General features: G+C 41.8%; 5 protein-coding genes and 3 non-coding genes across 8 annotated transcripts; 5 read left to right on the top strand and 3 right to left on the bottom strand.

Moving 5' to 3' along the window:
* Nucleotides 1-12,698: 12,698 nt before the first annotated feature.
* Nucleotides 12,699-19,620, bottom strand: LOC105513908 (histone H2B type 1-J). The gene is made up of 2 exons (XM_011944951.1): nucleotides 19,169-19,620; nucleotides 12,699-13,008 (listed from the first exon to the last, which is right to left on the bottom strand). Exon 1 carries the CDS (start codon nucleotides 19,550-19,552, stop codon nucleotides 19,172-19,174), a length of 381 nt encoding a protein of 126 aa, XP_011800341.1. The 5' UTR covers nucleotides 19,553-19,620; the 3' UTR covers nucleotides 12,699-13,008; nucleotides 19,169-19,171.
* A 227-nt stretch (nucleotides 19,621-19,847) lies between these two features.
* LOC105513907 (histone H2A type 1) lies at nucleotides 19,848-22,121 on the top strand. Its single transcript, XM_011944950.1, has one exon. The coding sequence runs from the start codon at nucleotides 19,878-19,880 to the stop codon at nucleotides 20,268-20,270; it is 393 nt and encodes a 130-aa protein (XP_011800340.1). The 5' UTR covers nucleotides 19,848-19,877; the 3' UTR covers nucleotides 20,271-22,121.
* Nucleotides 22,122-25,523: 3,402 nt separating this feature from the next.
* On the bottom strand, nucleotides 25,524-34,036 carry LOC105513906 (histone H2B type 1-K). Its single transcript, XM_011944949.1, has 2 exons — nucleotides 33,548-34,036; nucleotides 25,524-25,915 (listed from the first exon to the last, which is right to left on the bottom strand). The coding sequence occupies exon 1, from the start codon at nucleotides 33,935-33,937 to the stop codon at nucleotides 33,557-33,559; it is 381 nt and encodes a 126-aa protein (XP_011800339.1). The 5' UTR covers nucleotides 33,938-34,036; the 3' UTR covers nucleotides 25,524-25,915; nucleotides 33,548-33,556.
* Nucleotides 26,526-27,863, top strand: LOC105513905 (histone H4). The gene has a single exon (XM_011944948.1). The coding sequence runs from the start codon at nucleotides 26,539-26,541 to the stop codon at nucleotides 26,848-26,850; it is 312 nt and encodes a 103-aa protein (XP_011800338.1). The 5' UTR covers nucleotides 26,526-26,538; the 3' UTR covers nucleotides 26,851-27,863.
* A 194-nt stretch (nucleotides 34,037-34,230) lies between the features above and the next one.
* On the top strand, nucleotides 34,231-34,717 carry LOC105513904 (histone H2A type 1-H). Its single transcript, XM_011944947.1, has one exon. It carries the CDS (start codon nucleotides 34,279-34,281, stop codon nucleotides 34,663-34,665), a length of 387 nt encoding a protein of 128 aa, XP_011800337.1. The 5' UTR covers nucleotides 34,231-34,278; the 3' UTR covers nucleotides 34,666-34,717.
* A 9,912-nt stretch (nucleotides 34,718-44,629) lies between these two features.
* On the top strand, nucleotides 44,630-44,701 carry TRNAH-GUG. Its single transcript has one exon. It is a non-coding gene; the product is annotated as a tRNA-His (tRNA).
* Nucleotides 44,702-48,767: 4,066 nt separating this feature from the next.
* TRNAT-AGU lies at nucleotides 48,768-48,841 on the top strand. Its single transcript has one exon. It is a non-coding gene; the product is annotated as a tRNA-Thr (tRNA).
* A 10,804-nt stretch (nucleotides 48,842-59,645) lies between these two features.
* TRNAI-AAU lies at nucleotides 59,646-59,719 on the bottom strand. Its single transcript has one exon. It is a non-coding gene; the product is annotated as a tRNA-Ile (tRNA).
* Between the last annotated feature and the right edge of the window lie 9,370 nt (nucleotides 59,720-69,089).

The following is a 69,089-nucleotide window of genomic DNA, read 5'->3' as shown; positions in this document are numbered from 1 at the left end:
AATCATATACAAAATTCCTTTTATATATTCCCCTTCACAAACCTTGTCACAACTTACAGAGACCATCTGTGACATGCTTGGACTTTCTGACTTGTCCTATACTACCTCTTCCTTAAATACCTAGTTGTTTGATTCTAGAACAAGAGTTTATCATATAAGATTTCCTTTCCTACTGCAATAGTCCTCTCATTGATTTTTTAATTGAAGATCCTTTTTCATAGACAGTTATACTCTTTTATTTATAACTTTCCTTTATATAATTATTCTTTATAACCTTCCTTACGAAAAATACATCTCCACATCCATAACTTTCTTCACATCTCTCTCCTACTTAAATATTCCTTATTCCATAACCTTTTCTAATCCATAATTTGAATCAACCTTTAGATAGTTTCTGAATTTGACAAAATTATCTCATTAAGAACACATTTTAACTAAGTATTTTTATTTAGCACTTCAAAAGTTACCTAACACTCTTCCATGGAGATGGGAAGGTGTCCAGTGGGAGTTGTGGGGAATCTTGTGTCCCATCGGTCTTGTTTTCTCAGCCATTATGGGTTTGGGTAGCCTAGGCTCCCTTTGAAGCTTAGAACAGTCCCTTTTTCAATGGCCCCTCTTGCTTACAGAAGGCACAGAGCTCAGCAAGTTTGGGACTCTCATCTGGGCATCTGAGATGCTGATCTCAAATTTCCTCAGGCTGGCTAACCCTGAGGTGGGAGAGGGTGCTTAAAGTAGTCATTAACAATTGCATTTTGTCTATTATTTCTTTTGGTTCTCTCTGCCTGTTTTGATCTGTGCCTACTGTTGTAAACTGTAAAGGCCATATTTAAAAATTGGCTTATAGGAGTTTGAGTTTCCCATTTCTGCCTTTTATAGCTTCCTCCTAACATCAAGGACAGATTGACTGATAAAAGAGTTTGCCTTCCTGGGGAGTCTATCTGGCAATATTTCCTGAGTGCCTCAACCAAACAGCCCTGACTAGAATAGGATTTTTATCCTCCCCTAGAGTTACTTCTCTAATCTTGTCATAATTAACTGGATTAAGCACACTTTCATATCTTCTATTAAACAAGTTACCTATGATTTCTACATTTGAGATCTCAGGAACCCCTCTGGTAATCCCATTGGGAGTCCAAATCTGGGAATGCACTCCCCACATACAGTAAATGGCATGATCCTGGTTACAAGCAGTCATTCCATCAGCATATTCTCAGGCAGTATTCAAAAATCCCTTGTTTCGCCTCTACAGCACAGCAGGTGGACACTATTTGCAAATCATGCCAAGTTACATCAAACTACAAGCTTCCCTGGATCCTCTGATACCAGCCAACGTTTCCCATGCATAAAGCTAAATTAGACATGGAAAAAGGCACAAGTACTATTCCCGCCATTAGCAATGTCTCAATCTCTCACAACACATGTAAGTTTGATTTTAGGGGCTGATAAAGGGCCTCATTCCTGGTGAGACTGGTTGGACTTATTTCCTCAGGCAGTATGGCACGTAGGCTGTAGTTAGTTGGTTAAAGCAGGGGGGTGCCTGATGAAGTTGGGATGGAATCCTATACTGGAGAACTGGCAGGACCCCCTTCCTCATATCAACGCACCAAGGTGGCTCCAGGGATAGTGAACCATTTTTAGGCCAAATTTCTTGGGAAATTAATTTGTACTAAACAGTGTTAGCATAGAAGATGAGTTTTTAAGACATCAAATTTGAATTTTCTTTAATCGCCTAAAAAGCATCCTGAAAAAGTGTTTCAGGATGCTCACTGTTGTTATGTCTATCAGAGATACTACTAAACCCAGAAATCCTCTAAGTCCAGAGAGTCCAGTTACTTTCCCTTTCAAATTTCCACCTCCCTTTCCTTCAAGAGCAGTAGGACAATTACCACTGACTCCTGACAAAAGAACATGGGTATCAAGAATTAGGTGCCACAAAAGTGAAAGATGAGTGGGGAGTGGGTTGGCAACTACCATCACTAGCCAATGGAATGTTACAAAGAAGGCACTTTAAATATGGAAGTAAAAAAATGCTGACCAAATTAAGAACCCTTAGTGGAAATTTAAACCACAATCTTAGAAAGGTGACCAAAAAACAAAGCCCCTAGGGTGGGACTCTCAATTCTAATGCCATGTAGAGTAGGACTGACAATAACCCAATAAATTCCCCCTAGAGTGGGACTCTAACCAGTCCTAGAAGGAACATGGCTCTGGCATACAACCACGCATTTAGGAACTGAATGGTAATATCAAGTAGCCAGTCATTATAGATTTAATAGACGATGGTCAAAGAGGGGGCAATGGGTACGTAATCTGAATATGGGACTAGCTGGAGGCCCCATTTTCATTTCCTGGTTTACCCAGAAAGGTCAGTATGGCAAGGAAATCACAGAAACCACATGGTGCCAATTGGCCATTAATTTGGGTCCAGGCAAAGTTTCCAAAGCTTTGGTGTACAACCAGTCAGTCACCAAGGAAACATGGTTCTGAAAAGAGCCTTTGGCTAGTATACAGCATTACAGCATCACAACTCCAAACTTTATCTTGATGGTCAACCTTGATGCTCATCTTGATGCTCCCTTCGTGGTCTCTTCATTTTGATGGTTCCTTCCTTTATGGTCACCAGGCTGACACAGGTGAGCCCCAAAATGGGGACTTACCCAATTTTGGAGGGTTTGTGGCTTCAGAGTTAACTTAAAAACACTTTCTAGACCAACAGGAAGCAGCAAACTGCTCCATAAACAAAGGGCAACCTGTGTGCTAACCCACAGGCAGCACAGCCTGGAGTAGCAGTGTACAGAAAAGTGAGTGCTCCACAGAGCACAAGCTAACCCACAGGCAGAGCAGCCAAGTAGCATCATGCAGCAAAGTGGGCGCACCACATAGCACAAGCTAACCCACAGGCAGAACAGCCCGGAGTAGCGATGTACAGCAAAGTGGGTGCTCCACAGAGCACAGCTCACCCACAGGCAGAGCAGCCCAGAGTAGCAGCATGCAGCATAATAGGTGCTCCACAGAGCAAGGCTCACCCATAGACAGAGCATCGCAGAGTAGCAGCATAGTACAGCAAAGTGGGTGCTCCACAAAGCAAGGCTAACCCATAGGCAGAGAAGCCTACAGCAACCGTGTACAGCAAGGTGGATGCTGCAGAAAGCACAACTAACCCACAGGTAGAACAGCCCAGAATAGCAGTGTACAGCAAAGTGGATGCTCCATCAGTAGAACAGACAGGAAGGGGAGGAGCAGTGTTTAGCAACAGGAGCAGTCCAGAGCAGGAGTCAGAGCAGGAGCCAGAACTGAAGAAACAGCCACAGTGAAGCACACAGGCTAGCTATATTTATACCCACTATTAATTATATGCTAATTAAGTGGCGTGTTATCCAGAATTTTCTAGAAAAGGGGCAGTGGGGAGCTCCCAGAACCCTATAAGGTAACTTCTGAGTCATGTCCATGGCATTTGTAAACTGTCATGGCGCTGGTGGGAGTGTCATTGTTCTAATGAGCCGTGAGGGCAACTAGAGGTTGCTTTGTCACTATCTGCTGGTTTCAGCCGGTTTTTTTGTTTTGAATTATTTTGTTTGAGACTGAGTCTGGCTCTATCACCCAGGCTGGAGTGCAGTGGCTTGATCTTGGCTCACTACAACCTCCACCTCCCGGGTTCAAGCAATTCTTACGCCTCAGCCTCCCTAGTAGCTGGTATTACAGGTGCACGCCACCACACCCAGCTAATTTCTGTATTTTTAGTAGAGATGGGGGTTTCACCATATTGGCCAGGCTGGTCTAGAACTCCTGACCTTAGGTGATCTGCCCACATCAGCCTCCTGAAGTGTTGTGATTACAGGTGTGAGCCACTGAGCCCAGCCCAGGTTTTTTGTTTTTGAGACAGGGTCTTGCTCTGTCACCCCAGTGGAGTGCAGTGCCACAATCATAACTCACTGCTGCCTTGATCTCCCAGGCTCAAGCAATCCTCCCACCTCAGCCTCCCAAGCAGCTGAGACTACAGGTGTGGGCCACCACACCTCGCTAATTTTAACTTACATTTTTAGGGATGGAGTTCTCACTATGTTGCCCAGCTGATATCGAACTCCTAGGCTCAAGGGATCCTCCCATCTCAGCCTCCCAAAGCACTGGGACTGTAGGTGTGAGCCACCACTCACCACTCCACAGAGGTTTTTTTTTTTTTTTTTTTACTGCATCCTGGTTTTGATCAGCACAGTCATTACTGGTGCTTGGAAAAGCTGATCTCCTACCTCACTTTGGAAAACTCTTTTAGAGATTAAGTATATGACTATTTATAAAGAGCTTAGTACAGTGACTGAAACCAATGATCAATTATTTAAAGTTGCTTTACTCTTGTTAGTGTCATTATTAAATTTTTTTGCTGGGCGCGGTGGCTCAAGCCTGTAATCCCAGCACTTTGGGAGGCCGAGACGGGCGGATCACGAGGTCAGGAGATCGAGACCATCCTGGCTAACACGGTGAAACCCCGTCTCTACTAAAAAAAGACAAAAAACTAGCTGGGCAAGGTGGCAGGCGCCTGTAGTCCCAGCCACTCGGGAGGCTGAGGCAGGAGAATGGCGTAAACCCGGGAGGCGGAGCTTGCAGTGAGCTGAGGTCCCGCCACTGCACTCCAGCCTGGGCGACAGAGCGAGACTCCGTCTGAAAAAAAAAAAAAAAAATTTTTATTCTTTTCATTATTCTGTATCCCATGTTGTTGTATTTTCACAGTGAATATGAGTCTGCATCCAGTTATGGCCAATGACTTCATATTCTTTTGTGATCTATGGAGTGTCAGATGTGAGTACATTCAGACAAGACCAGACCACCATAAAGCACTGAGATATATTCATCTCTGCTGCTTGTGATCTGGGGTCCTCCTGCTTCCCCTCTGGCTGCTACTATTCTAACAGAAGTAGAAGGAACAACAGAATGGGCAGTGGGTATAATTTTGTTTTATCTTTTTTTTTTTAGAATTACTACTTTTTTTTACATTTTTGCTTTTAAAAAGTTTTGCTAAAGTATAATTGGCATATGATAAACTGCACATAAAGTATACATGTTAACAAGTGTGACATAAGTATTCATATGAACCCATTACCCCAATCAAGACACTGAACTTGCTGGACGCAGTGGCTCACGCCTGTAATCCCAGCACTTTAGGAGGCCATGGTGGGCGAATCACCTGACATCAGGAGTTCGAGACCAGCCTGACTAACATGGTGAAACCCTGTCTCTACTAAAAATACAAAAATTAGCCAGGCATGGTGGCACATGCTTGTAATCCCAACAACTCGGGAGGCTGAAGTAGGAGAACCACTTGAACCTGAGAGGCAGAGATTGCAGGGAGCCGAGATCACGCCACTGCACTTTAGCCTGGACAACAGAGCAACACTCCGTCTCAAAAAAAAAAAAAAAAAAAGACAGTGAACTTATCCATCACCTCTAAAATGGACTTGTCTCCCTTTGTAATACCTTTCTCCTGTTTCACTTTATCCCCTATCTCAAAGGAATCACTGATCTAACCTTTGTCACTGTAGATTAGTTTATATTTTCTACAGTTTTGTAAAAATAGAATCCAGTATGTACTGTATTTTGATCAGTTTCTTTTACTCAGCAATCCTTGCTGGTTTTATGACTTAAGTGGTCATGTGGGGAAAGTCCACATGGCCAGGACCTTCAAGCTTCTCTAGGAAGTGCGGGCAGCCTCTCAGAGTTAAAGGCATCTTCCAGTCAGCAACCAGCAAGAAGCTGGTGTCCTCATACCTAAACCTGCAAGGAAATGAATTCTTCCAACAACCTGAGTGAGCCTGGACATGGATTCTTCCCTAGTCAAGTGTCTAGGTGAGAATGCATCCTGGTGGGACACTTTGATTAGTCTTGTGAGACCCTAAGCAAAGGACCTAGCTAAGTCATGCCCAGACTCCTGATCATTTATTATCCTGAGATAATAAATGTGTGTTGTTTTGAGACCCTGAAGTTTGTGCTAATGTATTTTGCAGCAATAAAAAACTAGCATATTTTAGGCTGGGCACAGTGGCTAACACTGTAATCCCAGTGCTTTCGGAGCCCTAGGTAGGAGGATCACTTGAGACCAGGAGTTCAAGACCAGCCTGGGTAATACAGTGAGAAACCGCACCCACCCCTCCAACCCTTTGTCTCCACAAAAAAAATTTTAAAAATTAGTTGGGTGTGGTGGCACACACTTATAGTCCCAGCTACTCAGGAGGCTGAGGTAGGAGGATGGTTTGAACCCAGGAGTTCGAGGCTACAGTGAGCTATGATTGCACCACTGTGCCCCAGCCTGGGTGACAAAGTGAGACTCCATCTCAAACAAAAAGAAAAGGAAGAGTGACATTTTGAATCAACAGTTTGTTTCTTTTGTTGCTTAGTAGTATTTCTTTGCAGGGATATACCACAATATTTTAGCCATTCATCTATTGATAAACATTTGTATTATTTCCACATTTAGCTAATACAAATAAAGCTATTATGAGTATTTTTGTACAAATCTTTATATGGACACATATTTCCTTTTCTCTTGAGTAGATACCTAGAAGTGCCATGGCTGAATCATATGATAGTTAGTTATATGATTCACTTTTTAAGAACCTATCAAAATGTTTTCCATAATAGTTTTTACATGCATAGGACAAATTTATGAGAGTTCCAGTTCCTCCATGTCCTTTCCAATACTTGACCCTCAGTCTTTTAAATTTTAGGCATTCTAATAGGTGTGTAGCGGTATTTGATTGTGATTTTAGTTTACATTTCCCAAATGACTCATGATAAAGTATTTTCCTGTGCTTATTTGCTAACAATACAGTTTCTTTGAAGTGTCTGTTCATATCTGTTGCCCATTTATTTAACTGGGTTGTTTATCCTCTTAGTGTTGAGAGTACTATATTAAGCATTGTTCATTCTGGATATTAGTCCTTTATCAGGTAAGTGCATTTACAAGTATTTCCCCGAGTTTGTGGCCTCATTTTTCGTTTTCTTAACACTGACTTTCAAAGAGCTATTTTTAATTTTGAAGAAATCCAATGCATCAGTTTGTTCTTTTATGGATTCTGGTGTCATATCTAAGAAATCTTTGCCTGATCCAGTGTCACAAAAATTTCTCTTATATTTTCTTGTAGATGTCTTGTAGTTTTATGTTTTATGCTTAAATGTATCAACCATTTTAATTTTCACAAGGTATAGACACAAGTTCTTATATATATATATATTACATATTATATATCTATATTTTGCATGTGGATATTCAATTTTTCTAACACTATTTGTTGAAAAGACTATCCTTTTTCCACCAGGATGCCTTTGGGCCTCTTTCAAACATCCGTTGTTTATATACATGTTGGTTTGCTTCTGGATTCTCTATTGTGCTCTACTGACCTACTTGCCTATCTTACAACTATACCATGCTGTCTGGCTTTCTGAAGCTTTATAATAATTCTGTGAAATGAGTAGTTGATAGCCATCCAGCTTTGTTCTTCTTTTTCAGAGTTGTTTTGGCAACTGTAGATCCTTTTCAGTTCCATATTAATTTTGGAATCGGATTATCAATTTCTGCAAATAAACCTCCTGGGTTTTGACTGGGTTAGTGTTGAATTTGTATATTAGTTTGGGAATAATTGTTATCATAACAATACTGAATTTTCTGGTCTAAAAGCAAGTTTTATCTCTCCAAGTATTAACGTCTTCTTCGATTTCTCTCAGAAATATTTTGTAGTTTTCAGCATATAGATATTTCACATCTTGTCTCAAACTTATCCCTAAGTATTTCATATTTTAATTTTATTATAACATTTTTAAACATTTTATTTCTAATTGTTGCTAGTATATACAAATGCAGTTCAGTTTTTTTATATTGATCTTGCATCCCACAGACTTTCTGAACTCAAGCATTCACTCTAGTAGCTTTTTGTACATTCTGTCTGATTTTCTACATGACATGGCTATGTCATTTGAGAATAACAGTTAAGTGCTATCTTTACAATTTGGATGATTCTTACTTCTTTCCTTCCAATTTTCCTTCCTTCTTTTCTTTCCTCTTTCTTTTTGCCCCTAATTTCACTAGCTAGAATTTCCAATACAACATTGAATAGAAGTGGTGAAAGTGAACATGACTATTTTGTTTACGACCGTAGGGGGAAACATTCAGTCTTTAAGTATAATGTTAGTTGTAGATGTTTTGTAAATACCCTTTATCACATAAGGAAGTTCTCCTCTATTTCTAGTTTACTGAGAGTTTTCATCAATAATGAATGTTGAATTATGTCAAATGCTTTTTCTGCCTTATAGTGTGACAGTCCTCCACCAGCTTGCTTAAGGGTGATATCTGCTACTTGAACATCATTTACAGAACATGGTGAGTTAACCAAATATTTTACCATGTATGTATAAATCTCAATAAAACAAAGAAATTTTAGAATTCAAATCTATAAACTTTAAAGTATTGACTTTGTAATATGATTAATTTAAAAGTAAATTAAAACATATGAGTTTGTGCCTGGCATGGTGGCTCACATCTGTATTCCCAGCATTTGGGAGGCTGAGGTGGGCAGATCACGGGTTTGTCGAAATCAGCCTCAACAACATGGAAAAACCCTGTCTTTACCAAAAAAAAGAAAGAAAGAAAAAATTGGCTAGGTATAGTCCCAGGTACTTGGGAGGCTGAGGTGGGAGGATCGCTTGAACCTGGGAGGCAGAGGTTTCAGTGAGCCAAGAATGCGTCACTGCACTCCAGCCTGAACAGTGCCAGACCCTGTCTTAAAAAGAAAATATATATGTATATTAGTTTGATAAACTCCAATATAACTTTTTTACATAAAATTGACTTCTTTAAGTTTATAAATATAAATATTTAAATATGTTATTTAAATGTAATTTTGCTGGAAAGCCTAAACACAGTGTGGAAGCTATTGACTTGTCTATTATCAATCTTACATACTATTATGAAACAAATGCTATGCCATTATAGCTTCTCCCAACTATCCAAATGCTTGTGGGTCAGGTGTGAAACCTATAAGATGAAGAAAATGAGGCTTTATCTAGGGGTGACAGTTTTGTGGAAAGAAATGAGTATCAGGGAAGGCTACACAATGCAAAAACAAAATTCTGTGTGGACTTGAACCCAAGGCATTTTGCTTACCAGACAAGTAAGCTGAATGACAAAGCAACAATTCCCTGTCATAAAAGTTAATTTATTTGATATTATAGTTAGACATTTAAAAACACACCAGAAGAATTTTAGAGTTTGAAAATGACAAGTCGCATTTTGTTTTGAGCAGGAAACATAATCAAGACAAACTTACTTCATACAAGACATTATTGTAATCCCAGTGACTCAGGAGGCCCAAGCAGGAGGACCACTTCAGGCCAGGAATTTGAGATTAGCCTAGACAACATAGCGAGACCTTGTCTCTAAGAAAACAAATTAGTCATTGTAGTAGCACACACCTGTAGTTCTAGCTACCTGGGAGGCTGAGTTAGGAGGACAACTTGAGCCTAGGAGTTTGAGGCTGCAGTGAACCATGATCCCGCCACTGCACTGCAGCCTAGGTGACAGATCAAGACCCCATTTCTGGGAGGGTGGGAAAACCAGACATTGACAAGGCCTGAGCAGAGCAGGCTGCCAACTGTAGAAATTGCAAGTTACAAAGAAATTCTCTGTTTTCTACCTTGACATCTATAAAAAGTTGCTCTAAAGAAAAAGAACCAGCTCTGGCCAGGCATGGTAGCTCACATCTGTAATTCCAGCACTTTGGGATGCCAGGGAAGGTGGATCGCTAGAGGTCAGGAGTTTGAGACCAAGCCTGGCCAACATGGTGAAACCCTGTCTCTACTACAAATACAAAAACTAGTGGGGTGTGGTGGTGCTCGCCTATAGTCCCAGCTCTCAGGAGGCTGAGGCAGAATTACTTGAATCAGGGAGGTGGAGGTTGCAGTGAGTTGAGATTGTGCCACTGCCCTCCAACCTAGGTGACAGAGCAACACAAGAGAAGAGAAAAGAAGACAAGAGAAGACAAGAGAAAAGAGAAGAGAAGAGAACTAGTTATTTCCACTGTTTTCAGAACAAATCAATAGACTAAAGTTAACTCGTGTTGACAGTATGTGAGGTTACAATGTGATACTTACTGTTCTTGAGGAGATGGAAATGTTCAGAAAAGAAGCCACATAAAGTACATGGCAGAAGAGCAAAAATGCAAAACAGGCTTAAAGAACCATGAGAGTTTAGAAAAAAGCAATAGATCAAAGGGATCAAGAATGGGCATTAGAAGATGAAACTGAAGACAGAATAGGGAGTAGGTTCCAGGCATGTAAACAGGACATTCTCTATGAGGAAAAGAGAAGAACCTGTTTAGTTGGGCATGAAGCATACATTCTAGGTAGAAATAATTTTTTTTTTCTTGAGACGGCATAGTCTAGCTCAGTCACCCAAGCTGGAGTTCAGTGGCACAATCTTGGTTCACTGCAACCTCCACCTCCCAGATGCAAGCGATTCGCCTGCCTCAGTCTCTGAGTAGCTGGGATTACAGGTACCTGCCACCACGCCTAGCTAATTTTTGTATTTTTAGTAGAGACGGGGTTTCACTGTCCTGGCCAGGCTGGTCTTGAACTCCTGACCTCATGATCCGCCTGCCGCAGCCTCCCAAAGTGCTGGGATTACAGGCATGAGCCACCACGCCCGGCCCGGTAGAAATAATTTTTCAAAACTTAGCTGGAAAAATGTATATAGCGACAAGTAATGGTTTAAAACCCAGACTAAAAGGATAGAAGCTCTTTTGAAAAACTTTTTGAGAAGTTGCTTTCTCAAACTAACCTTTGAAGTGTATTTCTTATCTGTCAGGAAGGTTGGAAGATGGGAAGCTTAGAAGTGGAGAAACCAGAAACTTTTCAAATAAGGGCCCCAGATGCTAGGCCATGTTCCTTCAGCCTCTGAAGTCAGCAGTGAATACATGTGACACAGCATTTCCTCCACTATGCTATGTGCCACAAATCCATGAAGGAATGAATGAAAAGAAAGCAAATGTGCGGGAATAATCTATATGAGTTGGCAAGTCACTGGAGGTGGAGATGTATGTCTAATGGGTGGGAATGCACAAATCTGTAAATATGTGTCAAGTGAACCGTTGGGTACATGCAGACAAGGAATGTGGAGGGAACATGAGCTGATACGTGAGAAGGAGCACATTTCAGAATCAAAATTATTCTGCTTTCTAGTACTGGCTTTGCCACTTATCAATCTTGTGACTTAAGGATGTTTTCTACTCTAAGTCTCAGCTTTATCTCTAAAATGAGGATAATGATACATGTTTGTGAAAAAAATTAAGTTGGATAAAATAAAACAATGTAAATGACTCTTTTTTTTTTTTTTTTTTGAGACAGTCTTGCTCTGTTACCCAGGCTGGAGTGCAGTGGCACCATCTCGGCTCACTGCAAACTCTGCCTCCTGGGTTCACGCCATTCTCCTGCCTTGGCCTCCCAATAAGCTGGGACTACAGGCTCCCGCCACCACGCCAGGCTAATTTTTTGTATTTTTAGTAGAGACGGGGTTTCACCGTGTTAGCCAGGATGGTCTAGATCCCCTGACCTCGTGATTCGCCCACCTCGGCCTCCCAAAGTGCTGCAATTACAGGCATAAGTCACCGCGCCTGGCCATGACTCACATTTTATTGTCCCCTAATATATAGCCCTGAATAGACGGTGGTGATTTTTTATGATAAGGTCCTTTTGGTAGCATTTTCAAGAGGAGTATCTCAGGCCATGTGGTTGCAAGTGCAGATTTAAAATAAGGAGAAATCTAGGCTGGAGACAAGTTTGCCAGCATTCAGCCTTTCAGCGGTACTATGTCACCTACTCTGTACTAGGGCCAGAGAGGAAACAATGGCTGGTGAAAGAGCAACTGATATTTCTGAAGCCAGGAAGACATAAATAATTAGAACAAAAGAGAGGGTGAACAAGGAATAGTGTTGACAGCGCAGCCCTCAAGTCTTGGGTCCTTCTAAGTGCAGGATGAAAAAGGAAGCCTTCACGACACATAAATTCTTACAAGACAGTGTTTCTCTTCTGGGAGAAATGGAAACTCAGAAATCAGTGCTCTCAAAGGGAAATTAGGTATGATTTCTTGGGAGCCACAACCCAACCAGGCTACAAGGCTTTCCAAATAATACAGTCCTGAGTTTGAGCCTCAGAGAAGGCAGGTATATTTTCAAGTCATGCACTGTATCAGTTGCCTTTTTTGGTAGATAGAAGAAAATACTGTATATGCTAATAATCATTAACAAAAAAACATTCAGGTAAAAAGAAGAAATCTGAGTTTTAACAAAACTGAAAAACACTCAGAAGAGGACTATATGGAATGACAATTTGTTTTTTATCTTCTGGATCATCCCCTGAGGAAAGCAAAGAAAGTTCCCTCAGGATATTCCAGTTGGCAACAGCGGAGCAGAGGAATATTACTTTATTCATTTATTCCGAGAAGTACTTCGCTGGGCACTGTTCTAGAAGATGGGAAATACAAGTGATCAAAATATAACCTACTCCACAACTCTCAAATCCAGCTCCAAAAAACTTTTAGTGTGGAGGGTGGTACAGTAAAGATAATAAGCCAATAAATAAGTAAAACACAGCATTTCAGATCTGTATATTATGACAAAAAAAAAAAGGCCTATATTGGAACAGGAAACACAGATGGGGTGCTCAATTACAAGATGGCAGTTAAAGAAGGCCTCACTGACAAGATAGGTTCCCAGGGTTAGGACCCCAATATCCTTCCTTACAAAGGGTGGGGATCCCACCCTAGAAAAGGAATAGCAGTTCAGCCGCCCCACAGCAGCTGTGGCACCGCTGTTTCTGGATACCTTCATGGAGAAATGCACACACTGCCCTTCATTTCAAAGATGAGCATCACTGTCGTCTTCAGAGAAGATGCAGCCATTGTGGGGTTAGGGTTTCTCTCCTCAGGTCACTAGTGTAGGTGCACCTGCTGAGAAGTTTCAGCCACTCCACCTGCAATAAGAAAGACAGATAGTTAATGAGAAAAGCAAGAGACAGAACCTGTGAAGAACATGTGACCATCAATCATTTGAATGAAAGGGGGCAAACTTGAATGAAAGAGGACACATTTGTTTATTTGTGTTTGTATAAAGGTATTCCAGACAGGTGCACAGGAAACGAAAAGTGGTTCACTGTAGTATATCAAAGATAAAACACAGCCAGGCCTTAGTTTAAATGACAAAAATAGATTTTATTTAGTAATCACTGACAGTGGGAAACCATCTGGGTTTCATAACTGGCACATATCAAAATCAGGCTCCACAGAGCCTGGGAGACGAGGGCCCTATCTTCAGACGTTGACTGAAACAAACGGTAAATTCCTTTGGCGGCATCAATTGAGTTTTCTCAGGCAGGCACTTGAGGAGATCGGGGCTATTAGAAACTACGTTCGGGTTTGTTTAGGTCTTTATAGGCCAAAGTGGCCACCTAGTCCAGAAGGGGGCTCAGAAGCAGCCGCCTAGAGTTTGGTCAAAAAGAGAATCGTTGCCAAGTAGATGAGGGAACTGGGCGGCTGGGGGCTTTTGGGGATGGGATGGTTTATAGTATTTTTTGCATATTCAATTATTAAACCGTAGCAATGAAATACGTAATCGAAATCACAAAACGAAACAAAGTTTTAGCTACATTATCCTATCCATTATCGCCACAAGATGGCGATAGCGCTTCTCAATTCGCCTGCGGGACAGACGAGGGTGCGGCCCCGAGAACTGTGCCAACGGCGGCGTTTCGGGCGTTTCGTTAGTTCAGTCGCCTGAACTCCTCTGCATGTAGATTTCTCTCAGGGTAGCCCTTTGTTGACCAAAAAAGAAATACGTTCACTGATTTGGCCATTTTTTTTTTTTTAACTTTTTTTTTGGAAGGGAAAGGGAGTGGTAGAGTAGACACAAAAATACAGAGAATCCTGCACTTCCCAAGGCTCGTCGCGGAGGCTTCAACAGTTACCAACATCTTGCCCATTTTGTTTCATTATCCGCACCCACACTGACAGATGAGGGAGTCTAAAAAATATCCAAAACATGAAATCCCAAATATGTGATTTTAATCATGAATATTTTCACAAATACCCTAACAGATACGGATATAAAGAAAATACACTAAGATTTTACACCTAAGAAAATTTAAAAAATGATGTGTAACATTATCCAATACCTAGCCCTTAAAGAAGGAAAATCCTGAATTGTCTCAAGTATTTTTTATACTGATTTTGTCTGAATGAGATCCCACCAGATCCAAATACGGCATTTGGTTGCTGTTCCTCTTGAATGTATTAAAATCCATAAATTTACCCAAGTCTCCAAGTAGCCTGACTGCTCTTTGAAAAAGGAATTGAGACCATAATCTGGGTGGGAATTCTCACTGATTATGGATTGTCATTGCTTTTAAAACATTCTTTGAAAAGTGTTGTGGAAAAAATGATTTTCTTTCTTTTTTTTTTTTTTTGAAATCTGTCGCCCAGGCTGAAGTGCAGTGGCACGATCTCGGCTCATTGCAATCTCTGCCTCCCGGGTTCAGGCGATTCTCCTGCCTCAGCCTCCCAAGTAGCTGGGACTACAGGCACGCACCACTACGCCTGGCTTATTTTTGTATTTTTAGTAAAGACCGGGTTTCACCATGTTGGCCAGGCTGATCTCCTTCCTGACCTTACGTGATCCGCCCGCCTCAGCCTCCCAAAATGCTGGGATTACAGGCGTGAGCCACCGCGCCCGGCCAAAGGTGTACTTTTTATTAGAGTATTTTAAAAAATACTCAAATTATCTGTCACGGTTCCTTGCCTATACCCCTAAAAAGAGAGGGGAGGAGTGGGGGAAGCGGGGGTGGAAACAGAAATAAAAAGAAAACTGACAAACAGAGGAGTCCAAAAGCCCAACTCCCATTAAGTCAAGACTTCCCACAGTTCTTTAAGCCAGCAAATGAATGTAATTTAAACTGCTTTAAACTTCATATAAAAATAAATCATTTTTGGTAAATCAATAAACAAAGAGGCATCTCCATGACTACTGGTGGGAGTATGTACTCCTCCTTTTCTTTTTTTTTGAGACAGAGTCTTGCTCTGTTGCCCAGGCTGGAGTGCAGTGGCGGGATCTCAGCTCACTGCAAGCTGCGCCTCCCAGGTTCACGCCATTCTCCTGCCTCAGCCTCCCGAGTAGCTGGGACTACAGGCGCCCGCCACCTCGCCCGGCTAGTTTTTTGTATTTTTTAGTAGAGACGGGGTTTCACCATGTTAGCCAGGATGGTCTCGATCTCCTGACCTCGTGATCCGCCCGTCTCGGCCTCCCAAAGTGCTGGGATTACAGGCTTGAGCCACCGCGCCCGGCCTGTAACAAAACAGCAGAGAGCCCTGAGTTGGAAACATGAAAAGCATAACTTTTTTGAGTTGGCTATTATTAAGTGTAATATGAGACGGACCACTCCATTCCTACATCTCTTTTCTTTAACCAATGCATTTTGGCTACAGAAGAAATTATGCCTTTTCTTAGTCGCTATTCAGCACATCTACAACATCCAAAATTGAACAGTACTCCAAGAGGGTGCTAAATGACTACATGCCACTTTAACTGAGTCTTCCAAAAACTGAGACTTCTGCTTATAAGGAATGTGGTACACATTAGGACTACTGAGTCCCATGGTCATCCATTCATTACCTTACCCTTTCTGTATAATGTATAGAAATGGGTCCAAAAAATGTTGAGATATGAGGTATAAAGTGTTCAGTAAGTTCATAGGCGGTCCTGCTACCAACAGCAAAGTGAAGCATATCCAAATTCAGAGTGTTTATCTCAGTGAAGACAAATCCCTGCCTTATCCATGACAAAATACTTGCAAGAATACAAGAATACTTCCCCTGACATATGGGGCACTTAGCAGCATCAGTATCCAGAGGTCAGCCTTGGTGAGCTAAGTCTATACTACAGAGCTCAATTATCACCTCTACCATTGCCTGCCATCCTGGTCACATTGTTTACAAATAAATCACTTGGGCAATCAGTGGGGTGATAGGAAAAGAGACTACATAACAGCCACACGGTTGATGTGTACCTGACTGTTGATAGCCTCCTCTTAAGAGTGAGAATTTAGGTTAGCATTCATATGGGACATTATTCTCATACTCTGGGACCATTCTGGGAAATTTGTCCATATCACCGTTCTGCAAAGCTTCTTGTCAACACAGCCTCCACTTTTGCCTACTTAAAATCTCTGTCTATCCAAACCATTAACCATGTACATTCAGTTTAGATCAGTGTCTTAGGTCACTCTCCTTCTAGAAAAAGTAAACAATGGCATTCAGTACTCCAAATTGTGCTGAGTGACAGCAATTCTTTTTCCTATTGCCATTTATGGACATACTTGAGTTATGGCTTCTAATGCTACTGTTACAACTGGCGTCAGTAGTATTAGCCAGCTTATATTGAATGCTTACTATGTACAGGACATTGTTGTAAGTATACCAAAACTATTTGCTCAAGAGGTACTGTTACATCCCCCTTTTTAAAATGAAGGGAAAAGCCAGAGGAAAAAAAAAGAGAAAAAAGCCAGTTCTTCAGGAACTGGTTAGTAATGGGTTGAACTTGTAGCATTCAGTTTTTCTTTTCTTTCTTTTTTTTTTTTTTTGAGACGGAAACCCCTCTGTTGCCCAGGCTGGAGTGCAGTGACAGGATCTCAGCTCACTGCAACCTCCGCCTCCTGGGGTCAAGTGATTCTCCTGCCTGAGTCTCCCTAGTAGCTGAGATTACAGGGTCCCGCCAGCACATCGAGCTAATTTTTGTATTTTTAGTAGGGATGGGGTTTCACCATGTTGGCCAGGCTGATCTCGAACTCCTGACCTCAACTGATCCACCAGCCTCGGCCTCCCAAAGTGCTGGGATTACAGGCATGAGCCACCCCACCCAGTCCCATTCAGTTTTTCAAGCAAAGTATTTTTTGTGCTTATTCTTAAGGGGACACTAGCAAGATGAAAATAACCCGTAAGGTGATCATTTGTTTCATTACCCCGTAGGCAAGTTAGTCTTCTGAGTAACAGAATTAGTTTTCGAAAACCTAGCCTTTACAAATTTTCACCTGTGGCTGGACAATATGCCCATGAGTCAGTCGCAATCCTCCTTTTCTTACAAACTCTGCTTTTTATTCTGATTTCTATATCTTGTAAGACAAAGAAGCAATTTATTTAGCTTGGAAATTATCATCTGACTATTTGGATTAATAGAGAGGGTCAGAGGCCCCTGTAACATAACAATAATGTCATAAAAGTAATTTAAGTTCTATTTATTCACAGAATTGATAACAGTTCAGTTATCATTAGTATGGGATTACAGTGAAGGAAAAGAACTTGAGTGTATATTTTCTACATAGAAATATATACAACAAACCAGATAGCAATTCAAAGAGATATATTTTAGAAACTCTACAGAGACAGTTTTCAAAGGCTGGACAAGTGTCCGAGAAAAAGCTCAAAAAAGAAATTTCATAAAACAGACAATATTAAACTGGGCTTTGAAAAAAATAGGTAGGGCTTGAGTCAACAAAAGTGTGTATTTGATAGTGAATTTAACAAAAATACTAATTGCTTTAGATGCTATTACTCTGCTAAATTTAGATCCATTTTAAATAAACTAGATAGTAACTCAAGTTTATATACAATTACTACCTTTGAAACCTAAAGCCAGTCATAGTGGGAGCTTCCAAATGCTTTATAGACCTTAGATTTTTACCTAAGAGACATATGACTGAATAGTTACAAGCTAGAGCAACATCGTTTGTTGGATGACTGGATCTCATTTGTGACAACCTGAGTAAGCGGGAACTTGTTTTTCCTCACTTGTAGGCAAAGTCAAAAACAGTATTTAAAATACTAAAGAAAGGAGTTTTAAAATTGAAATTGACTTATTTCAGAAAAGAGTCTGGGATAAATGTCCTCAAGTTTTCTGCCCTAACACCCCGAATTGTCCTGTTTAGGCTTCTAATGCCTTTGCTTATATAGATATACCATAAAGGGAAAATAGTATTCTAATTAGAAATAAAGCATTGATCAGGCTGAAAACTACGGCCTTCAAATTCCATTGCAGCCGGACTGGATGGCTCACGCCTGTAATCTTAGCACTTTGGGAGGCTGAGACTGGTGGATCACCTGAAGTCCGGAGTTCGAGACCAGCCTGGCCAACATGGTGAAATCCCGTCCCTACTAAAAATACAAAAACTAGCCGGGCGAGGTGGCGGGCGCCTGTAGTCCCAGCTACTCCGGAGGCTGAGGCAGGAGAATGGCGTAAACCCGGGAGGCGGAGCTTGCAGTGAGCTGAGATCCGGCCACTGCACTCCAGTCCGGGCGACAGAGCGAGACTCCGCCTCAAAAAAAAATAAAATAAAATAAAAATACAAAAATTATGCGGGCATGGTGGCGCATGCCTGTAATCCCAGCTACCCGGAAGGCTGAGGCAGGAGAATCGCTGGAACCCGGGAGGCGGAGGTTGCAGTGAGCTGAGATCGCACCACTGCACTCCAGTCTGGGTGACAGAGGAAGTCTCCCTCTCAAAAAAAAAAAAAAAAAAAAAACTGATTATGTTGCCATAAAGGGTCCCTTTTAAAAAAAATCGCTCTATCTAATGAAAACTGAGAAATCTCCTTCCCGAAAGCGGTAAAATACTCAAGAATGAGAAACTGACAAACTGACAGTTTACTGAGTTTGTTAAGGAAGGCCAAATAAAGGCGGGGTTTGAATTCCTTTACCGCACCCAAACCGGCCGTGGACTTCCTGGATACAGCAACTAATCAGGATGCAGAGAGGAAGGGCGGGCGCTGCCCGGACAAATTCAAACTGATAACCGCTGGAACTTGGCAGTGTTCCAACTCACTATCCGCTGGGGGAACCGACGAGTATTTTAATTGGTTTCGAACGTATCATAGAAAGTCTCCCCATCTCCTTACTTAACTCTAAGGGGATTAGAATGGCAGATGTAAAAAAAAAGTCATCAAGGATTAGTTCAGACTAAAAAACACAGTAACGAGTTACAAGTACTTATCAATGGCCAGCATAGGAGGAATACAAGCACCAGCTCTCTCCTTGAGAAGATGGGTGGCTCTTAAAAGAGCCGTTAGGGTTGAGAGTTTGCGACCAACTCACTGTTTACTTAGCGCTGGTGTACTTGGTGACGGCCTTGGTGCCCTCGGACACGGCGTGCTTGGCCAACTCCCCGGGCAGCAGCAGGCGCACAGCCGTCTGGATCTCCCTGGAGGTGATGGTCGAGCGCTTGTTGTAATGCGCCAGGCGGGAAGCCTCACCAGCAATGCGCTCGAAAATGTCGTTCACAAACGAATTCATGATGCCCATGGCCTTGGACGAAATGCCGGTGTCAGGGTGGACCTGCTTCAGTACCTTGTACACATAGATGGAATAACTCTCCTTGCGGCTGCGCTTGCGCTTCTTGCCGTCCTTCTTCTGCGCCTTAGTCACCGCCTTCTTGGAGCCCTTTTTCGGGGCGGGAGCGGACTTCGCTGGCTCTGGCATAGCGAACAGTAGCTACAAAGCTCCACGGAAAAAGAAAAACAGAGTGAGCAAGGTACCACAAGGCGCTTTTATATAGAATCGCTTATGCAAATAAGGTGAAGAGTTGAAGTCTTGTGTCTGATTGGTAGTTATTCAGGGTAACGTCAGCGGTCAGTTCTGCCCAATCAGAATTTGCAAATCCAGAAGACGTACTGCCATTGGTTGAAATTAAACTGCAGTCCTAACCAACAACGCGTCTTCTTTTTCGCGCCCAATAGTGTTTATAAAAAGCGCCGCCTGGCGTGTTTGTTTCGTAGTTGGTTGTGGTGAGTTAGTTGTGCTCGCTATGTCTGGACGTGGAAAGCAGGGAGGCAAGGCTCGCGCTAAGGCCAAGACCCGGTCCTCTAGGGCCGGGCTCCAATTCCCCGTGGGCCGAGTGCACCGCCTGCTCCGCAAGGGCAATTATGCCGAGAGGGTTGGGGCCGGCGCGCCGGTTTATCTGGCAGCGGTGCTGGAGTACCTGACCGCCGAGATCCTGGAACTGGCGGGCAATGCGGCCCGCGACAACAAGAAGACCCGCATCATCCCGCGTCACCTCCAACTGGCCATCCGCAACGACGAAGAACTCAACAAGCTGCTGGGCAAAGTCACCATCGCACAGGGCGGTGTCCTGCCCAACATCCAGGCAGTGCTGCTGCCCAAAAAGACTGAGAGCCACCACAAGGCGAAGGGCAAGTAACTACCTGGACTAGTTTGTGGCAACTGGAGTAAAACGAGTCCAAACCAACGGCTCTTTTAAGGGCCACCCACGTCTTCTCTAAAAGAACTTAACATTTCTTCCATGTGAAAGAAAATGAGACATGGGAAAACTTAAGTCATGAGTTACCCATCCTTATACCTTCTGAAGACAGTGTGTAGCGAACACTGCAGATTTAAAAGAAAAACTACAGGGAAGGTGGTCCAGATTCTACCACGTTTAAAAGTTAGGATGTGAACAGATGTATTAGGCCACTACTTTATTTTAAACTTAGTGTGTGTCCACAGAGTGCCAGTGGCTTGGTGAGTTTTTGAAGCACTTTGGCACAAGGGTTATTGCCCTGGCTAGAATTTAGCAGACAGCTATTCGACGCGGGCCAAGGGCGGCAAGATGTCCCGCCGCTACGTGCCCGGCACGGTGACCCTGCGCGACGTACGGCGCTACCAGAACTCCGAGCTGCGGATCAGCAAGCTGCCTCCTGCGAGAGCTCGGCGGTGACGCCGCTGTAGGAGAGCGAGGCTGCAGGACTTTGTGACACGATAGTCCACCTCCCTGCAAAGGCTCTCTCAGAGACACATCTTTCCTGATGGATAGCTGTGAAGCATTCTCTTACCCACCCCACTGCATGTTTCAAAGTATTCCTTTAAAATGAAGTGAGTAAAATACTGGGATGACGTTATCTGGAGCCCAAGAAAGATTTCTCATTTGGAAAGGCCTAATATCCTAAGTTGCTTACCCAGAAGAACTTGACAGGATAGTTATTTCTAATAAACCTTAAAACCCTTTCAGGAAATTTGAGGTAAAATGTTAGCACACAGACTGTTAAAACGTCTTCCTCACAGATACGGGGGAAAATACATAGAGGATTATAATATGGTTCAACACATGATGAGTATTAGAAATGTACTTTAGAAATAAGTATTAGAAATGTTTATGAGTATTAGAAAAGTACAGTGTTGGGCGTTCCTGACACAAACAGGCCTCCTAGCAAGACTGGCAAATTTCTGTGGAGGAGGGTTATTTATTTAGTACGATAGTGCAAATAACTTTTGGTGTTGTAGCTAAATAAGGAATACTCATGCCAAGATTGCACAATCTTGCTTCCTACCTCTGTTCACTGAACTCTGATGTAATTTATTTATTTATTTATTTTTATTTTATTTTATTTTTTTGAGACGTGGTCTTGCTCTGTGGCCCAGGTTGAAGTGCAGTGGCGTGATTTCGGCTCACTGCAAGCTCCGCCTCCCGGGTTCACACCATTCTCCTGCCTCAGCCTCCCGAGTAGCTGGGACTGCAGGCACCCGCCACCACGCCCGGCTAATTTTTTGTATTTTTAGTAGAGACGGGGTTTCACCGTGTTAGCCAGGATGATCTCAATCTCCTGACCTCGTGATCCGCCCACCTCGGCCTCCCAAAGTGCTGGGATTACAGGCGTAAGCCACAGCGCCTGGCCCACTCTGATGTAATCTTGAGAAAAAGACACTAACTCATTTTTCTTGCGTATTGTAGACACTTTTGGCTGTCTGGTAACATGGAAAATCTCAGAGTGATGTTTTAAGTATATAAAATGCCGAAGTTAAATTACAGTTATCAGAGTATTTTTAAAACTTGATAGTGATAAATGGCCCTATATAGTTATGTTGTTAATATAGTTAACACATTATATGATTTGGTGAGCCTAATTGCTGTTTACTAATTAGAGGAGTATAAATGTTTCAAGATAACTCAGCAATTGTAATGAGAAATGAAATATCTAATGTCTTTTGGGTTACAAAGTAACAGATACTGAGATTTGTGGCCTAAATTCATAATAAAGTGAAATGTTCAAGTTCAGTCAAGGTTAACTTTTTAAAAATAGATATTTTACTACCCAAACTCACAGACTTCCCCTTCAGCACCCTCCAATTGCTGAATTTTATCCTTAGGGGCGTTGTGACATATAAGTATGGACCTCAGGTTAAAAACTCTTGCTCTAAAATTTGGTCGACCTACTCCATTTCTTTTCAGCTCCTTTTCTCTAGATACCTCCTCTTCCTATCTGGAATTTCTTTAGCACTTAGTCTATTGACATCTTGTAACATTTTATTGTTTCTGTTTCTTGTTGTTAAAATATAACTACTTCCAATCCTAGTATAAATATGATGTTCTGGAACAGAAACAAGTGCTGACAATTGGCAAAAATAGGTACTTGAGATGCCCCCAAAATAGTAAAATATTTGGCTTTTTGATGGATTTTTATACTGTGTAGCCCAAATGATAATTTTACTCATTTTTGAATTGTTTGTCTTTAAAGGTCTTTCAACTTGTTTAAATTGATATTTAATAAATTTCACAATTAAATGTACAGTGGTTGGACACAGGATGTATTTTGCAAGTGTAACTGTTATTGGAAAGGGGTCCCAATCCAGACACCAAGAGAGGGTTCTTGGGTCTCTCTCAAGAAAGAATTCGGGGCAAATCCATAGAGTACAGTGAAAGCAAGTTTATTAGAGAAGTAAAGAAAATTGTTCTTTTGTTCTATTCTAAGGGTATTTATAGTTATTTCTTGATTACATGCTAAACAAGGGATGGATTCTTCATGAGTTTTCTGGGAAAGGGGTGGGCAATTCCCCAACTGAGAGTTCCTCCTCCTTTTAGACCATATAGGGTAGCTTTCCGACGTTGCCATGGCTTCTGTAAATGATCATGGCACTGGTGGGAGTGTCTTTTAGCATGCTGATGCATTATAAGTGTGTATAATGAGCAGTGAGGATAACCAGAGGTCAATTTCCTCACCATCTTGATTTTGGTAGGTTTTGGCTGGCTTCTTTACCTCATGCTTTCATTAGGAAAGTCTTTGTGACCTGTACCTTGTGCCAACCTCTTCTGTGACTCATTCTGTGAATACAAATGCCTTAAGCTTCTGGGAATACAGCCCAGTAGGCCTCAGCCTTATTTTACCCAGCTCCTATTCAAGATGGAGTTGCTCTGATTTAAACACCTTTGACATAATAAAGTTTGCTGCTAGATTTGTTTTGTAATGTGAAAGAATGTTGAGTACTCAGAGTTACTCTATTTGAACTAAGTTTATCTTGATAGTTATCCTATTAGAAAAGAGACTGACTAGCATCGCATTTTTAAAAATGTTATACTGTGTGTATGTTTACTATCAATTTCAGAACTAAATTTACCATCAATTTCAGAAACTAAAGAGTCTGAAAAACTCAAACATCCTTGTAGGGGAGGCAAAATTTTACCTCTATTCTCTTAAGAGTTTTTATGGCTGGGCCTGATAATTAAACTGACATAAGACAGATTAAGAGGAGAAAAGCATATAAATTTATTTAATATAAATTTTATGTGGCATGGGACATGGGAGCTCTAATTACAGACCCCAAAGAAGTAGCAAAACCTAAATGCTTTTATAGTCGGTTGAACAGAGTAAATTGTGAAAATATAACTATGTGGGAAGGCTAAAGGAAAACAACAATTATTTTAAGGAGATCTGCTTTTACAGAATTCTCTTGGTTTCAACTTCCTGCCCTTGATGAAAATGGTCTTTTCCTTTTGGTACAGGGAGGACATCTTCCACATCAGGCCTCCAAGCCCAAGCTAAGCCTGTGACATGCACATATACATCCAGATGGCCTGAAGCAACTGAAGATCCACAGAAGTGAAAACAGCCTTAACTGATGACTTTCCACCATTGTGATTTGTTTCTGCCCCACCCTAACTGATCAATGTACTTTATAATTCTCCCCACCCTTGAGAATGTACTTTGTGAGATCCACCCCCTACCCCCAAAACATTGCTCTTAACTCCACCGCCTATCCCAAAGCCTGTAAGAACTAATGATAATCCCACCACCCTTTGCTGACTGTCTTTTCGGACTCAGCCCGCCTGCACCCAGGTGAAATAAACAGCCTTGTTGCTCACACAAAACCTGTTTGGTGGTCTCTTCACACGGACATGGGAATTTTAATTCCTGCTTTTAGGGAGGAAAAAGGGAACAGTGAGAGTGCCTTTCTGCCTTTCTTGTACCTACTCTTGTAAATTGCCTTTATCTCAAAATCTTATTCCAAAATGGCATATTTTGGGATGGCATATTCTGCCACGTTTTACCATTCATTGCTATCCTTATTGTCACTAATTGCTATGCGAAAGCTCATGAAATCAGATACAGAAAATGGTTTCTGATTGGTGAGAAGCTCAAGTAGAGAAATATATTTGTTAACTAATGTTGGGGAAATACAATTTTGAAATCTCCCAAAGAATAGAAAGGAAATAATTTTATTATTGAATAAGCATTAAACCAGAGAGTTGCTTATCACAGGCAATCTTACGAAGAGATTGCAAAACCAGAAAGAAATCTTGCTTTCTTATTATGTATAGCCACGTTGGATAGGTTTTGCAATTCGAAGTTAGGTGACAGCTAAAGTTTGGCCTATTTTCTCACTGGAAACTGGGAGACAGAGCACTATCTTTTTAAATGATGTGCATTTCAAAGAGATGGCTCTCCAGGCATTGAGAAAATATTCTGTTATAAAGCCTATTTAGTCATTAAAAGGATTTGCATACATTTTAAAAGGACAGAGAAAGACATCTTGAAAGTGATGGGAAAGGAAGTCTCTTGTTTACAACAGATAATTAAGCCTGTTATTTTTAATTTGTATTTACCCTTAGATTAAGTATTCAATTAATCTATGCTACCTTACCCTCTTTACAACATATACTGAATTCAGCTACAGCAAGTTACAGCGAGTCATATCAATTTTGTTTTGTTTTCCAAAGATGTATGGCAAGTTTTCTTTTATTGCAATGTAAATGCAAAAATTTTAAAAGTATTTTAATGAAAATTTTATCTTCATTTACTTTATGACATTTAAGTGGAGTACTTTGAAAATACTTCAAGCATTGCTGTAAGGAACTCATTGAAATAAAGAGTAGCAAGAAAATCACCAAATAGGCCGGGTGCAGTGGCTCATATATTCAGTATATGATAAGTTCCTCAAATCAGTGGGGGAAATAGGTCATGTATTGTACTGACTAACCAGCTGATTAACTTTTTGAAAAGTTATTTCTATATACAAGAAATCAAATCCTTATTAGTACAGTTAGATTATTTAAAATGGTTCTACCCACCATTAGTTAAGGTTGTAGGCATATCAGAAACTGCTACTGGTGTAGGGGCCAAGAGAAAACCTCCCTTTTGCCCTCTGAAAGTTTACTGAAAATCAACTGATAAGAGAATATTAATAAGAGAAAAGGCATACAAATTTATTAAGGTACAGGGCTGGGGACCACAGAATAATTACCTCAACCCCCTAGTGGGGTACAGAAGCTTATATACCCTTTCTCAGAGGCAAAAGAGAAGATGGGTAATGTAGACAATTCTTTGAGGAACAGTAAATGATTATTAGGGAGAAGGAATGGACCAAGGAGAAAGAAATTAACTTGTAAATGATTCTCTTTGGAATCTGAATGAGCTCAAGAGGCCAGCTTTGTCTTGTGGGAAAGTCCATCTAGGTATGGTTGCATTCTTCAGTCTTCTTTTCTGCAGTAGATAATGAGGTAACCGAAGGCAATTGTGCTTCTTTTGGTAAGAAGCTTTCTTGGTCATATCAGGAAATTTCAGAGAAAGTCCCTCCCTGGAAGAGAAGCAAGACAAAGTTAGAGGGACCTTGATTCTTAGACTTGTTTCTGAGAACCTTAAATTTTCAAAAGCACCCAGGATTACCAAGCTCGATATCTGGGGGGATAATTCTCCACTCCAAACACTGGAAATGAAAATAAGTAGAAGATAACTTAGCAATATACCTGAACGATCTTTAAATTCTATATGAGTCTATCTTGTATTGCTAGGAATTTAGCATATGGAGTATATTTCCATGATATATTAAGGAGAAAAATGCCACAAAATAGCATAGTTCCACACAAATAATGTTAAAGAAAATGTATATATGTAGAGATAATATTTTATTCTTTTTGCTTTATGTATCTTCTATAATGTTAACATTTTTGTTATGAGGCAGGAATCATGTTAAATGAAAAAAGGAAGAAAAACAGCCTAGGTCTTAAGGATTAAAAAGGACTGAAGGAGAACAAAAGGGAGTAGTGCACAGCAGGCCTGTTTCCCTTTTAGGTCCCCTCCCCCGACGCGGAGGGACTTCCCGCCAAAGCTCTTCCGGTTTTCAGTCTGGTCCGCAGGGTTTACCCATAAAAGAAAGCTGCCATCACAGGCAGCAGATCTTTGTTCTCTGATCACTTGATAATGTCAGGACGCGGCAAAGGAGGTAAGGGTCTGGGGAAAGGGGGTGCCAAGCGCCATCGCAAAGTGCTGCGCGACAACATCCAGGGTATCACCAAGCCAGCCATCCGGCGCCTTGCTCGCCGCGGCGGCGTGAAGCGCATCTCCGGCCTCATCTATGAGGAGACCCGCGGGGTGCTGAAGGTGTTCCTGGAGAACGTGATTCGGGACGCAGTCACCTACACCGAGCACGCCAAGCGCAAGACGGTCACCGCCATGGACGTGGTCTATGCGCTGAAGCGCCAGGGCCGCACCCTTTATGGCTTCGGCGGCTAAACTGCATTTTGAAGCCCTGTCCTTCTCTAAAAAGGCCCTTTTTAGGGCCCCTAAGCTTTCAACAAAAGAGTCGAAATGACAGCAAAGTGAGTCTCTTAATAGAGTCCTTCTCAGTGAGTTCTCTTATCCTGTTTTAAAAGATTAACTCGGGATGTCGAAAGTGGGCTGATGACTACAGATGGCCCTGGGCCGAGATTTCCCAAGGCCAGAAGAGCCTCTGCTGGCCAGTAACTTCTGGCGGCTGCTTGGAAATTGCCTGCAGCCGGTTTACCGCTCGGATTAGTTTAGAAAGCCAAGGGGTCTGGGGCCTAAAAAAGGGCGGGCTAGAACTTCCCTCTGGCCCTTCAAATACGTCTGGGGAGAGATGAGGGGTTTGATAGGGCTCCATTAAATGCTGGAGCCTCCAGGAAAGCTTAGTGGTGGCTGGTTTAAGAAGACGTGGGTGGCACAGAGCTCTGCATGTGGGGAGCAGACCATACTTTTACTACTGTAGAAGACAGCTGGGTAGTCTTAAGAGTCTTAGTAATAATATTCCTTTATATGTTTGCCTTCTGATACGATTTTTAAATACTGAAATATATCAAGTATACAAAATGCGCTGGTGACCACACCACTTATTCAACAAGTGCAGTTAAAATCCTCATGTCCCTTCTCAGTAGCACAGCCCTCCCTTTTTCCTATCCTAGAATTAACTAATATTCTAGGATAAACTGATATTCTGAATTTGGTGTTTACTGTTCCTACGCGTTTTATTTTTAACTTTAGATGCACATACCCCTAATCTGTTTTAAACGTCTTCATGAATTTTTACATTTGCTCTTGAAATATATCCGTGTTGAAATGTGCAGTTCTACGTTATTTTCACCATTAATCTAGTTTTCTAATGTGTCAGTAAATACTTTATTCATTTCTGTTGATTTTTTTTTTCCTCATTACAAAACAGCACTGTACACACCTGTGCATTTTCTGGTTACATGAAAGTGGAATTATTTGGTAAAAGTATGTGCATATTCAACATGAGTAAAAATGAACAATTTGCTTTCCAGGATAGTATTTTAAAATTTACACTCCCATATTCCACCAGCAGTGCTTCAGAATTATTGTTTATCAGCATTTCCTAATGTCAGATTGGAGTTTTTTCAATGAGATTTTTGGCTATTTGGAGATTTTCCCCCTTTTCTGGGAATAGTCTATTCAGATTCTCTACAGTTTTTATTTTATGAGTTTTGATTTATAAATATTTATATATTTGAGTTTGAACTTTGTCAGTATGTGACAAATATATTCTGTCACCTTGTGGGTTCGTTTTTAACTGTTCGTGATATCTTTGGATGTACAGAATTTTAATAATGTTGGATTTATATTTTTTATAGTTTTTGAATGCTGCCTTTTCATAAAGGAGTTATCTGCCTTCCACTTTCCCCAGGAGCTGCAGGCATCAATCTGGGGAGGAAAAGAAAAGTATTTAGGCTGCTTATCTCCTGATTTGGCTTGAAGTGGATAGTAAGGCTTTTCTGAAATAGCTCTAAGAGTAGCTTTAAGAGTGAGCTAAGGGAAGACCTCACAAAAGATTGACCTTACTCTCTAAATAAGCAATGATTAACAATACCTAAAATTTTCAAAGTATTACAAAAGGGACAAAACAAAGAGTGAAAGAGGAAAGTAATTCCTAAGATACAATGAAAGTTTGTTGAAAAGTGTGTTAAATGCTTTACATGGATTATCTCATATCTCATATTTTTATGATAGATTTTACTACTCTTATTTTAAAATGGCAAAATAGAGGCCAAATCAAATAACCAATTCACAAATGTTAGAGTCTGTGACCCAAACTTGTAATTTTTAAATTTTTATTCTTCCAGGAGCATAAATTCAAATTGCGCTGAACATACACTCACTCAAACCTGTAATATTCTTAATCACATTCTCTTAGTAGATAGAGAAGCCATCACAGAGAGTAGTAGTGGTGCTAGTCCTATAATGGAGAATTTGGGGAAATGTGTCAGGACAGGTACAAAACCTGCCTGTCACTTATCCCAATAGGAATGAATTATTTTCATGTGTCAGTTTGCGGGCCTACCTGAGAAAGTCGTTTTCATTTTGTGTCTATATAGTTATGTTATTGTTAAAGAAGTCTGCAGCAATGTAACATGTCCTTCCCTGTCATTTTTCATGTTCCAAGCCCAATGGATTAAACACTCCCTTAGGAAAAACTGTAGTAAGTGGTGTCGCCAGAAGGAATTGTAATCCTTTGCATAGTGCCCTAGTGGGTTTTAGGTCAACTTCTGCTCACTGAGTGTCTTATGGTATAGCACTAGCCATGCATGGAGTTTGAGCACTTACAATGTGGCATGTGACTGAGGGAGTGTTTAATTATATTTTAATTAGTTTACATTTAAAAACTGGTGCTGGATTCAATTAGATAACATCCAAGTATGCTTGGAACACCTTAGGGACATGAATCAGAATCTTCTTATTCTACTTACAGATGAAGAATTCCCCATGAAAATTTATTTTGATATACTGTAAAAGTGTAAAATACCCACCAGATTTTGAAGATTTGAAATGAAAAAAGAATGCAAGATATTTAATACATTCTGTATTGACTATATGCTGAAACTATATTTTTGATACATTCTGTCAAATAGGATACATTATTAAAATTAATTGTAACTTTATTTTTTTTGGAAACGAAGTCTCGACCCTCTTGTCCCCCAGGTTGGAGTGCAATGGCGCCATCACAGCTCACTGCAACCTCTGCCTCCCGGGTTCAAGAGATTCTCCTGCCTCAGCCTCCTGAGTAGCTGGGAATACAGATGCATACCCACCCGGCTAATTTTTTGTATTTTAAGTAGAGATGGGGTTTCACCAGTTGAACAGGCTGGTCTTGAACTCCTGACCTCAGGTGATCCACCCACCTCGGCCTCCCAAAGTGCTGGGATTACAGGCATGAGCCACTGCGCCTGATTTTTTTTAACTTTTAAAAATGGTTACTGGAAAGATAAGATGTACATGTATGACATGTATTATATTCCCTCCCCCCACCCGCTTTTTTTTTTTTTGAGATGGAGTCTCGCTCTGTTGCCCAGGTTCGAGTGCAGTGCCATGATCTTGGTTCACTGCAACCTCTGCCTCCCAGGTTCAAGTCATTCTCCTGCCTCATCCTTCCAAGCAGCTGGGACTACAGGTGTCCCATTAGTCGAAACCATGCCCGACTAATTTTTGTATTTTTAGTAGAGATGGAGTTTCACCATACTGGCCAGGCTGGTCTCGAACTCCTGACCTTGTGATCCACCCACCTCAGCCTCCCAAAGTCCTGGGATTACAGGCATGAGCCATCGTACCTGGCCATATTATATTTCTATTTGAGTAGTGTCTTAAGAGTAACAAACTGGCTTTCAGACACTTATAATAGGACAGAAAAATCCTAGTTCAAGAAAGAATGAAAAAGTAGGAGAAACCAAATGAACAACAAATTTCCCAGGCTGGGCACGGTGGCTCACCCACCCGGTTCACGCCAGCACTTTGGGAGGCCAAGGTGGGTGGATCACCTGACATCAGGAGTTCAAGACCAGCCTGGCCAACATGGTGAAACCACGTCTCTACTAAAAATACAAAAACTAGCCGGGCGTGGTCACGGGCGCCTGTAATCCCAGCTATTCAGGAGGCTAAGGCAGGAGAATTGCTTGAACCCAGGAGACAGAGGTTGCATTGAGCCGACACAGTGCCACTGCACTGCAGCCTCGGTGACAGTGAGACTGTCTCAAAAAAAAAAAAAATTTCTTTCCTTTCCTTCACGTATATTCCTGAAGACAGAGATAAGGTCTTCTCCCAGCTGTACTTATACCTCAGGTAATATCAAGAAAGCAGTGACATGATATATTACACTTCATGGGCATAGAGTTGTGACATTTACTCCTTTGTATTAAGGACTTGAAGAATTACTAAGTTTTTCCAGCTCATCTAAGGTAGAAAGCCATGCCATTTTCTTAGGTCCATTGACCTCTTTACTTCCAACTTCTAGGTTCAGATATTAGATAACAACACAGACCAAACATATGATTGCCAAGTCCCTAACCACAGTTAAATAAACCTCCACTTTTCAATCCCAGAGCTACTCTCAGTTTCCCAAAGGATGGGAAAATCTGAAGCAGGCAATTATTCTGTGCAAGTGTTCTTCAGGAGGCTGTAACAATTGCTAGATTAAATTGCTGTGGTCCAGAATCACACAGCAATTATTGTAAAGCACTGAACTACTCTTTAAAAAAAAAAAAAAATTTATGAGACAGGAGACAATTTAGCACTTTCAACTTTTTAACAATCTAAGAGAGATTATGAAATACACAAATGAATAAAAGAGCCCTATTTTTGTTTCAAATTAAGTCAAATTAATACACATGACTAATGAGAAAATAAATGACAAAGAAGTATACGGTATAATGGGAACAAACAAGAGCATAATGGAATCTTGTTCTGATTCTAACGATCTGAGCAAATTAAGCTTTGCATCCATGTAGCTATTTGTGAAATACCATTGATCTGAACTTTTTGATTCCTTCCAGCTGTTAAACTCTGTGCTATCAACCGGGCGTGGCTGCTCACGCCTGTAATCCTAGCATTTTGGGAGGCCGAGGCGGGTATGGATAGCCTGAGGTCAGGAGTTCGAGACCAGCCTGGCCAACATGTTGAAACCCCCATCTCTACTAAAAATACAAAATGTAGCCAGGCGTGGTGGCAGGCGCCTGTAATACCAGCCATTTGGGAAACTGAGGCAAGAGAATCGCTTGAACCTGGGAGGGGGAGGGTTGCAGTGAGCCAAGATCTCGCCATTGGACTCAGCCTGGGCAACAGAGCTAGACTCCGTCTCCGGGGGCGGGGGGCGGGGGGGAATCTGTGCTATAGAGAGAAATAAAATGAGACCATTTTGAAGGGAGTGAGAAAAGGGGTGAGGGTGAAAGCAGGAGAAAGTTATGGCCACTTCCACCCAGTATTTCTATTAAAACACAAATGCACTTCCAGAATTTTGTAAACAGCAAACAGGACTGAAAGTAAATTTTATAAAATCAAGATGATATGTCCATTTGCAAAAACAGTTTTTGCAAGTCTAAAGGTAATAACAGCAGATAACTTCAGAATAAAAATTTTAGTCTGTAAAGAGTAGTCAGGTATACCTGAAGGTAGAATTCATTGGCATAGTGTATCTTAGTTTGTTTTTAAATTTTATTTGCGACAGAGTCTCGCTCTGTTGCCCAGGCTGGAGTGCAGTCAGGTGATCGCGGCTCACTGCAACCTTTGTCTCCTGGGTTCCAGCAATTCTCCTGCCTCAGCTTCCCCAGTAGCTGGGACTACAGGCACACGCCACCACGCCCAGCTAATTTTTGTATTGTTAGTAGAGACGGGGTTTCACTATGTTAGCCATGCTGCTTTCGAATTCCTGACTTCAAGTGATTGCCTCCTATATAGGTATAGATATAGATCAGTGCCTTCTATATAGGTAAACAATAAATATAATTATTTGTTGATACATTTCTTAGAATATTAATGTAACCCCAAAATTGCTGATAGGATAAATAAGACTTAGATGAACAGTAAACATATGCTTTGCATGTATTTAAAGTTTTCCAATATGACCTTGCTAATCTCCAAATGCTCAAGGGCGGGCAATATCCCCAAAGACTAGAACATGGCCAAATATGTTTTAAATATATATAGAGACACATATACATTAAAAATTTCCCTGTGAAACTGGCCTGCATTTCTAAATCACAAATTTAGCCAGGTAACAACCTAGCTTAAAATTCGTGGGCCCTTTCTTTCACTTGGTTCTTCCAAAAAAGTTCCACACTGCTTATCACCGGCATAGCCATTCTAGCCTCCAGTTACACAATAAAACCCACCTAACTCTGCTCAGACCCTGTGCTGCTGGGGAAGTTTCCTTCTCCTCTACTCCAACTTCTTGCTTCGGGGCGAACTGTCTCTAGTCTCAGTCTGTTGTTTCCCCCTCTGGATCCAGTTGCTTTTCCTTTTCCTTTTCAATAAGCTTTGTCAAAAGGAAAAATTACTGATTGAACCAATTGACGCTGAACATGCCTTAAAAACTAGTAAACTATTCAAAAATCTCCGCGATGATCTCACGTTCCGTTTCTTCACTCATGAGAGGTGGAAACAGGGGGTGAGACGGAAGCATGCAAGGCAGAGCTGGGTACAGCCTAGAAGGGGTTAAATAAGGTAACTGCTACCAGCGAAAGCCATACGTACTGGTTGGTAGGCCATTGGGAACCAAATTTACAAATACATAAACTCAAGTTAGAACTCCTTTAAATGGTGGAAAGTACACGTGACAATAGGCTTTCAGCAAGTTCTAACAGGAAGTCACAGCACTCGACACAACGGAAGTATCCATTTTCGCGCCAAGAGCCAGGAAGCACTTTCTGTTAACGCAAGTTTCCTGCATATCCTTAATTTTTTAGGCGCCATATTCCTTGCTCAGTACTAACAAAGTGCATGTGGCTTCTCTTTAGCCTGTACTCGATTACAAGCACTGTACGCGTTACTCAGTGTAATGAGATCATAATAACCCCTTTAAAAAGATCACCATTATTTAAACCTGGATTAGGAACACGTGTTTGCAGCTCTAATACCGACAATTTAAGTGGCTCTTAAAAGAGCCTTTGGGGTTGGGCTTTAAGACGCTTACTTGGCAGGTTTACTTAGCGCTGGTGTACTTGGTGACGGCCTTGGTGCCCTCGGACACGGCGTGCTTGGCCAACTCCCCGGGCAGCAGCAGGCGCACGGCCGTCTGGATCTCCCTGGAGGTGATGGTCGAGCGCTTGTTGTAATGCGCCAGGCGGGAAGCCTCACCCGCAATGCGCTCGAAGATGTCGTTGACGAAGGAGTTCATGATTCCCATGGCCTTAGAGGAGATGCCGGTGTCGGGGTGGACCTGCTTCAGCACCTTGTACACGTACACGGAGTAGCTCTCCTTGCGGCTGCGCTTGCGCTTCTTGCCGTCTTTCTTCTGGGCCTTGGTCACTGCCTTCTTCGAGCCCTTCTTGGGCGCAGGAGCGGACTTCGCTGGCTCCGGCATGTTGAGGGCGAACTACGAGTCCAGGCGGACTAACAGCAGACCGAGAAAACGGGAAGTAATGGGAGCAAGGCACCAGGAGTCGTTTTTATATAGACCCTCTCATGCAAATAAGGGGAAGAGTTAAAGTCCTGTATCTGATTGGTGGTTATTCAGGGTGACGTCAGAGGTTAGGTATACCTAATCAACCCAATCAGCAAATCCAAAAGACGTACTTCCATTGGTTAAAATTAAGCTGCAACTCTAACCAATGACATATCTTCTTTTTCGCGCCCAATGGTGTTTATAAAAGGCGCTGCCTCTACTTTCGTTTTGTTGGCTACTTTAAGTAAGTTGTGACCAGTATGTCTGGACGTGGCAAGCAAGGCGGTAAAGCTCGCGCTAAGGCCAAGACCCGTTCTTCTCGGGCTGGGCTTCAGTTCCCTGTGGGCCGAGTGCACCGCCTACTACGTAAGGGCAATTATGCAGAGCGGGTTGGGGCCGGCGCGCCGGTGTACCTGGCTGCGGTGCTGGAGTACCTGACTGCTGAGATCCTGGAGCTGGCTGGCAATGCGGCCCGCGACAACAAGAAGACCCGCATCATCCCGCGTCACCTCCAGCTGGCTATCCGCAACGATGAAGAGCTCAACAAGCTGCTGGGCAAAGTCACCATCGCGCAGGGTGGTGTCTTGCCCAATATCCAGGCCGTGCTGCTGCCTAAGAAGACTGAGAGCCACCATAAGGCCAAATAAGGAGCGAGGTTGTGAAAACTGAAAAACAAAGGCTCTTTTCAGAGCCACTCTACACTGTCCTAGAGAAAGCTGGACACGGTCATGTTTGTTTCATTAAATCACATTGTAAAGCGTTTCTTTCCCGGTTGGGCTGGAGCAACTCTTTACAATGTTTCTAGATGTAACTTAATCCACTGGAAGGCAATGAAGACCCACAAGTTAGTGTAGGATACACCGGAGAAGCTTATTCAGCAGGGGTAATAAGTGAAATCAAACCTGCAAATCCCTGGAGTCTAATTACTAGTTCCAGAGTTTATGTTTGTTTTTGAGATGGAGTCTTTCCCTGTTGCCCAGGCTGGAGTGCAGTGGTGCAATCTCGGCTCACTGCAACCTCCACCTCCCAGGTTCAAGCGATTCTCCTGCCTGAGCCTCCCGAGTAGCTGGGATCATAGGCATGCACCACCATCCCCAGCTAATTTTTGTGTTTTTAGTAGAGACGGGATTCCACCATGCTGGCCTGGCTGCTCTTGAACTCCTGACCTCAGGTGATCCGCCCGTCTCGGCCTCCCAAAGTGCTGGGATTACAGGCGTGAGCCACCACGCCCAGCCTCCAGTGGAATAATTACATTACATTAATAGTGTTGTCAAACAGCCATAAAAATGGGATATACTCGCCACTCTTTAAAGGCAAATTTCGCAATTCTAAGTATTCTTGAAAAGCAAGAAAGGTCAGCCTGATTCTTAAGTGATCTAACTCTTAAGAGTGACTTTACCCAGGTGATGAAAGTCTAGTGACTCATTTGCATTACAATTTGATTCCGATGGGAGGAGAATATGGTATGCAGAATTTCCTGAATCCCATATTTGTAAATCCTTAGTCCCATTTCTTTGGAGCAGGTGTATTAATGCACTCTTTCAGTAACTCAGGATACAACATGGCTTTTTCTGTCTCGTTAATTTGTATTATCAAATTTATTACATCAGGATTGCTATTGCTTTTGATTGCTTGTCCACATTAATTTACCTACCCTAGGAAGCCCTATGAGTTTCCTTCCTCTCCACCGACCCCCAACTTGATATTACTTGCCTGCTTTTACTTCATAGCCTCAAGGCTTTCTGGCTATTTTCGCAAAATGCCAAACACATTTTCTGTCTTAAGGCCTTTGCGCTTTAAATTCCCTCTTCCCTGATAGCTACCTTTCTCACTTTTTCTCAATCTATGTAGGTCTCACAGAGTCAGACTCCATCTCAAAAACAACACCACAAAAAAACCACACAGAAGAGATATTTGGTGCCAACCACTTATGGCTACATATGCAATATGAATGTGCTTATTTAATTCTCACAACCTTTTGAGGTGAGTATTGTTTGGACTCTAATTTGGAAAAGAAAGTGTTGTGTTACTTATCTAATCAGATTCTCAATTAGTAGGAGAAAAAGCTATGTATACTCAGCCAGTATGCCTCTCAAGTTGCCCCCCACACTGGGCCAAAGGGGCTCTAGACCACCTTTTTTAACTCCTTTGTGGGTCACTGAGTGAGGATTGCCCTGGGGAAGGATGCAGCCTTGAGTGGGGAGGAGCTCTGTAGCTGAGGCAAATACTAAAGAAGCTCACAGCTGGTGCCTATCTGCTAACTGTGCTCTCTGCAGTTGGGCTGCAAGCCCTTCCTTGAAGGAGGATCTGGGCAGTGTATTTCCATGTCTATGACCTACATTAACATGAATATAAATATCAGTGTTAAGGTCGATGATAGTATCTGTGAGACTGACTTCAGCATGTATAAGTGCATAGCTGGTATTGCTCTTTGACGTTTTTTCTTTTTCTTTTTTCTTGTTTTTGAGATGGAGTTTTGCTCTTTTTGCCCAGGCTGGAGTGCAATGGCCTGATCTCGGTTCACTGCAATCTCCACCTCCCAGATTCAAGCGATTCTCCTGCTTCAGCCTCCCGAGTAGCTGGGATTACAGGCGTGTGCCACCACTCCCGGCTAATTTTGTAATTTTAGTAGAGACGGGGTTTCACCATGTTGGTCAGGCTGGTCTGGAACTCCTGACCTCAGATGATCTGCCCGCCTTGGCCTCCCAAAGTGCCAGGATTACAGGCATGAGCCTGTAATTACTTTCATCAGGGAATGTGAGGGGGGGGGGTCTTTTCTTTTTAGAGAAATAAGAAAATGTGCAGACTTTCTAAAAATCTTTATTAGTTTGCTATACTCCTGTAAGAGTTTTAAATGCCTCAATCATTGCACATGGAAGGTGATAGAAAACAATTACAAAGGAAATGGGAGATTTTTCTACTGACTTTTCCTACTCCAGATTCAGCAAATCTCTTCACTTTTCCCGTTCTGAGAAATAATCCAGTTTAACCCCAAACTGAAGAAGCTTCAGAATGAATACTTGCGGCTCAAAGGAGAGGAGAGGGAACCTTTAAAAAAAAACATGGAATGAGTTTCTGTAGTATGGTGGTTACCACGTTTGCCTCACACGTGAAAAGTCCCTGGTTTGAAACCAGGTGGAAACACATTTACCAGGCGCAGTAGTTCATGCCTGTAATCCCAGCACAAAAACTTAGCCGGGTGTGGTGGCAGCTGCCTGTAGTCCCAGCTACTTGGAAGGCTGAGGCAGGAGAATCGCTTGAGCCCGGGAGACGGAGGTTGCAGTGAGCTGAGATTGTGCCACTGCACTCCAGCCTGGGCGACAGAGTGAGACTCCAATCTCAAAAACAACAACAACAAAAAATCACATAGAAGAGATATTTGGTGCCAACCACTTATGGGCTACATATGCAGTATGAATGTGCTTATTTAATTCTCACAACCTTTTGAGATGGGTATTGTTTGGACTCTAATTTGGAAAAGAAAGTGTAGTGTTACTTATCCAATCAGATTCTCAATTAGGAGAGAAAGCTATATATCAGAATATTATCTACTCAACATGGAACACACACATAACTGCCTTTTCTTAACTATCTGGTCTCATGTGCTTTATTTAGTCTAAGGTATATAGAAACTTGGGTAAGAATTGTTAAAGGGAGATGTTGAAAGGTCTGTCAGAAGAGTATCATGATCGTATTTGAATTAATAGATACCGAATGAGAAAGAATAAAACTAGACTTAATTATTCACACAGTGTTTACAATAGTTTAAAGTGAATAGCCAAAGATTCCTGAAAATGGGAATCACACTTATATACTTTTTAAAAATATATTTTTAAGACGCATACAATTTTAAAAATGCATACATACATGCTTTTCCTCAGTTCCACCCTTCCCCTTCATCTTCATACCTATTACAGATGGAGTCGTTGTCATGCATTCCTTGTAAGGAATAATTCTGATAAAATCAAAATAGTAAAGTCACATCTAAAAATATGTGAAGGTTTATACCCCAGAGGAGCTGCATGATTTAAATAATTAACAATGACAAAATCTGAGAAATACATGTGATTATGGATAATGAAGGGTGCTTAACTAAGGACAAAATAATGTAATTTTATATCAGGCTAACTATTGACATGGCTTCACTTACCTGGGAAGCTAGATTCTGTGTGAAATAGTAAACACCTGGGAGGAATATTGATTGTTTACAAGGCTGACTGATACCTGGACTCAGAACTGGCCATCAGTAAATCAACTTGAGATCGCAAATATTCCTTGGAATCACACAAAGGAAAATACCAAAAAAAAAAAACAAAAAGGAGATAAAATTGCTGGTGTACATTGATATTGCTTGACTTATTAAAGGCTAACTTTATTCACAACAGAATTGCTACACTTTTTTCTATTTACAGCAAAATTGCTATTTTTGAAGAAACCAGTGCATTTTGTAATTTGCTTGAAGCTATAAGATTTTATAAAATTGTCAGACTAGAATTAGAAAGTATATTCAGGGATTGGCCTGTCTGATTCTATCTGGTACTCCTGTAGCTTTGTACTTGCTATTTCCTAGGCCCAGAGTGTCTGTCCTACCAACCTCTCCTTGGGTAACTCCTATTCATTCTTCAATTTTCATAATATGGCACCTCCTCAATGAGGTATTCTCTTATTCCTAGTTCACATTATGCCTTCTGGGTTTACCAGATCAGGTTTTTTTTTGTTTTTTTTGTTTGTTTGTTTTTGAGATGGAGTCTTGCTCAGTAGTCCAGGCTGGAGTGCAGTGGTGCGATCTTGGCTCACTGCCTCCTCTGCTTCCTGGGTTCAAGTGATTCTCCTACCTCAGTCTCCCAAGTAGCTGGGATTACAGGCACGTGCCACCATGCCCTGCTAATTTTTTTGCATTTTTTGTACAGATGGGGTTTCACCATGTTAGCCAGGACAGTCTCGATCTCCTGACCTGGTGACCTGCCCGCCTCAGCCTCCCAAAGTGCTGAGATTACAGGCGTGATCCTCCGTGCCCAGCCCAGATCAGGTTTTTAAACTCCGTATCATCATCGCTTCTCAGCCTTTTGACTAAGATCAAGTGTTTTCAGCCTTTTGGCTAAGATCATCATTCTTATCGGTTTAAACTCTGTATCAATGACTATATTTTGAAAGTAAATATCTTATTTGTATTTTCATTTAATATCTGTAAACACAGCAGCATATAAGCTAAAAGAGGTCAATATGTCAGCCATCAGGAAAAAGATGAGTCACTCAAATTGGGTACTTTGGGCTGGATGCAGTGACTCATGCCTGTAACCCTAACACTTTGGGAGGCCGAGGCAGGCAGATCACTTGAGGTCCAGAGTTTGAGGCCAGCTTGGCCAACAAGGTGAAACCCCATCTCTACTAAAAATACAAAATAATTAGCCAGGCGTGGTCGTGGGCACCTGTAATCCCAGCTACTCAGGAGGCTGAGGCAGGATCTTGAACCCGCGAGGCGGAGGTTGCAGTGAGCTGAGATTGCACCACTGCACTCCAGCCTGGGTGACAGAGCGAGACTCTGTCCCAAAAAACAAACAACAACAACAACGAAAAAGACCAACTGGGTGCTTTGAAGATTGACAAAGAAGTGAGCAAGGTGTTAGGAAGCCACAAGAGATAGTGCAGTATTTTGAAGCTAATACCATATATAAGTAATTACCACACCTAGGCCCAAGGGGCAATGGGAGGAAAGAAAATCTGGAAACAGAAAGAACTCCTTCCTCTCTCTGACATATTTTTACTTTTCATCAGCCAAATTCGACCAGAAGCCAAAAGGCAAGGATCAAATTCATGTATAGATCAACCTCCTAGGAACACAGGATGAAAGAAGGGGACAGTGAATCTAAGCTGGCAAAAGTAAATATCTAGCACAGTCCATCCCTTTTGTCCTTTGGCATGTACTATCCTTTTCTCAAGTGAAAAGTCTGCATTGCATTCCAACCTGGAATTTGTGAAATCACAGTCAGCTCATGGGGGTGATGCCAGTTTGTTCATAATCCTACTTTAAAACTAAAATGTTAGTTGTCACCTTCCTAGAATGTACTGGGATAAAAAGTGAGAAGTACTTAGTTAACATAATACAAGCTGTTACGAACCTTGCTTCTGTAGCTGATCATGAGGCTTAGGTTAGTAATCACAGCTTTCTTCTAAAATTCATTTCTTAGGCCAGGTGTGGTGGCTCGTGCCTGTAATCCCAGCACTTTGGTAGGCCGAGGGGAGCAGATCACTTGAGCCCAGGAGTTCAACATGAGACTGGGCAAAATGGCAAGATTCTGACTCTACAGAAAATACAAAAAATTAGCCAGGCATAGTGGTGCATGCCTGTACTCCCAACTATTGGGGAGGCTGAGGTGGGAGAATCACCTGAGCCCGGGAGGTTGAGACTATAGTGAGCCATGATCATGCCACTACACTCCAGCCTGGGCACCAGCCTGGGCAATGAAATGAGACCCTATCTCAAAAATAAATAAATAAAAATAAAATTCATTTCTTGTTATCCTGACTTCCGTCAGCACATTGGCTGAATTCTTTACACAGTAGTATAAAATATGCCTTTATTCCTGTGGGATCTGTGTCCTTGTGGTCTTTATCTCATTGTCACAATTTTTAATTGACCATAGCTTGTGGGCAAAAAACATTTAGAGACTTCTTTGTTTGTTTTTTGTTTTTTGTATTCTCTAACCTCCGTTGTACAGCAGACACCAAACTACCTCCTAGAAATTGGGAGCAATCACTCCAAGTAGAGGGACACTTTGCCCTGCATATCAGTTCAGTGATATGAAAAGACTAAAATGGCCAGAAGCAGTTTTCAGGTTTCAATTGATCTGAAAAGTGACAATGCTCTCTAGTGGAAACATTTATCCACTGGGCACAAAGACACCCATTCCCTCAGAGCTCAATCAAGGTCACAGGGATAGGATACAAATTGTCCAAATGGATCACTGAGTAATAATGAGAAGCGGCACTCACACCTCTACCTCTTGACTCCTAGACATGTGTATTCTGGATATAGAGAGATGGCTCTACATATTGGCCACTGTTTTAATACTTATTAATACTATCACATTGGCAATTAACTATCAACATAAGAATTTTGGGGAACACATTCAGACCATAGCAGTTTCTAAGAGGCGGGAGAAATCCAATGTATCAAATAGTGTTGAGAAATCATATACGTTGAGGACTAACATAGCCATTTCAACTAGTGAAATGTAATAGATCAGTTTAAGTGGAATGTTGGAGAAGAAAGCAAAATGAAGGAGCGTAATAAAGAAATGAGATGAAAGAAATAAAATAGGGGTTTGATGACACTTTGAGGCTATATAATGAAAGACATGGCTATAAACTGAAAGACAGCACTATCAATAGCTGAAAGGAAAAGTGAAAGCAAGAGAACATTTCTTTCAGATGAAAGAAATAAAAGCTTTGAATGCTGAAATGAAAGATCCTATAGAGATCAAATAGAATCTTTTTTAATAATACAGGAGAAGAAGGAAAATATTGCTGAACTATTCCCTTGAAAGAAAGAGGGTTTTTAATTATTTATTACAGAAAGTTTAGAAATTCAGACGTAGAAGACTGCATGGCATTGGTAAAGGTAGAACTGGTAGGTTCAACTGTGCCAGCCTGTCTCTTATTCTTCTCAGAATCATTGTAGTGAATGTGTCAGATTAAATATTCAAAATGTCCTTTCAAAATAAGCACAAGGAAAGAGGCCTTTTTCTAGGCCTGTGACATCAAAGATACAGCTTTTCTCTCTCTTTATGGAGAAGCACATGCAGATCAACCCAATTTCCAAAAACATCCCAGCAGAAAATGCTGAAAAGCACTTTGATTCACAGCAGCTTTCTGAATGGGGTTGAGGAAGGCCCTAAGCAAAGGAAAAAGAGAGATCCAATTCAAGGAGACTTGAGACAGAGGCAGCTTGCATTCTCCTTCTTACTGGCTGCATTTTCTTTGATGGAGCTCATGTCTTTGATACTGAGAAAGCCCTTTGGTCTCTTCCCTGATCAAAAAAAATGAATGTTAGGGTCAGGCACAGTGGCTCACGCCTGTAATCCCAACACTTTGGGAGGCCGAGGCAGGTGGATCACGAGCTCAGGAGATCGAGATCATCCTGTCTAAAACAGTGAAAACCTGTCTCTACTAAAAACACAAAAAATTAGCCAGGCATGGTGGCATGCACCTGTAGTCCTAGCTGCTCGAGAGGCTGAGGCAGGAGAATCACTTGAACCCGGGAGGTGGAGGTTGCAGTGAGCCAAGATTGCGCCACTGCCCTCCAGCCTGGGTGACTAGACCCCGTCTCAAAAAAAAAAAAAAAAATTGTTAGGAAACAGGTAATTCTTCATTCAGTAAAGCTATTAGTAATTAGAATAGTTTTGTGTAATCCAGACAGAGGAAAGGAGATAAAGAAAATTTTAGGAAATTAAGCACGTTATTTTGGCTCTGCTGAGCTTTATTATGGATAGCTGCAGCGGTGGTTTTGAACTCCCTTCGTTTTTAAATTTCTTATTATTATTTTAGAGGCAGGATCTTGCTCTGTGGCCCAGGCTGCAGTGCAGAGGCACAATCATAGCCCACTGCAACCTCAAACTCCTGGGTTCACGTGATCCTCCTGCTTCAGCCTCCCTTGTAATGGAGACTACAGGCATGCACCTCTGTGCCTGGCTAAATTTTTTTTATTTTATTATAGAGACAGGATCTCACTATGTTGCCCAAACTTGATTCAAATTAATGGCCTCAAGCAATACTCCTGTCTTGACCTCCCAACCTTTCTTTAAATTATTACCAATGTTTTCCCATTAAAGGTCAAAAGGTAAGCCTGCTGAACTGGGCCAGACGCTGCTGGGTGAAGTTGCTTTCATATGGCTTTGGATTGTAATCTCTGCCCATCCATTCATTCATTCTACAGTCAAATTATATTGATAAAGAATCTACCAAATGGGGAACTCTAGTGATAGACTATTGAACAAAATAGAAACCTCCTCTTGGGGCATATTGGAGAAGGAGGAGGGAGGCTGACGTTAATCAAATAACTCTGGTATTATACATTACAAACTGATATAAGAGCACTAAAGGAAAAGTGAAAAATAATCAAGTGGCCGGGCATGGTGGCTCACGCCTGTAATCCCAGCACTTTGGGAGCGCGAAGCGGGTGGATCACTTGAGGTCAGGAGTTGGAGACCAACCTGGCCAACATGGTGAAACCCCGTCTCTACTAAAAATACAAAAATTAGCCCGGCGTGGTGGCTTACGCCTGTAAACCCAGCTACTCCGGAGGCTGAGACAGGAGAATGTCCTGAACCCGGGAGGTGGTGGTTGCAATGAGTCCAGATTGTGCCATTGCACTCCAGCCTGGGAGACAGAGCGAGACTCTGAGAAAAAAAAAAAAAGAAGAAAGAGGAAGAAAGAAAGAAAAGAAAGAAAGAGAGAGAGAGAAAGAAAGAAGGAGAGAAGGGGAGAAAGAGAAGGAAGGAAGGAAGGAAGGAAGAAAGGAAGGAGAGAAAGAAAAAGGAAAGAGAGTAAGAGAGAGGGAGGGAAGGAGGGAGGGAGGGAGAGAGGGAGGAAGGAAGGAAGGAAGGGAAGAAGGAAAAAAAAATCAAGGAACCATATGTTGCGTGGAGACGGGAGGTCAAGAAAAGCTTCCTTGATTTGAAAAGATTCCTTGAGTTGAAGCTGAAGCATTAAACAAATTTAACCAGGTAAAGAGAAGAGGCCGGGCGCGGTGGCTCACTCCTGTAATCCCAGCACTTTGGGAGGCCGAGGGGAACGGATCAGTTGAGTTCAGGAGTTTAAGACCAGAATGATTTTACAGAAAAAACATCATTTAGTATCAAGGGGAAAACACGACCAGGACCTTGACTCTAGAGGCTGCGTTCCTAAAACAGCAAGCGGGGCAGGAGGGAAGTCCCATAGAGCTTTGGAGCCACAGGAGAGGCACTCTCTTATCTCCCCCTTCTGGCAAACTAGGTATGAGAGGGAGAAAGAAGTTTCACTCTGGGGTGCGAGCGCCGCCGGACATTTCCTGACTGCTCAGGTGGGCAGGCTGAGTGCGGGAGCGCCTCAGGGGCTTCTCATAGGTGCCTGGGTCAGGACGAAGCTACATAGTTCTTCGTGACGAGAAACTCACTTCTGGCACCTGTCGGGATGCCAGATTCCATGCCAAGCCCCCAAAGATTCTTACTAGTTTGGCAAAAAATGGGATCCGCCAGGTCCACTTCAAAGCAGCGCCCTCTTCCTTTTGTTGCCAAAGATCTGAGGACCACACTGCTAAACTAAGCAAGAGACATGCGTGGGTTGGAGATAGAAGTGAGAGTAATAAGTTTACAAGCACAGTATTACCAATCCCAAAAAAGAACCACCACGCTGGGAAAAATCTGTATAATGAAAAATCTGTATAATTTGTGTTACCTTTGGCTTGTTTGCCATAAGCAAAATACTGGGGACAGGGAGTGGATAAGGAAGTAAACTGGGTAGGTGTGTAAATAAGGACGGAAGACAGTGCACCATTCTTTAGATGACAAAAATAGACCGTTCCTGAGAAATGAGCAAAGGAAGAACTGTCTAGGCAGCGGCCTCTGGTGGCGTGCCGTGATCGTATAGTGGTTAGTACTCTGCGTTGTGGCCGCAGCAACCTCGGTTCGAATCCGAGTCACGGCAGTATCTTGACGTTGTGTTTGCTCGCTTTTGCAACGTGCTGGAGTAGAGACAGTCTCAGAAAAACGCATGCAAAATTGAATTGACTCATGATCTAATCTGTACACAAAAAGCGCTAATTTTCATCATGGTGCCCCAACCAGTCAGCCAAGCAGAGACTGTCTGTGGTTGTCGCCTTGTCTTTCTTTTTTTCCCTCTCCAAAGTTTCTCTTCCCAACCCTACCCAAGCCCTACAGTTTTGTTGGCATTGGCTGTATGTAAAGAAACTGAGGTAATTTTTTTTTTTTTTAATAGAAAACTTTTACTTTCAAACACTGGTAGGCATGAGGAAAGGACTGTTCAAAAGGGGATCCAGGTTTGTTGTGGAGACCTTTCTTAAAACACAAAAGACAAATTATTAATCACGCGTTTCTAAGTATCCTAGCTGGGCCAATGCTGAGAAACTGTAACCTTTGATCGTCTGGAGAAAATTAAAGAAATTTGAGGAGGGGAAATAATGGCCCAGAAGAATAGCCCCCATTTCTAGCCCGTTCAGTTTCTAGAATGAGTTCTAAAGGGCAAGTACACTGTCGGGTGGGAATGGAGGAGAGTTGATCTGAGATAGGGAGGTGGCTGAAAGAAGTATTTGGTGCTACCTGGGACCAATAGGAGATGGCTAGAGGCAGGCAGATCCCCAGAGGAGCTTCCATGAGCCCAGTTCTAGTTAGTAGCACAGCACTCTGAGAACACATTAATGGCACTTCGTCCTTCCTGGCCCTGGTGGATGGCTAGTATTCAAACAGGTGTGGTGGCTCATGCCTATAATCCCAGCACTGTGGGAGGCTGAGGCAGGCAGATCACCTGAGGTCAGGAGTTCAAGACCAGCCTGGCCAACATGGTGAAACCCCGTCTCTACTAAAAACACAAAAATTAGCTGGGCCTAGTGGCATAGGCCTGTAGTCCCAGCTACTCAGAAGGCTGAGGCATGAGAATTGCCTGAACTCAGGCGACAGAGGTTGCAGTAAGCCAAGATCATACCACTGCACTCCAGCCTGAGTGACAGGGTGAGACTCTGTCAAAAAAAAAAAAAAAAAAAAAGAAAGAAAAAAGCATTGTCATACTTTTAGCAACTTACCAAAAATTTAAGAGATTTGTTCTTTCCTTCTTGGGGCTAAAATAGCCCCCGTTTATTCTCCAACTGTCCACTGACATGGATTCTGAAACTCAGAGATATTGTAATTAAGCTGAGCTGCCTTATAATGTCAGATATCATCTCTCCAACAGGTCAGGTTCTAGGCCTCTTCTCAGTAATTTAATAGCATTTACAGTGGTTATTCATGTTCACTTGTATCACACTCTACTTCAATTTTCTTTTTAGTCTATTTTATCTTGACTCAGTCTTATAAGAGTGAAGACAGGGACCAAGCATGTATTGACCCCAAAGGATCAGTTCTTGTCAATTACTTGCCACAAGTGAATGATAAAACTGCTAAAGCAATAAACATCTTGATGTGCAATTCTCCAGAACACATTTCCTCAGATCTTACTGGCCTGAGTAGCAGAAATCTATGGACTCTGACTCAGAGGCTACCTCTTAGTGAGAGAGCTAGGGTCCTAGATCTATCACAGAATAAAATTGTAGTGACAGGTGAGTAATAGGGATCAATAAAACCCATGCTGTATGATTTGCTCAGAAAGTAGAGAGCTTGCTTGGCGTGTACCATATGATACTCAGTGCAAAGCACATGTTTATCTTAGAGGTGTAAAGTTCTCTGGTTCACAATATTGTTTTCCAGTTTTGAGTGAGCGTTACTAGAAATCTGGTATTAAGTAAACGGGAATTGTGAGATTAAAAGCTTGCATTTTATGAATGCACTAATATTGGTATGGAAGTATCTTACACAATCTGCCAACCACATTTTCAGAAAGAAAACTGTCTTACTTTACCTATGGCATCCATGGTCTTGAAATTACTTTTTAACATTTCTATGTCTTATCATTCTCTTTTCTCAATGGAAGTTAATGAAAGTTACCACCTTCTAAAATTGTTCTAAAGATTTAAGGGTGTTAAATGCATGATAGCACTTTCTCAGTAAGGTACAAACAAACAAACAAAAAAATGATAAAATAAGCCATTTTTGGAGTTAAATAAATAAATATCATTGCTACTTAAGTAGTGGAAGGCCTTCATACAGTAGTAATATTGCAAAGACTTTTACCAGACTCAGCATCTATTTAACTTGACCACAATCCTCTGCTTCTTTGATGCCAATAAGGTAGTTCTAACAATAACAAGAAGAGTTTTGTCTGTCCTCAGGATTGAGGCTTATTTGAAGATTTGAGCAAGGCTTTTTATAAGGCAGATGTTGGCCAAAATGTTTGCTATGATAGGCCATAAGTTTAGGGAAGACACAGATGTTGTGGGAAAAGGTAGGTTCTAGAAAGGATAGCCCCAAAAGTTAGGGAATCAGGAAAAGAACTTTCCATCTAATGTCAGCAGAAATCCAGATGAAACACTTTAAACAGAGCTTTGGTAGTGCTAATTTCTCTCAAGGGTGCAGCAATCTATCTGTAGCCACACCACTCCAGCACCTACTTTATGTTGAAATGTCTGCTCATATCTTGGAAAGATTTCCAAAAGGAGAAACAAAGCGTTTTTCTTTTAGGGCTTTACACCATAGCAAGATTTATGAAACACGTGTCAGTGAGAAACAGAAGTCAGGGAATAAATAACTAAACTTAACAAAAAGCCTCAGCCACGAAAGCCAAAAATTTGTATATCCTGGCCTTGTGATTAGCTAGGTAGTGAGTAGAAGCTCATGACCCACAGTAAATAAATCAGAAGCAACACCAGGCTTGGTTAAAAAATAAAAACTCAACCTCAACCTAAGTTATTTCTCATCTTTTCAGGGTCTTGCATTTTGTGGATGCTTAATGAATGCATATGCAAAGCACCAGGCAGTTATTTAAATATTTCAGGATATTGGTTTCATCTGCTTTTCCCCATGCTAAGCTGCATTCAGCTAAACATTCCATGACTCCTTCTACATTCATCAAACCGACATAGAACCTGAGATAAAAGGTCACGCAACTCTGTGAGGCCCAAGTTAGAGGTTCCCACAGCATCCTGTGAGGGCTATCACATCGTACTCTACTTTGTTCTCTAATTCTCTGTATCATCCACGCAGTTTTACAATCTATGTGGGTCTAGAAATTGAGTCTGTTTTAACCCAGCAGGCAAATGAGCAGAACAAGACTATGACAGAAGCAAAGATATCTATCCAGCAGAACTCCCTGTTTACATCTAACTTATTGTTTCTAACAGCAGATCTCCTATCGAGACCAAAGCTCTCTTTGAAACAGAGGGTCTCAAAGTGCCTAGTTTGGATGAGTGGGAATCAGCGTGACCACAGATCTCCACGGCATCACTGTGTCCTCGTCTAGGCTCACTTTCTTGTGCCAGATTAGATAAAATAGAAGGAAGCATAATGGTTTTTCTCAATTGCAGTGAATTAGCTCAGAAGGTAGTGTGGTGGGTGCTATAACCCAGCAATAAAGAGATTGGTTTTCATATCCCTTGTATTTTTGTTTGTTGTTGGATTTTTTTAGTTGGTTTGTTTGTTTTGGGGTGTTTTTTGTTGTTGCTTTCGGCCAATTTTTAAAATTTTGCTTTTTTATCTCCCTGTAGAACATAAATTCAATAATGGAAGAAAATTTTGCTGTTTCATTCACTGTTTCCAGTGAATAAAATCTCCAATACCTGGAAAACTACCTGAAATGCAATACTCAACATTTGTGGACAAAATGAATGCACAGAGAAATAAATTTAAAATATGTTGTGATATCCAATATTTCCTGTAGGGGGAGATAGTCACCACGAAATAGAAATTTCACTCATTTCAATTTGAAATAAATTCTAAAACCCTGCATTGAATAAAAGTGTTTTTTTAAGTGTTGGAATTTCTGCTTTGTTGCTGGTTCAGAAACACAGATGTGCTTTCTTTGTCACAAAATTAAGTACACTTTTGGCACACTGATAATTTGACAAAAATGTTATAAATATGATATATCTGAACATATGCCCAAGAGGGGCCCTGTGGCTTAGCTGGTCAAAGCGCCTGTCTAGTAAACAGGAGATCCTGGGTTCGAATCCCAGCGGGGCCTTAGTTGTTCAATTTTATATTTTCAATAGTATGTTGCAAATACGTAAGTTGAAAATGCATTAAGGAATTTATAGGTTGTGAAATCTGTATTGAGCGATTAGCACAATTATGAAGAGTCCTTTGCCAGGTAACTGCATCACAATATGAAAGGGTTGGGATGAAGGAAAAAATGAATAAAGTTTCTGTTGGTAAAAAGCAATGGGTTTGCTGATGACAGGTAAGACTGGGGATGTATAAGTTGTACAAAAAAAAGTCTTGTGATACATAGTAGAGAGCAATATTTCAAATTCTGTCATAGACATTCAGTCTCCAGCCTCTTAACCTTGATAGCCATCATTTTCAGCACATGATAGATTTTGATTATCAGTGTCAGGCAAATAATTAATAAGCCATGGCATTTTGCTTGGAGTCTGATTCACTTTGATTTTTGAAAATAAGAGAGTAATGGTGAAATTTATTTTCTCACCATTTCGGTTTTGTATGACTCTAAGAATTGTCTTATTTGTACATCTAGGATCTAGGGACTCAATTATATATTGAGGAAATAAATCACAAATGAATGACTTTCCTGAATCTTAAGTGGCATTGCAGTTCATAAACTAAAGTGTACCCTCTGTAGCACTGGCTGACTCATTTGGTTTCTCAGTTTTATCTAAAGAGATTTCAAAGGTTATTATCAGAGTTCCACCAGAGTCATTGTCTTTTCACTGCTGTAAAAGTAGTCCTGCACTGTGCCTGAAATCGTTTATACTTCAGAGTAAATCTGATTCTGCTTTCTCATTTTATTCATAGCAGTTCTCTCCCACCTACTTTCAAAGGAATGTGAGCAAAAAAGATTGTCACAAGCCTCTGCTTCACTTCTCAGAAGACTGATATTTAAAGGATCCTGCAAATTGGATTGCTGCTATTGAAAAATTTGTAAACAATTGATTAAGCTATGTCTTCAAAGTTTAAGTATCTAAAAATACAAACTTGAATACTACAGTATTCTCTCCTTCTTGCAAACTAAATTCAATGAAGGCTGAAAATATCTGAAGATTTATATATTACATGTTATAGTGTTATTCTTGCTCTATGCTTACTAAAAGCGCAGAGAGGAACAAATATGTTCTCAGGTACATTTCAGTTAAGTGGCCCTAAACAACCTCTGTCTGAAATATTAAGTGGAACACACAAATCAGCTATCAAACTCTCACTACCTTACACCTGTCAGTTACTCCAGATTCAACCTACACATTAAAAGGAAGCCTCAGGTCAGGTGCGGTGGCTCACACCTGTAATCTCAGCACTTTGGGAGGCCGAGGCAGGTGGATCACGAGGTCAGGAGTTCGAGACCAGCCTGACCAACATGGTGAAATCCTGTCTCTACTAAAAATACAAAAATTAGCCAGGCATGGTGGCACACACCTGTAATCCCAGCTCCTCAGGAGGCTGAGACAGGAGAATCGCTTGAACCCAGGGGGCAGAGGTTACAGTGAGCCGAGATCACACCACTGCACACCAGTCTGGGCAACAGAGCCAGACTCCATCACAAAAAAAAAGAGAGAGAGAGAGAGAGAGAGAGAGAAAAGAAAAGAAAAAGAAAAAGAAAAAAGAAAGGAAGCTTCCTCCATTATTAACATATTTGCAGACTGTCTCACAGCCTGGTTTTGAAAGATGAGGAAGTAGAATTCTCCCTTCCCCCATTATATTTAGGAAAGAAGGGAGAAGTAAATTAAGAGGAATGACAGAAGATGACACAGAATATATGGTGTCAATCTTATTTAAAGCTTTGCAAAATAACAGAGATTTGGAGAAGAATTTTTAGAGAGGAGTGACATGAAATATTCTTAGACAATGATTAAAACGAATTCAAGGAAGCAAGATAGACAAACCAAAATAAATAAACAAAAGACTTGCCGGGCATGGTGGCTTACTATATTGAATCATGAGGGCAAATCCTTCATAAATGACTTGGTGCACTCTCCACAGTAATGAGTTCATGTGAGAGATCTGGTTGTTAAACCTGAGCGTTCTCACAAGGAATCTCAGATTGGACTTTAAAAAGAGACTAGGACTTTTCTTCTCTCTCTCTCTTGTTCCCTCTCTCACCATGAGGCGCCTGCTCCTGCTTCACCTTCCCCAAGAGTTAAAGCTCTTTTCGGCCTCACCAGAAACCGAGCAGATGCTAGTGCCATGCTTATACAGCCTGCAGAACCATGAGCCAAATAAACTTCTCTTCTTTATAAATTATCCAGCCTCAGATATTCCTTGATAGCAACGCAAAATGGACTAACAACTTTCCTCCTGCAGTGGAAAAACTAGTTTTCTCTCCATTACCAATCTAATTCTTCTATTCCATATAAATTTGTGTTTTTTGACTTTCCCTTTAAACTGGTTACAACATCTGTCTGATTCCATCACTGAATCAGCAAAATAAGATATTTAATCTGTATTCATTAATTTTATTGAGAAAAAATTTACATAATATAAAATTAATCATTGTAAATTATACAATTCAGTGGCATTTAGTATGGTTACAATGATGTGCAATCATCATGTCTATCCACTTCCAAACATTTTAATCACCTCAAAAACAAACTGTGTACTCATTAAGCAGTCACTCCCCATTGTTCTTTTCCCCAGATCCCGGCAATCATTAATGTAAGTTCTGTGTGTATGAATTTACCTATTCTGGATATTTCATTAAATGGAATCATGCACTGTCAGCCTTCTATTGCTTAGTATAATGTTTGAGGTTCATCCGTGTTGTGTATATATGAGTACTTCATTACTTTTTATGCTGAACAATATTCCATTGTATAGATGTACCATATTTTCCTTGTGCCTTTGTCAGTTGATGGATATTTGTGTTGCTTCTACCTTTTGGCTATTGTGACAGCAATACTATAAATATTCATGTACAAGTATTTGTTTGAAAACCTACTTTTAAATCTATTGATTATATGCATAAGGGTGGAATTGTGAGTTCATATGGTAATTCTGTGTTTAACTTTTTAAGGAAATACTAAACTTTTCCACAATGGCTGCACCATTTTACATTCCCGTTAGCGATGTATGAGGATTCCAGTTGCTCCATATCCTCACCACCACTTTGCTATTACCTGATTTTTTAATTCTAGTCATCCAAGTAGGTAAGGAGTGGTATCTCACTAATTTGTATTTCCCTAATAATTAATAATGTTGATCATCTTTTCATGTGCTTGTTGGTCATTTGTATATCTTCTTTGAAGGAATTCCTAGTCAAGTCTTTTGCCCAATTTTTAATTGGTTTGTTTTCTTTTTGTTGTTGAGTTGTAAGAGTTTTTAAAAATATACTCTGGACACTAGACTCTTACCAAATATGTGATTTATAAATATTTTCTGTCATTCTTTTTTTTTTTTTTTTTGAGACAGAGTCCCACACTGTCACCCAGGCTGGAGTACAGTGGCATGATCTCCTCTAACTGCAACCTCCACCTTCCAGGTTCAAGCGATTCTCCTGCCTCCCAGCTAATTTTTTGTATTTTTAGTAGTGATGGGGTTTCACTACGTTGGCCAGGCTGGTCTTGAACTCCTGACCTTGTGATCTGCCCACCTCATCCTCCCAAAGTGCTGGGATTATAGGTGTGAGCCACCACACCTGGCCTTTCTATTATTCTTCAGGTTGCCTTTTCACTCTTCTGATATGTCCTCTGATCCACAAAAGTTTCTAATTTCAAGAAGTCCAATGTGTCCATTTTTCTTTTTGTTGCAGGCACTTTTAGTGTCATATCTATGAAGCCATTGTCACATTGAAGGTCATGAAGATTTATTCCTATTTTTTCTTCTAGGAATTTTGTAGTTCTAGCTCTTGAATTTTAGTCTTTGATCCATTTTGATTTAGATTTTCTATATGGTATAAGGTAGGGATCCATTTTCAAAGTTTTTCATGTGAATTTTCAGTTATCCCAACCCCATTTGTTGAAGAGATTATTCTTTCTCTCATTGAACTGTCTTGCTGGCCCTTGTCAAAAATTAATTGGTCATAGGTATATGGCTTTATTCCTGAACTCTCATTGATCTATATGTCTATCTTTATGCTAGCACTGCACCATTTTTATTATTGTAGTTTTGTGGTATCTTTAGAAATCAGAAAGTACAAGTTCTCCAACTTTGTTTTTCTTTTCTTTTCTTTTTTTTTTTTTTTTGAGATGGAGTCTCGCTTGGTCGCCCAGGCTGGAGTACAGTGGCATGGTCTTGGCTCACTGCAACCTCCACCTCCCGGGTTCAAGTGATTCTCCTGCTTCAACCTCCCAAGTAGCTGGGACTACAGGTACACATCACCATGCCTGGCTAATTTTTGTTTTTTTAGTAAAGACAGGGTTTCACCACGTTGGCCAGGTTGATCTTGAACTCCTGACCTCAAGTGATCTGCCCACCTCGGCCTCCCAAAATGCTAGGATTACAGACGTGAGCCACCACGCCCAGCCTGTTTTTCTTTTGACTGCAAAAACATATGAATTTTAGAATCAGCCTTCCCATTTCTGCAAAAAAAAAGAAAGAAAAAGTTGTTAGGATATTAATAGGGATTGCATTAAACCTTCAGATAGCTTTGGGGCAGAATTGCCATTTTAATAATACTAAGTCTTCCAATCTTTGAACATGGGATATTGTGATGGTTAATTTTATGTGTTAACTTGGCTAGACCACAGTACCCAAATATTTAGTTAAATACTATTCTAGATATTCCTGTAGCGGTATTTTTTGGGTGGGATAAGCATTTATATCTGTAGACTTTGAGTCAAACAGATTGCTCTCCATAATGTGAATGGGCCTCATTCAATCAGCTGAAGAGAAAAAAAAAACTGATGTTTCCTAAGGAAAAAAGAATTCTGTCAGCAGAATGCCTTCAGACTCCAGCTGTATCATCAATCCTTCCCTGGGTCCCCAGCCTGCTGCCCTACCAAGAAGATTTTAAACTTATTTCCACAGTTGCAGAAATCAATTTCTGAAAATAAATCCCCCCTCCTATATGCATACATAGATACACACACACTCACACATACACACACACACACACACATCCTATTGGCTCTGTTCCTGGGGAGAACCTTCACTAATACACATGCCTTTTCTTTTATTTACATCTTCTTTAATTTCCTATTTAAAAAAAGTAAAAGCTTCTTCCTAATTCTAATTAGGAATGTTCTTACCTTGGAAAAGTGAAAGAACTCTAGTTAGGTCTTACAGAGGTACTAAACCAACACACCTTTTAACCCAACCGCGACCCTGGAAAGATAAAGCAAAGTGAAACAAAATGCACAGCAAAATAGACATAATCCTGAAGATTTTTAAAGAATATTTTTTAAAAATTAAACATTATGCAAATACATGCCACACTTGCTTTGTCCATGCATAGTCGCTACACACAATTTTGAAAAATACTGTGTTGTCCTCTTGTTTTAAAAGTCATATACAGGCCGGGCATGATGGCTCACGCCTGTAAATCCCAGCACTTTGGGAGGCCGAGGCGGCGGATCATCTAAGGTCAGGAGATTGAGACCAGCCTGACCAACATGGTGAAACCTTGTCTCTACTAAAAATACAAAAATTAGCAGGGTGTGGTGGCATGTGCCTGTAATTCCAGCTACTCAGGAGGCTGAGGCAGGAGAATCGCTTGAACGTGGGAGGCAGAGGTTGCAGTGAGTTGAGATCACACCACTGCACTCCATCCTGGGCAACAGAGTGAGACTCCATCTAAAAAAAAAAAAAAAAAAGTCATATACAAAATTTTGTTTTGTTTTGTTTTTGTTTCTTGCTGCCTAGCCCCTTTGCCATCCCAAGATTTTCTTTACAAGGACCTAAGCATAATTCACTCATTACCTTGGGGTATTAGGGCAAGATTCCATCTGTGTGGTGGGGATGTGTTTGTTTGTGTAGGGGAGGAGGGAAAGAGGCCTTTTATCAAATTACAACAAAATGTCTGGTTTGGACATGAAAAGCAGTGTCAAGGAGCTGTTTGAAATTTAAACTGTTCTACACTCAGGAAAAAGAAAAAAGGAGTCAGCTTTGAGAATGAAGCTATGTTACGAGTTAAAGTTGGAAGGCTTTTAGTGTGTCTGTTACAGCTTCCTTTTCTTTTTCTTTTTCTTTTTTTTTTCTTTTTTTTTTAAGGCAGGGTCTCATATCTGTCACCCGGGCTGGAGTGTAGTGGCGCAATCTCGGCTCACTGCAGCTTCTGCTTCCTGGCTTCAAGAGATTCTCATGCCTCAGCCTTCTGAGTAGCTGTACGGGAACACACCAGTATGCTTGGCTTTTTTTTGTTTGTTTGTTTGTATTTTTAGTAGAGATGGGTTTTGGCCATGCTGTCCATGGCTGGTCTCAAACTCCTGACCTCAAGTGATCCACCCACCTCAGCCTCCCAAAGTGCTGGGAATACAGACCTGAGCCACCGTGCCCAGATTTCTGTCATAGTTTTGTCGGTGGCCTAGAATACTGTTGTACAATGTTTTATCTACCTTTTCATTAAAATATAATTAACTTACACTTTGCATCAATAAGACTTCTGGCACTACAGACCAGCAGTGTCAGAGTAGACTTAGTGCCTCCTTGTTGGTGTTTGTTTTAATTGCACGAGCACTCTAACATCTTCTTTAATTTCTTTCAGCAATGTTTTGTATTTTCCAGAGTACAATTCTTGCATCTCCTTGGTTAAATTTATTCTGAAGCATTTTATTCTTTTTGATCATATGCCTATTTTTATATCTGTATGAGAGCCACAGATTTAGCTTTTTCTGAAAGCCATCTTTTAACAAATTAATATGTAATTTCCTTTGATCAACAGAGTGTTATGGATCCCCTACTTGAAGACTCTTTGGAATATCACATGACTTCATACAGAGTTTTATTTGTATTATTAAAGTATAGGTGTAATCTTCTCTCTCTCTCCAATCCTGCTTGTATACTTCCTATCCTCAGTGGTGGAATGCACTTAAAGAGTCTAGATTCAGCCAGGCTCAGTGGCTCACACCTGTAATCCCAGCACTTTGGGAGGCTGAGGTTGGGGGGTATCTATCGGGGGAACCCACCCCCAATAATTCTATGTGAGTCATTTTCTATTTTCCCTAAGTGTCGGCTGATCTGAGAAATAAAGGGAAAAAGTACAAAAGAGAGAAATTTTAAAGCTGGGTGTCCGGGAAAGACATCACATCAGCAGGTTTCATGATGCCCCGCAAGCCGCAAAACCAGCAAGTTTTTATTAGCAATTTTCAAAAGGGGCGGAGTGTACGAATAGGGTGTGGGTCACAGAGATCACATGCTTCAAGGGCAACAAAAGATCACAAGGCAGGAGGTCAGGGCGAGATCATAAGGACAGGATGAAACTAGAATCACTAATGAACTTCCATTTCCCGCTGTGTACACATTGTCATTAACAAACATTTTAACAGGGTTCAAGAGGAGAGAATTGGTCTGACTAGAATTTGCCAGGCTGGAATTTCCTAATCCTAGCAAGCCTGGGTGCACTGCAGGAGACTAGGTGTGTTTCATCCCTATCTACATCTGCATAAAGGCAGACACTCCTAGGGTGGCCATTTCAGAGGCCTCCCCTGGGAATGCATTCTTTTCCCAGGGCTGTTAATTGTTAATATTCCTTACTGGGGAAGGAATTCAGCGATATTTCTCTTACCCATTTTTGGTAATAAGAGAAATATGGCTCTGTCCTGCCCGGCCCAGAGGCAGCCAGACTTTAAGGTTATCTCCCTTGTTCCCTGCAAATCGCTGTTATCCTGTTCTTAAGGTGCCCAGATTTCGTATTGTTCAAACACACATGCTCTACAAACAATTTGTGCAGTTAACGCAATCATCACAGGGTCCTGAGGTGACATTCATCCTCAGCTTACAAAGATGATAGGATTAAGAGATTAAAGTAAAGACAGGCATAGGAAATCACAAGAGTATTGATTGGGGAAGTGATAAATGTCCATGAAATCTTCACAATTTATGTTCAGGGATTGCAGTAAAGACAGGAGTAAGAAATCATAAAAGTATTAATTTAAGGAACTAATAAATGTCCATGAAATCTTCACAATTTATGTTCTTCTGCCATGACTTCGGCTGGTCCCTCCGTTTGGGGTTCCTGACTTCCCACAACAGATATCACCCGAAGTCAGGAGCTCGAGACTAGCCTGGCCAACATGGCAAAACCCCGTGTCTACTAAAAATACAAAAATTAGTAGGCCATGGTGGCGGACACCTGTAATTCCAGCTATTCGGAAGGCTGAGGCAGGAGAATCACTTGAGCCAGAAGGTAGAAGATGCAATGAGCCGAGATCACACCACTGTACTCCAGACTGGGTGACAAGATGGAAACACTGTCTCAAAAAAACAAAAAAGAAAAAGAAAAAAGAAGTTTTATTTCTGTACAGTATATAATGCTGTTTGAAAGCATTACAAGTGTTGCTAAATTAGACATCTCCAAGGCATATCAAGTGAAAAAAGCACAATGTAAAATAGTATGTATAATGTTACATTTTACATAACTAAAAAGGAAAAGTAAAATGTATTATGTATATTTGCACCTATTGCATGAAGAACACTGAGGAGAATACATAGGAAACTAAGAAGAATTGTCATCATATATGGGAGGTAGTACTGAGAATGCCAAGAACTGGGCAGATATGGGCTATGAGGAAGAAGAAAATCTTCACTTTTAGTTACTGTTTATGTGAATGTATTAACTTATCATATATATGTATATATATATCCTTAATTTTTAAGATCAAAAGAAGCTCTTTTTTCCTTTTCATTCTTACTGTGTTGATGTTGAAAATTATTGTCCTTCATTTTAAAACCATATTTCATCTTACATTGCACTGAAGAGAGGAAGATAACCCAGGATAGACAGTAGGAAGTGTGGGTGGGTTAACAATTTCTTGTTTTGTTAGTTTTTCTATTACTTCTTTAACAAACTACCACAAATTCAATAGCTTAAAACAACATCCATTCATTATCACACAGTTCTGTGCATTATAAGTCTGGCAGGGTGTCATCAAACTAATACCAAAATGTCAGCAGGCCCCGTCATGTCCCTTATGGAGGCTCTAGGGGAGAATTCATTTTCAAACTCACTCAGGTCGTCAGCAGCATTCAGTTCCCTGCAGCTGTAGGACTGAGATATCGGCTTAAAGGTTGCTCACAGTTTCTAGCAGATGCCTGAGTTCTCTGGCTGGTGGCTCCCTTCGTTTTCAAAGTCAGCAACTGCCCGTGGAATCCTTCTTATACTTAAATCTGTGTATATCATCTAATATACAATGGACTAAGTAGTAGGTACTCTTTATTAATTCATTCTAAAGAAATCTTTTTCAGTCGCTGACTTTGAGCTACTTACTATTCTTGACGTGAAAAATGCAGCACTGAGCAAAACAGAGGGAGCCCCTTCCCTTTGTGGTTCACCCACTATGTCCTTGGCGCTCTTTTTGAGCCATTATTTATCTTATTATTTATCAATATTGTTAATGTCATTTTCATAGCAACTCATATTTTAAAATAAGAGAAGGGTGAAGATATGTTGGGAGGATGAGGAGTGAAGGAAGAAATGTAAATGAGACATGTGCCAGGCACACGGGGATCCAGTGACAAGACTCCAAGAAAAGCACAGGACAGGAAGAGCGAGGTGTTAAGCCTTAGAGTGGCCCCAGAGGCTCTGGCCCTCCTATCTCCCATCACGTACTCCATTTTCATCAAATTTCAAGCCTATCGCTTTTATGATATATGTTCAAAAATTGTTTAATGAATTGTCAATGACTTGGTAAGGGCCTCATCATAAATGGCTTGGTATGGGCCACATCGAGAACGGCTGTCAAACATAAGCCAAAGGCTAACCACGGATCCATTTTAACGCTGAGCAGTTGTGGTTGCAAGCCTGGAGCTTGGCAGAAAGCAACGTCACAAGTCTGGCTTTTTCCCACATAGACTGAACCCTTGCCCTCAAAGCTACAAACACAACAATTTAACCAACTGAGCGATCAATTAGGGGAAAAATCAATATGATCTCTTTCAAAAGCTCAAAATATGTCAAAATAGTATCATCTCAGAAAGTTTTTTTCGCAAAATAATACAAGATATTATCGAATTCTTATTTTTCCCATTCCTAAAATCACCCACGCACCTCACTGAATTTCCTTTAAAAACTCTCCATCCTGGCCTGGCGTGGTGGCTCACGCCTGTAATCTCAGTACTTTGGGAGGCCAAGGCAGGAGGATCACCTGAGGTCAGGAGTTCAAGACCAGCCTGGTCAACATGACGAAATCCCGTCTCTACTAAAAATACAAAAATTAACCGGGCGTGGTGGCACACTCCTGTAATCCCAGGTACTTGGGAGGCTGAGGCAGGAGAATTGCTTGAACCTGGGAGGTGGAGGTTGCAGTGAGCCAAGATCATGCCACTGCACTCCAGTCTGGGCGTCAGAGCAAGAATCTCTCAAAAACAAACAAACAAACAAAAAAACCTCTTCATCCTAACTGGTATATTATTTCTTCAAAAGAGCAGAAAACGTACAAATCTAATGCTTGTCTAGCTATTACAACCACATTTACAAATGGATAAGCAGAACTCTGGAGTTGGATATAAGACCATAGTATACAAGCTAGGTGGGGTCGATTTAAAAAAAAAAAAAAATGGTGAAGTAAAGAAAAAAATTCCTGTCTAGCTAGTGCAACTACATTTATAAACGGAGAGGCGAGGCTCTGGAGTTTGATGTAAAAGCCAACTTTACAAGCGAGGTGTGGTCAGTTTAAAGTAAAAACGAAAAAGGAAGGGAGGGGGGAAAAAAAAAAACAACGAAGTGGCCCGTACGGGGGTCGAACCCGCGACCTTGGCGTTATTAGCACCACGCTCTAACCAACTGAGCTAACCGGCCACCTTGGTGGGAAGGCTTTTTCTTATATTTATTTAAATTATATCCGATCCATGTCCTCTGATGTTCTTCTTTGTAACAGAAATGTTACTTTCCCTTTCATTAATAAAATATATTTTTTTAAGAAAAGGAGAACTCCTCCCTGTAGGCACAGGTAAACCATGCTTATTCAGGGAAAAACCACTGATTTTGACTGGAGAAAACTCAGATTCAACGACCCCAAGCAGGGCTTCCTTCCCCTCACCAGGTGAAGGACTCAGAACAAACCAAAAAGCAACTCCAAGCTTGCGATCGCTGCCAGTTCCTCACGGAACCGACCGCTGAGCCGCCGCAGGTTCGGAGGACTCGGAGGGTGCTGATTCCTCTCTGCTCCTTGAGAGACCATTCCAGCCAGGTAGGCTCTTCGGCCTCGGAACCTAGGAAAGTGCACTCTCGCCTCCTGGCCTCGCTATGGTTCCGCAGTCACCATATTCCCGAAATTCACAGCTATGCGTCCTAAGCTTGAAGCTCCACAAACCATCAAATCAGACTTGGCCCTGCAGTCCCAGGCGCCGGGCACTTGGTGAGTGCCAGGCTGGGATCGGCGTAAATGAAAGGACCAGCGAGACGGCTCTTTTCAAGAGTCTCTGACTCCTTACGTCCTGGGAAGACCAAGGCCCCCAATTCTAAGACAAGGGAAGTCATCATTATCTACACCAATGATAAACGCCGGTATCTGGGAGGAACTGAGCCCAGGACTGGGTCAGGCAACTCAGCGTGTTGGCACAACTAAGTTCCTTTTCAATGACTCAACTTTCTGGTCATAAATTGTAAAAGTTGTACAGCAGTCCTACCCCCTCCCTCCCCCCCCCCACACACCTTTTTTTTCGCAAATCCAGCTTTTACCCTATTTGCAAAAGTTTAAGTCTTAGCCAGTTGGGATCAGCTTAGATTGTGTGGTCCAACCCCAGCCAACAGGGGAAGGACACAGAAACGGGAACTGCGTTAGGATTAAAAACTCCTTCCCTCCTTTGTTTGGTGTGCTCTTGCAATTGTAACAGGCAAGGAGCACCCTTCTGTAGAAGTAAAGGTGCCTTGCTGAGGAATCTTCCGCCTAAGTGCGGGTTTCTTTTGGCTACACCGAGCACTTGTTTCCAGCAGATCTTAGGGACTCGTCCGGGATCCCATTCTCCTTCAAGAGGGGCTAGCGATTATCTTTCATGAGAAGACGTGTCCCACTGACTCGTTGTGGTGGCCCCAGGAGCGGAGGATCGAGTCCCGCCCGAAGTGACGAATAAATCCAGACTCTTAGCAACGCGGTCAGTAGGGAGGATCCTTAAGAATTCTGTGAGACCAGTCTGGCCAATACGGTGAGACCCTATCTTTACTGAAAATACAAAAATTAGCCAGGCGTGGTGGTGCGCGACCGTAGTCCCAGCTACTTGGGAGGCTGAGGCAGGAAAATCACTTGAACCCGGGAGGTAGAGGTTGCAGTGAGCCGAGATCATGTCACTGCACTCCAATCTAGGCGACAGAGCGAGACTCCGTCTCAAAAAATAAATAAATAAAAAAAATAAAATCAAAAGGATTCCATGGCAATCACAGGTAACACTGTGCACAGACCAAGGTAAGAAAAGTCGCTATTGGGGCGGCAAAGTATTCCTTGGTGGTCGGGGTCTCTGGAGGTTGAAAGTGTGTGAGTGAGACGCACCACTGGGCGCGAGGCGAGTGCGGAGTCCAGATTTGGTTCCGTGGTCACCTCATACGGATTAGAGCGGTTTTCCAATCAGGGGATTCTACCTACCCGCCAAGAGGGGCCTAAAATTCCCACAAGGGAAGCAGCCAATAAGGACGAAGTGAGTGCTGAGGAGAGAAACCTCCAGTGGGAAACGGGGAGGTTGCGCCTCTAAGGCACTGGAGTGCAAGAGATCTCTACTCTAATATTATGGATTAAGCCTCACCAACCTCCAGGATGGGAAATATCCCAAGTAAGACAGAGACTCTAAAAGGCCAAGCAGACAATAAAATTCCCCTGACAGTCCCCTAGGCATTATGTTAAAATACTGGAAGGATAATGAAAGGACCAAACCCGAGAAAAGACAGCAAATGATAAAGTATTGCTGTTTTATTTGGACTAAGGAACCCATCCTCAGACCTTCAGTCTTTTGGCCAAAGTTTGGGTCGGAGGAGGACTGGACATGCCAACTCCTGATCCAGTATGTCAATGATAAAAGCCCAGTTTCTCAAGAGGAGATAGATTATGCTCTATGTTGGAGACAGGACCTGTCCTTCTCTACCCTCTAAAGGACGAAAAAGCAAAGCCAAACTCAAAACCCCCCAAAGACGACCTAGCTAAGTCATATTCTATATCCAAAGATACATGGGATCCTCTGGGCCACCTTGCCCCACCTACCCCTCCCCCCAAAACTGAACATCAGCCCTTCCCCCACCTACCCCTCTGCCCCAAGCTGAAAACTCGGTCCCTACCCCATATAACCCTGCCCCATGGGCCTTGACACCCCACACCCCTGCTGGACAGCCACTTGAACATGCCCCTCCCTTAGGAAAGCTCTGACGGGAAATAGAACAATACCAAAGGGATATTCAAAACTTTCCTTTTCTCTCTTCTTCAAAGAAGTCTGCTCCAACCTTTTTTCTCTTAAGGGAAGTACCACTAGGAGGAGTGGATATTGGCTTCATAAATGCCCCCTTATCTGGTTCAGAGGTTAGAAATCTAAAAAGGGAATTCAAACCACTGTTAGATGACCCTTTTGGAGTCTCAGATCAAATTTACCAATTTCTGGGGCCACAACTGTATATCTGGGCTGAATTAATGTCTATTCTAGGTATTCTCTTCTCAGAAGAGGAAAGAACCATGATCTGCAAGGCCGCTATGATAGTCTGGGAGTGCAAGCACCCCCTGGTCAGAATGTCCTTGCAGCAGAGCATAAATTCCTGGCCCAGAACCTTCAATGGGATAACAACAGTGCAGCTCACAGGGAAAACATGAGAGATGTCAGGGATATGATAATTAAGGGATTCAGGAATCAGTTCTTCAAACCCAAAATATTTCCCGACCATTTAATGTACAGCAAGAGAAAGATGAAGGGCCCATGGAATTCTTAAACAGACTTAAGGAACAGATAAGAAAATACGCAGGTTTGGACATAGAGGACCCACTAGGACAAAGGATGTTAAAGCTCCACTTTGTCACCAATAGTTGGCCGGACACTATAAAGAAATGACAAAAGACAGAAAATTGGAAAGACTGTCCCATAGAGGAACTTTTAAGAGAGATCCAAAAGGTATAGGTACAGAGGGGTGAGGAAAGGCAGAAGCAAAAGACAAAAATTATACTGTCCACCCTACAACAGGGAACTTTTCAACAGGCATCCCAGGGAAATAGAACTTGTAAACCTTCTGAGCACCAGGCTGCCAGACCCTATAAAGGAAGCAAAGGGATGAAACTTGAGAATCAGGGAACCGGGAGGGAGAGAAGGAAAAACAGATGTTTCAGGTGTGGAAAGCCGGGACATTTTAAGAGGGAATGTCCTGAATGGGAGAGGGAAAAGAAAGTCCTTTCACTCATGACATTTGAAGAACAGTGGGCTCAGGGGCTCTACATCCTCCATCTTGAGTCCCACCAAGAGCCCTTGATAAATTTAACAGTGGGACTCAAATTGGAAATAGTCAGTTTTCTAGTCAATTAGGGAGCAGCTGGCTCCTGCCTATGTTTTCTCCCATCAGGTTTATCCTGTTCAGCAGAATACCTTACTGTCTCAGGAGTTAAAGGGGAAGGATTCAGAGCAAAACTTCTAGAGGAAACCAAAGTCAAATATAAGAATAAGTCGGTTGCTACCAAGTTCTTGTTAATTCCTGAAGCAGGAACTAATTTATTAGGAAGGGACTTAATGTTAAGGTTAGGCATAGGCCTATATGTTAATCAAGGAAAACTCCTTACTTCCTTAAACCTACTCACCACTTCAGAAGAAAGCTGCATCCATCCCAACATATGGTCGAAGGAAGGGAATCAAGGAAAGCTATGGGTTCCTCCAATTCAGGTCAAATTAAAAACTCCTGGGGAAGTAGTGAAAAGAAAATGATACCCTATTCCCTTGGAAGCCAGAATAGGTTTAAAACCTGTAATTGAAAGCCTTGTCCACTATGGGCTCCTTGAACCCTGTATGCCCCCTTATAACACTCCAATATTGCCTGTAAGGAAGTGAGACGGGTCATACCAGCTAGTGCAAGACCTCTGGGCTATTTACCAAATAGTTCAGACCACCCACCCTGTTGTTCCCAATCCTTACACCATTTTCAGTAGAATCCCACACAACCACCAATGGTTCACGGTGATAGATTTAAAAGATGCCTTTTGGGCTTGCCCTTTAGCAGAGGACAGCTGGGACATATTTGCCTCTGAGTGGGAGGACCCTCACTCTGGTGGAAAACAGCAGTACCGATGGACAGTCTTGCCCCAAGGGTTTACAGAGTCCCCAAATCTATTTGGTCAAATTTTAGAGCAAGTCCTAGAAAACTTCTCCCTGCCTTCATCCATATGCCTACTCAAATACGTAGATGTCCTGCTCATTTCAGGAGATAACAAGGATAAAGTAACAGCAATTTCAGTTAACTTCCTAAATTTCCTAAGGGGACAAGGATTATGGGTCTCAAAGAACAAACTCCAATTCATAGAACCTGAGGCAAAATATCTAGGACACCTAATCAGTAAAGGTGAACGAAAGATAGGACCCGAATGAATTGAAGGTATCGTATCTTTGCCTTTACCTGAAACAAAGCAGGAACTTAGGAAATTCTTAGGATTGGTTGGATATTGTCATCTGTGGATTGACTCTTATGCCTTAAAAGCAAAGCCCCTATATCAAAAACTCACTCAAGAAGGACCAAACCCCCTCCTTTGGACCCCATCAGAGATCCAACAAGTAAAAGAATTAAAACACCTACTTGTAACTGCCCCTGTTCTAACCTTGCCCTCTTTAGAACAGCCATTCCACCTTTTCGTTAATATAAGCAAAGGAGTGGCCTTAGGGGTACTCACCCAAAAACACGGAGGCCACTGGCAGCCCGCAGTCTTTCTGTCAAAAATCCTTGACCTAGTAACCCGGGGATGGCCCGAATGTGTCTAATTCATAGCAGCAACTGCCTTGCTAACAGAAGAAAGCAGGAAAATAACCTTTGGGAGAAACCTCATCGTAAGTGTCCCTCATCAAGTCAGAACCATTCTTAATCAGAAGTCAGGGAGATGGCTCACTGATTCAAGGATTTTGAAATATGAAGCTATCTTATTAGAGGGAGATAACCTAACACTAACCACTGACAATTCACTCAATCCCACTGCTTTCCTAACAGGAAATCCAAACCAGGAGGAACATGAGCATAACTGCTTAGATCTAATCAGTTTTCAAACTACAGTCAGACCACATCCAGGTGCAAAACCCCCTTCCAAACAGGGTGTCACCTCTTTATAGACCTCCCGGGTCATTGAAGGAAAAAGGCACAATGGGTACTCCGTAGTTGATAGGGAAACCCTCACAGTGGTAGAGTCAGAAAGACTGCCAAATAAGTGGTCTGCCCAAACGTGTGAACTCTTTGCATTAAACCAAGCCTTAAAATCCCTGCAGAATCAGGAAGGAACTATTTACACATACTCCAAGTATTCCTTAGGAGTAGTCCATACCTTTAGAAAAGATCTGGACTGAACGAGGCCTCATCAATAGCAAGGGCCAAGGTTTGGTCCACAAGGAATTAATTATGCAAGTACTAGAAAATCTTCAGCTGCTGGAAGAGATTGCAGTTGTCCATGTCCCAGGACACCAAAATAACCCATCTTTTGAAAGCCGGGGAAATAACCTTGCAGATTAAGTAGCTAAGCAAGCTGCCTCTTCCCGAGAGGCACCCATTTTCCATCTAACCCCTTGTCTTCCCCCTCCAGTTGTGATCTCCATCTTCTCCCCCACAGACCAAGAAAAACTTAAGAAAATAGGAGCTAAGGAAACCCCAAAGGGGAAGTGGGTATGAAAAGATGGAAGGGAAATGCTGTCTAAACCCCTCACGAGGGAAGTATTGTCACAGCTTCACCAAGGAACTCAGTGGGATCCTCAAGCTATGTGCAATGCAGTTCTTAGAGTCTATGGATGTGTATGGACATATACCCTCACTAGGCAAGTGGTGAACGGTTGCAAGTGGTGGATGGTGCAGAAAACTAATAAGCAAACCCTAAAGAGGCAACCTCCTGGGGGAAGAAACCCAGGAATGAGGCTGTTCCAAAGCATCCAAGCTGACTACACGGAAATGCTCCCAATAGGCTATCTTAAGTATTTACTAGTAATAGTTGACTATCTCACCCACTGTTCCCAAGCACAACAACCAGTAATGCAGTCAAAGCCCTGTTGGAACATATCATACCCAGGTTTGGACTAATAAAGAACACTGATCTGGACAATGGGACCCACTTCACTGCACACATCATTAAGGGACTAACCCAAGCTCTAGGAATAAAATGGGAATATCATACTCCCTGGCACCCGCCCTCATCAGGGAGGGTTGAAAGAAAGAATCAAACTCTAAAAAATCACCTAACCAAATTAATCTTCGAAACCCAGTTACCATGGACAAAATGCCTTTCCATTGCCTTACTAAGAATCTGAACTGCCCCTCGAAAAGATGTTGGCCTGTCCCCTTATGAAATGGTCTATGGGCTGCCTTATCTAAATTCCACTACTGACTACATTTGAAACAAAAGATCAGTTTCTCAAAAACTATATATTTGGTCTGTCTTCCACCCTTTCCTCCCTCAGGACTCAAGGCCTCCTAGCATAAACTCCACCCCTCGAATTCCCAGTTCACCAACACCAACCTTATCAAAAGTTGGAAAGAGGGAAAGCTTGAACCAACCTGGGAGGGACCTTATCTAGTACTCCTAATGACTGAAACAGCAATCTGAATGGCCGAAAAAGGATGGACCCACCACACTCCAGGAAAAAAGACCCCACCCCTTGCAAAGTCATGGACTGTCGGTCGACAGCCCCCAAACTAACATTCAAAAGAGTTTAATCTGTCTTTTTCTTCTTCCTTTAGCTACCCAAGGATGTCTTACCATCAATATAACCCAATTACCCTCCCCCGAAACGATTACATTTGATGCCTGTCTTGTCATGCCTGGCAGGGATCTCCAAAGTAAAAGACAGCTAGCCTCTTCAGAAAAGTACCTTTATCCCTCCAGGATAGACTGTACTGCCTACAAAACTGGCGCTTGCATGAACGGGCATGAACCTGGCATTAGTGGTTTTGCTATACTTGGGGAGATGTTATATGGACTACCAAGTGTCAGGGCTGGACCTCCTCAGAGGGTTGCACCACCCTAAAACCCTACCTCCACTTCACCAAAAGAACCACACCCTCTAATTGCCAATTTCACCATTGCAACCCAGTACTTATCTCGATTAAGACCTCTACTTTCACCAACCCTACACCCACTTTAGAGCGCTTTTACGGCCTAGGAGCAGATGTCATTGGAAAGGACCCTATAGGCTTCTTTGAAATGTGCGTTGCTCCTCCTTCTCCATCTTCCACCATTACCCCTCCCACACAATCGAACCATTTCTCGCTTCATGCCTAACAACAAAACCAAAGTAGCTATAGTAGACATCAAGGACTTGAAGCAAACCCTAGCCATAGAAACCAGGTATCAAGATATAAATGCCTGGCTGGAATGGATTAAATATTCCATTTGCATTCTAAATAAAAGTGATTGTTACGCTTGTGTAACAGGCAGGTCATGAAACCCAAATTGTTCCCTTCCCACTCGGATGGGCCAACCAACCAGGAATGGATTGTATGGTAGGTCTCTTCCAGCACCCCACAGCCTGAGGAAACAAGTCATGCACCATCTTTCACTACTTTTCCCAAAGGTAAAGAGCCCTATGGAACAGCCCCCAAGGGCCCTTCAATCTCCAGCTCTCAATGCCAATTTTACCTTGTGTCTCTCATGGCAAGGGAAACATTTGACATTCCTTGGAAACCTGACAGGATGCAGTGGGCCTAAACTTTTTCAAGAACTAACCACTCAGTCAGCCCCGGTCTATCCCTGAGCAGATGTGTGGGACCTAGTTTATCCCCGAGCAGTATTGTGGGGGACCAACATTGGCTACACTGCCAAGCAACTGGAGCAGCACTTGCGCTCTGATCCAATTAGCCATCCCTTTCACCTTGGCATTTCATCAACCAGACAGGAAGCAAGTAACCCGAAGAAAAAGAGAAGCCCCTTTTTCTTCTTTGACCTGCACGTTACATAGACAGTATCGGGGTCCCACAGGGGGTACCAAATGAATTCAAAGCTTAAAACCAAATAGCCACCGGGTTTGAGTCTATCTTATTCTGGTGGTCCACTATTAACAAAAATGTATACTGGATAAATTATATATACTACAATCAACAGCAATTTGTCAATTATACCAGAGATGCCACAAAAGGAATAGCTGAACAGTTAGGCCCTACCAGCCAGATGGCCTGGGAAACCAGAATAGCCCTTGACATGATGTTAGCTGAAAAGGGCAGAGTCTGTGTCATGATCGGGGTCCAGTGTTGTACTTTTATTCCTAATAATACAGCCCCCGACGGGACAATCACAAAAACCTTACAAGGCCTTACCACCCTAGCAAGTGAATTAGCAGAAAACTCTGGAATAGATGACCCCTTTATGGGCCTGATGGAAAGGTGGTTTGGAAAATGGAAGGGACTCATGACCTCAATCTTTACCTTCCTCGCAATTGTTACACACGTACTCATCCTTGTGGACTGCTGTATCATACCTTGTATTCATGGGTCAACCCAAAGGCTCATAGAAGCAACTCTCACAAAAACCTCCCCCACCTCTCCCTCTCTGTACTCAGATAAGCTCTTGCTCCTAGATAATCAAGAAGAACAAAAAAACCAAATCCTGCTGAAGAAATTTGAAGAGGAAGAACTGTAAAACAGAAGAGGGGAAATGGTTGGGACAAACAAGTTCCTCTTCAAAGACTCAACTTTCTGGTCATAAGTTGTAAAAGTTGTAAATCAATCCTACCCGCCCCCGCTTCTTCGTCTTTTCGCAAATTGTGCATTTACCATATTTGGAAAAGTTTAAGTTTTAGCCAATCAGGATCAGCTTTGATTGTGCAGTCCAACCCCAGCCAATAGGGGAAGGACACAGAAACAGAAACTGGATTAGCATTACAAACTCCTTCCCTCCCTTGTTCAGTGTGCTCTTGTGATTGTGACAGGCACAAGCAGCACCCTTCTACAGAAGTAAAGGTGCCTTGCTAAGGAATTTTCTGTCTAAGCGTGGGTTTCTTTGGGCTACAATAAGCACTTGTTTCCAACGATAGGGAGGAGG

The sequence above is a fragment of the Colobus angolensis genome, unplaced genomic scaffold (assembly GCF_000951035.1).
Source record: "Colobus angolensis palliatus isolate OR3802 unplaced genomic scaffold, Cang.pa_1.0 Scaffold237, whole genome shotgun sequence".
NCBI lineage: Eukaryota > Metazoa > Chordata > Mammalia > Primates > Cercopithecidae > Colobus > Colobus angolensis.
The sequence above is the reverse complement of the archived record's forward strand: the minus strand, read 5'-3'. Positions and strand labels throughout refer to the sequence as shown.

Bases quoted from the DNA above. Each gene is read 5' to 3' on its own strand.
- LOC105513908 (XM_011944951.1), bottom strand. From the start codon at position 19,552: ATGCCAGAGCCAGCGAAGTCCGCTCCCGCCCCGAAAAAGGGCTCCAAG.
- LOC105513907 (XM_011944950.1), top strand. From the start codon at position 19,878: ATGTCTGGACGTGGAAAGCAGGGAGGCAAGGCTCGCGCTAAGGCCAAG.
- LOC105513905 (XM_011944948.1), top strand. From the start codon at position 26,539: ATGTCAGGACGCGGCAAAGGAGGTAAGGGTCTGGGGAAAGGGGGTGCC.
- LOC105513906 (XM_011944949.1), bottom strand. From the start codon at position 33,937: ATGCCGGAGCCAGCGAAGTCCGCTCCTGCGCCCAAGAAGGGCTCGAAG.
- LOC105513904 (XM_011944947.1), top strand. From the start codon at position 34,279: ATGTCTGGACGTGGCAAGCAAGGCGGTAAAGCTCGCGCTAAGGCCAAG.